The sequence below is a fragment of the Miscanthus floridulus genome, chromosome 8 (genome assembly GCF_019320115.1).
Source record: "Miscanthus floridulus cultivar M001 chromosome 8, ASM1932011v1, whole genome shotgun sequence".
Lineage (NCBI taxonomy): Eukaryota > Viridiplantae > Streptophyta > Magnoliopsida > Poales > Poaceae > Miscanthus > Miscanthus floridulus.
This window is the reverse complement of record NC_089587.1, coordinates 153,926,064-153,998,152: the sequence shown is the minus strand read 5'-3', so window position 1 is coordinate 153,998,152 and position 72,089 is coordinate 153,926,064. Positions and strand designations below refer to the sequence as shown.

General features: G+C 47.4%; 2 protein-coding genes and 1 pseudogene across 2 annotated transcripts; all 3 read left to right on the top strand.

Moving 5' to 3' along the window:
* The first annotated feature begins 72 nt into the window (after positions 1 to 72).
* On the top strand, positions 73 to 4,325 carry LOC136473777 (mitochondrial aspartate-glutamate transporter AGC1-like). The gene is made up of 9 exons (XM_066471417.1): positions 73 to 336; positions 784 to 2,043; positions 2,161 to 2,279; positions 2,383 to 2,507; positions 2,725 to 2,824; positions 2,923 to 3,000; positions 3,228 to 3,311; positions 3,481 to 3,566; positions 3,683 to 4,325. Exons 2-9 carry the CDS (start codon positions 852 to 854, stop codon positions 3,804 to 3,806), a joined length of 1,908 nt encoding a protein of 635 aa, XP_066327514.1. The 5' UTR covers positions 73 to 336; positions 784 to 851; the 3' UTR covers positions 3,807 to 4,325.
* Positions 4,326 to 27,234: 22,909 nt separating this feature from the next.
* Positions 27,235 to 29,801, top strand: LOC136473776 (subtilisin-like protease; annotated as a pseudogene).
* A 10,295-nt stretch (positions 29,802 to 40,096) lies between these two features.
* Positions 40,097 to 45,265, top strand: LOC136473775 (U-box domain-containing protein 33-like). Its single transcript, XM_066471416.1, has 8 exons — positions 40,097 to 40,533; positions 41,700 to 41,821; positions 41,957 to 42,078; positions 42,297 to 42,401; positions 42,659 to 43,079; positions 43,172 to 43,318; positions 43,395 to 43,919; positions 44,029 to 45,265. The coding sequence occupies exons 1-8, from the start codon at positions 40,239 to 40,241 to the stop codon at positions 45,007 to 45,009; spliced, it is 2,718 nt and encodes a 905-aa protein (XP_066327513.1). The 5' UTR covers positions 40,097 to 40,238; the 3' UTR covers positions 45,010 to 45,265.
* Positions 45,266 to 72,089: the final 26,824 nt, after the last annotated feature.

Genomic DNA, 72,089 nt, shown 5'->3' with positions numbered 1-72,089 from the left:
TCACGTTGAGAGAGCCTTGTATTTAGGTGTTCGTTGTTCCGTCCGATGTTACAGCAAGCACGTGCAGTGAAGAACCCAACACAAATGAAGGGACCCTGACCCACCGACTGCGCCGCCGGCCTCGATTCCTCGAAAGAGCTGGAGAACAGCAAAGCAAGAAGAGACACGGAGATGGAGATGCTGCGGACGCGAGACCAGGCTCCCACGACGTCATAAACCTCTCTGCCATTAGAGTAGGAGGGGGGAGGAGGAGAAGCAGAGCGCGGACCTTCTCCTCCTCGCCCCCCGTGAAGCGCGGCCCGCGACCGACAGGAGCTCGCTCGCTGTCATCTCGAGGTAAAGCACCCTCCGATCCCAACTCGAATGGTCGCACGCGTCCGAGTGCCCACTCGTATCGAATCGGATGATATTGGTAGCTCGCGTATGCTGGGGGATGAGGCGCTCAGGGACTGGGAGCTTGCTCTTCGTCTCGCGCACACGCGGTGTTCGGAGAAATGCCCCGTATAGCAGAGTAGCTGGCATTCGGACTTTCCGTGAATTTTTCTCTATTTATCTGAGCCTTCAGATCCTGGTCATCCTATTCCAGCAACTGGATTGCTTCTGCTTGCTCGGCTGTTTTTGTAGATTGCTGATGCTCATGAGATTCGGTCTTACTAGGGTAGGGTGCTACTGTCGGATACTACGTGCTAGCTATATTCTCTGTTTGGTAGCCACTGAAATAACTCAGCTTCTAGAGAATTACTTCAGTGAGCTAAATACTCTGTTCATTATTGCTTCCTGCAGATCTCAAGCAGCCGATTAGTTGGACTTTTTTTTTATATACTTATTACTACCTTGCAATCTAGTAAAAGATGAACTCAACACGCCGAGCTTCAAAAGCGGCAAAGTCAACAATCAATTACCACAGGTTTTCATTAGATGAGCACCACTTATTTGAGCCAGATGCTTTGATTACTAAGGAGCGAGATGCCAATCATCAATCAAGCCAAAGTTCTCAATCTTGCAGAACATATGCTTGCAGAAGATTGACCACTCCCCAGTTTGTATCTGCATTGGCTGGAATCTGGAATCTTGTTGGCCAGCCTGAATCATCTGGCACAACTCAAAGATCTGAGATTCATGGGACTTCGAGTAGGGAAGACCATGTGTGCTTTAGCAGGGATCAACAAGGAAATATACTGACACCTTGCTATGTGGAAAGCTCAAGTGGTTTGAGATCTCAAAACTGTTTGTCTACACCTAAAAAAATTTATGAGGATCTTATTTCGGTAAAGAAGATGTTGATGCTGACACCATTCAATAGCGTTATTGGTGCATCATCCACATGGAGGCATATGTCCACAAATAAGGTTGGAGGTGCACATTATTTGCACTGTGGAAATATATACTCTATGCTAACTGAAAAGATTGGGACTTCTCAGAGTAGCAAAAGAAGCATGTGTGAGGAAACTTATGCTTGTTCCACCAATATGGACATTAGGGACGATAGCTATTTGAATCAAACAAGAAGCACGCCTGACGAGCTATTTACTATCTCAAATGAAGAAGCTAGCAGTACACATGATCGTGAAAGTTCTCAACACAATACTGAATGTAATCTAGAAATTTTCCAAGAAGAAAATATTTTTTTAGCTTGCCCAGTGCACGAAATGGAAATTGGCAAAGACACGAGGAAAATGCCAGGAAATCAGATTTTCAGTAAGGCATGCACAGATGTTCAGCTTGACGAATCGAAACACATGTCTTGTCTGGTGGGTGATACTGTTGTCCTCAATTCAGAAAATGCAGATGAACGTGCTTGTAGAGATGATGTGTGTCTGCAGCTTTCTGTAGACAAGTGTTCACAAGAGCTCCAACCATCTTTTCAGCATCGATTTGATGGTGCTGTTACCGTAAACAGGCATGCTGTGGCAGGAGCATTAGCTGGGACAGCAGTCAGTGTTTCTTTGCATCCAATTGATACTGTGAAAACGATAATTCAGGCTAACAGTTGTGGACAAAGTTCAGTCTACCATACACTAAGGCGCACCCTTGTTGAGAGAGGTAATGCTCTATAAGAGCAATTTCCACAACTTAAATTTTCTTTCCAATTTCCATGTATCATTACCCTTTGAGAACTATAATTTCCTATATTAATTTAGTGCTTGATGATTTGCAAAGGCGTTCTGGGGCTATATGGAGGACTTGCTAGCAAACTTGCTTGTTCTGCGCCAATTTCTGCAATTTATACTTTAACTTACGAAACAGTCAAGGGGGCTCTTCTGCCTGTTTTTCCAAAGGTAATTTCAGTTTGGTTTTTATGCTGAAATTTTTGTCGTCGTTACATGGTATATCCTTCAGTCTTCTATGTGCTGTTACATTGAGTGATTGAGATCTGTACAGGAATATCATTCAATTGCGCATTGTGCTGCCGGTGGCTGTTCTAGTATTGCAACATCCTTTGTTTTTACACCCAGTGAATGCATAAAACAACAAATGCAAGTGGGTTCCCATTATCAGAACTGCTGGTATTCAATTTCGGATTTTCCTTGCCTCTTTTTGGGTTGTTCATTCGTTTATTTCCTGTATTTAAAAGCTTCATTTTCTAGCATAACAAATAGTAAGATAGACACAAATCTACTAGTTTCATGGCATGACTAATGCTTGAGTAGGATATCTTCAAACGAATGCTTCAGTAGGATGTCGTCTTTTCATCGTCCTCTAATAAAAGTTTCATGCCATCAGGAATGCTTTAGTAGGATGCCTCAAAAAGGGTGGCATTGCTTCATTATATGCTGGATGGGGTGCTGTTCTTTGCAGAAATATCCCACATTCCATAGTAAAGGTACCAAAATTGAAGTACTTGCATTCAAGTCCAACAATTCAAAATTTTCTTTAATTTTTGGTGTTTAAAGAACATGATCCCTTTTTTGAATTTTGTAGTTTTATGCCTATGAGAGTCTGAAGCAGTCTCTGTTGAAATCAGCACCTGATAGTGCCAAACTCAATTCTGGCCAAACGGTTAGTTTTTTAACCTTAGTACCTTACCTTGTTAAAGCATCATTCATTCATTCTTATACCCATGACCTGAAGTAGAAGTGTAGAACCCATGGGCACTTCTAATACTATCCTGCATTGTTTGCCAATGCTTCGAACAGAAAAAAAAAATGATGATTAACCTCTCCTTAGCATCTGCATCTCAAATACAACAGATAAAACCAACCTTGCACCCCTTTGGTTCATTGCAGCTTTTATGCGGAGGTTTTGCTGGGTCAACTGCTGCTCTCTGTACAACTCCATTTGATGTTGTCAAGACACGAGTGCAATTACAGGTACTGTGATACGTGCATATGCCTTATTGACTTTTAATGGTGACATTTATCGTATATTGTTGACTATTTTATAATAGAATTATAATCATGGACAACTAGCGTAAGTTCAACAATAGACTAATGTTCCCAACAGAGCTAATACTTCAGCTTTCTTTCTGTTAATAACCAGGCACTCAGCCCTGTTAGCAAGTATGATGGGGTGGTTCATGCACTAAAAGAAATTTTTCGGCATGAAGGCTTGTGTGGTCTTTACAGGTACAAAGATTTGCCAGAGGCATACCAAGCTAGTTAATTTCAATTATTATTCATTCCTGTCTGAAAAAGACCCTATTGTAAGTACGCAAATTATCAAGTGACATGTTTTCTCACAGGGGTTTGACTCCAAGGCTGGCTATGTATATGTCTCAAGGTGCTATATTCTTTACGTCCTATGAGTTTCTCAATACATTGATGTTTCCTGAACCCAAAAAGGAGGTTCCTGCGAGGAGCTTTTGATCGTGAAATGAGAAGATAGCGCAGCAACACTGCAAGTACAGAACTGGTATCAGTATGCGGATCTGGGATAGTCTGACTTGTGAGGGGTTTAGTTGAAGTTACCGCACAATCCAATTTTTGGGTGCTGTTAACAAAGTTGTGCATTAGGATTGCATAATACATCTTTTCGGTAATCTCAGATCGAGCTAGGCGATAGAAAATTTTGTACTATCAGCAAAGATATAGGTGATTGGTACTTCCCTTCGGGCTTCGGGGAGCTTGGTTTTGAGGGGTTTAGTTGAAGTTACCGCAGAATCCAATTTTTGGGTGCTGTTAACAAAGTTGTGTATTGCAGAATGCAGTACATCTTTTGGGTAATCTCAGATCGAGCTAGGCGATAGAAAATTTTGTACTATCAGTAAAAAGGTAAAGGTGATTGGTTTCCCTTCGGGCTTCGGTGAACCTAGTTTTGTATTTAAGTTTCGTTTATATTTATATATAGAAACAATGGCCAGTTTTGTATCCTGTTTGCTCAGTATCCACATGTATATGCATGCGTGGCCCGGGGAATCTGGAACTAAGCAACTTGGGAGGCAGTTTTGTATTTATATGTAGGCGATAGTTTAGTCTTATGATGGTACTTCGTGTAGTAGGTTAGTAGGTACATACTTCGTGTAGCCGTGTAGGTGTAGGTACATGTGTACATACTTTGAGTTAAAATTATACATGTAACCCATATCCTCGCCGCCGCCGGAAGTCCGCGCGAATGCAAGGAAGGCGGCTGCGAGGCTCTTCGGCTGCCCCTTGCCCCCATGGCTCTTCATGCCGGAGACTTGCGCCGGCCGGGGCGAAGGATTCGATGGTGCCTCCGCCTGCCCCGGCAAGCCGGCGAGCTGCGCGAGGGCGTACCTGGCCAGGAAGTCGGGCTCGCACTCGCAGATTTTGCCGTCGTCGAAGTTCTGGGAGTAGCTGAGCGGGTCGTAGTTGAGGCCACCGGCGCCGAGGACGTACGTTCGGTAGCGCCGGCGTGGCCAGGTCATGCGCCTGAGCCTGCGCCACAGCACCGCCACGCCGAACCGGCCCCAGCAGGGCGTGACGGCCGCACGCGTCCTCCATCGCTGCCTCCTTCCGGTGGTCCTGCTACTTCCCCACAGCGTCGCCGGCTACCAGTCCTCGCGCCCGCCAGGGAGGATGCCAGCGTTGAGCCGTCCGTCGCGTGGCGTGGCTCCTGTGTGTGGGAGAGATCTGTGCGACTGTGCCGTGCCGGGCATGTGGCCCGTGCTCGTTTCGCGCAGAGGGATCGTTGCAATGAGAGCCCAACTACTGCTACAAGGGTGCTCAGCCGTCATGGACTCCACGCAGAATCACATCAAATTCTTCGGCGCACTACAACATAGACGCAGAATTGCATTTTTTTTTATCTCGATTCATGATGTAACATTTGTGGCGCCGCGCGCATTGGTGTTTCAGAACAGCACAAGCGTGAAATGGATGGTTTTTCTCCCCTTATTTCTGGAGACACGAAAAACATTTTCACGAGAGAGGCATTCCTGCCTGCTTAATCGGTTACGGCGGCTCGAGTTCGTCTGATTACGCCGTTTCAAAAAATGGCCCAGTCCAGTTGCAACTGCCAACCGCACAGAACGTTGAAGCAGAGTTTCAACTGGGCTTCAGCGGGCTACAGATGAACTGGACCTACCTGCGCAAACAGTCAAACTTCTTCAACTGAACAACCTACGAGCTCAACTGCTTGACAGCACAGTCTTTCTTTTTGAGGCATGTGCCATGATTAACTGCATATTATGATTTTATTAGGGACTATTTGATTGGACCTTTGTCAAAATTGGTTTGCTTGGACCAGGTTTGACTGGCTCACAACCAAACAAGCCCTTAAGGCGTGCGCAGTGGTGCCGTCGATTTCGACGGCTGAGATGGACATGACCAGCTGTGGGACCAAACATCAGAATTAATTAATCAAAGCAATTTTCTACACCAGCGGCTTCTGGTTAGCCACTATTAGAGTAAAAAAGCTGTATGCGTCCATCACGTATTGGCTTCCGCCGGCATCGTGCTCGAACAAACTGATAGTGATTCACTTTTTGCTTATTCTCTCTCCTCCACGTCATTCCCAGCCTGCATCCGAACCTATTCAACCAGCGACCTCGATGACCATTGGGGACGCCCTTAATAATAACTCAACGTGCGTGGATAGGCTTCAATTCTGTTTCCATGTCGTACAATATAAGGCTTTGTTTGGTTTCAAGCTCCTAAAATTTTTAGGAGCTAAAAGTTTTAGAAGTTTTTATGAGGCTGTTAAAACCTCCTAAAAGAGTGTTTGGTTCCATCTCCTTAAACCGACTAAAAACAATAAATACATTAGTAAATAAACCATGCAGTCCTCCTCTAGGAGAGAGAGGGGGGGCAGGGCAATAAAGGAGAGGTAGTGGGGCTTCAGGATGGACTTTAGGAGCTTTTAGGAGGGGGTGGAGCTCCTAAAGTTTTTGGTCCCTCCTAAAATTTTTAGAAGCTTTTAGCATGAGGTGTTTGGTTCTTTAGACAAATTCTATTTAGATTTTAGCTCTTGAAACTTTTAGGAGGGGTAACTAAACAGGGCCTAACAAGGCTTCCATACATGTTACTTCTAAGCATTAGCTATCGAGTATGATGGATTCATCATAATTATTTCATCATACGTCTTGCATTCAAAAGTAAACGCTCTATAGGGTGACCACTGCATTTGCATGCCGGAATGCTAGACTTTCGAATCCAGAGTTCAAGCTCGGGCATCCGATTAAGCCACGTAATCGTTAGCCTAATAACCGTAGGATCCGGCAAACGCATGATATAGACCGTCCGATCGGGGACGTAGCGGGTCTCTCGCCCGTTAAGCCGTCAACCCGGACAGTCGCGAACCTGCTCGCGAGCCCTCTCCGCGGCGCATTTCTCTCCTCCAGTCCTCCGGCTGCCCTCCGCCGCCCTGGCACCTCCCTCCTCACAACGCGGGCGGGGTGCGGGCGCGGCGTTCCCGGCGCGGGTAGATCCCCAGCGGCCCTGGCGACCATGGCGTAGGCGGTTTGTGGCGCGGCGGCTGCGGCCACCCTGGATTGGGTGGCGGGTGTTGGCACGACAGCTGCGTCCACCCCGGAGCGGGCGTGGGCCTCGAGCGCTGCAGCCCCTCTCGAGACACCCCTCCCCCTGCAACACGCCGCCTCTCCTCGCAGCATGCGCCAACCAGCCGCGCCGCGTCCGCTCAGCCTCGTCCTCGGTGCGAGCTGCCTCCGCTGCAAGGGTTGGCTACGACGACGAGCATGCGCCAACCAGCCGCGTCGCCCGCTGACTTCTTCACTTGGTACGCCTCGTAGCCCGCGCCTGCCTTCACCACGGCCCTCCTCCGGGACCTGCCACCGCGCATAGTGGATGGGCCAGCGCTCCGGCAGCCAGAGCAGCCGACGCCATCCATGACGCCCAACAACTTTTTGACGAAATGACTCCGAGGCAAGCTGCTCACCAAACCAGCACCAGGCCCAGACGTCCTCGACCCGAGAGGCCTAGAACGAGGTGGCAACTTTATCCTTGGCCATGTCTTTCTTGTGTCCTCAATTTAAAATTTTCTATGTAGATTTTTTTTCCCAATCTAATTTCAACGTAGGCCTGGCAGCCAGCATGAACACAGAAGCAGCTTCTCAAACTCAACCAAATCAAAGATGCAAAGAAGATCGCCTTGAAGCACTGGCGGCGTCGGCAGCAGCACGGTACCAAACCCCATACCCATCTTCCCTGCGCCTTCTGTGTTTTAACTGAAGGAGATGCTGGTGAAGGAGCAAAAACGTTGTCGGGGACCTAATACCGGGGTACCCCAGAAGGTGGAACCGATAACCACCGAACGTAAAAAGCTTCTGGACGATGGGTGCCATGTCATCCTTTGTTCGAATGACAGAAGTTCGATTCCGCCTCGCCCGACACCCTTGGGACGGGCTCGGTCTCGCCCGAGGACCGAGGGATAATCTCCGTCCCGCCCGACGCCTTGAGGACGGGCTCGGTCTCGCTCGAGGGCTGAGGGATGAGTTCCGTCTCGCCCGATCCCGAAGGGGTGGGGTCAGCCTCACCCGACGCCTTTATGCGATAACCCTGCCTCGCCCCAAAGGCTCAAGGCAAATCACCGTCCCGCCCGACGCCTTGAGGACGGGCTCGGTCTCGCCCGAGGGCTGAGGGATGAGTTCCGTCTCGCCCGATCCCGAAGGGGTGGGGTCAGCCTCACCCGACGCCTTTATGCGATAACCCTGCCTCGCCCCAAAGGCTCAAGGCAAATCACCGTCTCGCCCGACGCCTATAGGGCGGGCTCGGTCTCGCCCGAGGGCTAAGGGATAGATTCCGCCTCGCCTGATCCCGGAGGGATAGGGTTAGTCTCGCCCAAGAAATAGGGACTAGCCTCCGTCTCATCCGACGGCCCAGAACGAACCTCGCCCTGATCGATATCTGTCCCTCATAACGATGGGTACAGGACGAGACAAGACGTTTGGGTCAACCATGGCTCCAACGACCATACCCTGCACCCTGACAAGAAAAGAACTGCCAGGGAACGACAGGACTGACGCTTTAGACCCTTCCGGGCGCCGCAGAGCCCAAAAGGCATTACAGGCGCGTGCGCCTCACTCTGTAGAGTTGTAGGCGCCGCCTTCAGCTCTGGGACGCGGAACCCAACGAAGATATACGACAACCGCTACACTCCAAGAACGGATTTGCTATCTCCACGAACGACGGATACTCCATCACCGCGCTGTGGACCCGAGGAAGTGGGGGAGGCCCTCTTCCCGACCCCTCAGGTCCTCCAAGTCAGAGAGCCTTGGCCACGGCGCTACACCGGACCCCGACCCCGAATTCTCCCAACAGGAATCATGGAAACCAGAAGGCGTGTGGAGCAAGGCTGGGGGAGGCCCCCTAAGTCAAAACCACGGTACTACAGCCCATACCCTGGGGGCAGCATGCTGTGACTGATCTGACATCTTACAGAGATATTGACGACATCTTAAAACACTTATCTTCCTTCACACTCATGAGGAGGAAGGACCGGACCAGGTAGACATGAGCCACAAGGTAAGTAGAGTACGCATCCTAGAGCTCTCACCCTTGTAAAGCCAGCCCCTTCATCTATAAAAGGGGAGGCATATCCTCCATCAAACGGACGGCAAAAAATAGGACCGAACAATAGAACGCACTTACACACATTCAAGCAGCTACGAAGCTCTTGACCACCTCTCAGCCCTTCGATCAAGGGACTTGGGACAGGTCCCTCTCTCGGCAGTTTGTATCCCTTACTACAGATCGAACACGGTGCTAATAACACAAGCAACAACAAACTGGATGTAGGGACGTTCCGCCCGAACCAGTATAAATTCTGTGTCCTTTAGCACACCATCCGAGCCTAACGCGCATTACTATAAATTTACTTGCCGGTGCTTGTACGAAACACCGACAGTTGGCGCGCCAGGTAGGGGTCTTGCGCGTTCCAAATCAGGTCTCGGATGGCCACCCACGCAATCACCTGGGCCCCGGGCGCACACGTGCGTTTCGGCAACCTGGATTTCATCGTCACGCTAGGAGGAGAGCTGACGCTGACTCACTCAGCCGCCCCCTCTCCCCCTTCCATCAACCTCAACCGTCTCAGGCTTGAGGGCCCACTAGACAACTCCCGGGGAGTCCCGTCACCCAAGGGGGCTTCCCACGACACCACCATGTATCCGGAAAGGTCCGTATGGAGCACCCCGACAGCGTTTCCATTCGGTCTCCGCAACGCTGCGGCGACCGCCGGCCGCCCTTGGGCGCTACGTGTGGTTCAATCACCCACGGATATCGAGTTCGTGGGGGTGATTGAGCGCGATTCGGAGACCCTCTACGAGCTCCTCAACGAGAAGCCTGTATCGCTCTCCAGCTCAGATTCCAGTAGGGGGAGCCACCACCCTTCCCGGGAATGCTACATGACGCAGACCCCCGAGGGTCACGTCGATAGCGCCTCCAGGGAAGAGGCCACCCCTACAAATAATCCTGACGGCAGATCCGGGGAGGATGGGACAGCCCCATCTCACCTAAGGATGGAGCAGCTAAGGGCTCGTCAGCAAGAGATCAATGAGGCCGGGCAAGGGCTCGCACGGGAATACGCGGACATCAATCGCGAGATTGAACGCCGCAAAGACGGGGGGCGCGCGCGCGCCACAGCCCGCACCGTACATCAAAGGATCCTCACCGACGATGGGGCCCTTCCTCACTTTGCTCGAGCCAGCCAGAACATCGCTGCAGCAACCGCCTTGCTGCATGGCCTCCCGGAGGCCGCAACGTCCGAGGATCGACGCGCTTATCGGGAGATTCGCACGTTGCTCGAGCGTGCAGCCGCGCAACAGGCGGAAAGTTCGTTGTCTCAACGACGCGAACCGGACACCAGCCAGCACGCACCCTCAGTACGTCCCACCAAGGATGCATCCGTACACCAAACACCGCCAGCCGGCGGGCAGCCCTCCGTCGTCCCTGTACATCAACGCCTCGGCCGTGGCCGCGACGTGCGCAGCATCATCGACGCTCGGAGACGTGCCCACGGCGACGAGGGAGAAGCAGCGCGCCGCGGCTATCATCCCCGACGTGGCGGGCGCTACGACAGCAACGAGGACCGAAGCCCGAGCCCCGTCCTGCCAGGCCCTCAGGCCTTTGGCCGGCACATCCTCAACGCCGCGTTCCCTCTAAGGTATCGACCACCCACGAACATTCCTAAATATTCTGGCGAAACAAATCCCGGGCTTTGGCTCGAAGACTATCGGCTTGCATGTCAGGCCGGTGGTGCGAATGAGGATAACTTCATTATTCGCAATCTCCCGCTGTTCTTGGCCGACTCGGCACGAGCATGGCTGGAGCACCTGCCGTCCGATGCTATTCAGAGTTGGGCGGATCTTACTGAGATCTTCGTGGGTAATTTCCAGGGCACGTACAAACGCCCTGGAAACCCATGGGACCTCAAGAACTGCCGTCAGAAGGCCGATGAAACCCTCCGCGGGTACATCCGGCGCTTCTCCCGACAGTGCAACGAGCTCCCGAACGTCGCCGACGCCGACGTGATAGGAGCCTTTCTGTCCGGAACGACCTGCGAATCCCTGGTCCACAAGCTGGGACGCAGGGGCCCGCGAACTACCAAGGAACTTCTGGACATCGCCACCAGTCACGCCTCTGGCGAGGAGGCGGTCGGAGCCATCTTTGATCGCTCCGACGGAAAGACAAGGCGGGACGAGGACGCTAGCGAAGGCGCCTCCAACCGTCCCGCCAAAGGAAAAAATAAGAAGCAACGGCGCGACAGCTCACTCGCGGCCGCTGCCGACCGCAAAGGTGGCCGGAAGCCCGCGGAGGGCACCCCTAACCACTTCGAGAAAATGCTCGAGGGGCCATGCCCAAATCACGCCTTCCCGGCCAAGCACCTATACAAGGAATGCGGCCTTATGCGCAAATACTTGGCCGGGGGTCTGAACAAGGAGGAGCAGGGGAAGGAGCCTGTTCCCACCACTAACGACACGGAGGGGAAGGACGACACCTTCCCAACACCGACCGGTGCCCTCATGATCTTTGGAGGATCAACGGCCTACGACTCCAGGCGCCGCCAAAAGGTCGCGCGTCGAGAGGTCTATACCGCAGGACCGGCTATGCCTGCATATCTCCGGTGGTCGGAATCCGCCATAACCTTCGACCGGACCGACCATCCGGATGCCATCCCACACCCGGGAAGGTATCCGCTTGTCGTCGACCCGATCGTCGGTCCAAAGCGGCTCACCAAGGTACTGATGGATGGGGGCAGCGGCCTCAACATCATGTACGCCAAGACGCTCGACGAGATGGGCGTCGACCGAACGCGCCTCCGCCCCGTCCGAGCACCTTTCCATGGCGTCGTGCCAGGAAGGCAAGCTGTGCCACTAGGGCAGATTGACCTGCCCGTCACTTTTGGGGATCGATCCAATTACCGGACTGAGACCCTCACCTTCGATGTAGTGGGATTCCCGGGGACTTTCCACGCCATTCTGGGGCGACCATGTTACGCGAAGTTCATGGCCATACCCAATTACACATACCTGAAGCTGAAGATGCCGGGCCCCCGTGGGGTCATCACCATCGGCACCTCCTTCCAGCGCGCTTACGAGTGCGAGGTCGAATGCTGCGGACACGCATCCGCGGTCATCGCGTCCGAAGAGCTCGCCACCCTCAGGGAGGAGGTCACTGAAGGGACACCCGACGCAAAGAAGTCGTCCGGATCGTTCGAATCAGCAGAGGGTTCCAGGGACGTCCTCTTGGATCCCAGTAGCTCCGAGGGCAAAAAAGTCCGAATCGGGACCGCGCTCTCCTCCGCATAGGAAAGCGCGCTCGTCGACTTCCTCCGCGCCAACAAGGACATCTTTGCGTGGAAACCCTCGGATATGCCGGGCATCCCGAGGGAGGTCGCCGAGCATACCCTCCAGATCCTCCCGGGCTCCAAGCCGGTGAAACAACGCCTGCGCCGCTTCGACGAGGAGAAACGCAGAGCCATCGGCGAGGAGATAGCCAAACTACTGACCGCAGGATTCATTAAGGAAGTATACCACCCAGAGTGGTTAGCAAATCCTGTTCTTGTCCGAAAAAAGAGTGGGAAATGGAGAATGTGTGTTGATTATACTGGTCTCAACAAAGCGTGTCCAAAGGATCCATTTCCTTTGCCCCGAATAGACCAAATAGTCGATTCCACCTCGGGGTGCGAAACCCTCTGTTTCCTCGACGCATACTCAGGCTACCATCAGATCGCGATGAAAGAGTCCGACCAACTCGCGACATCTTTTATCACGCCCTTCGGATCATTCTGCTACGTTTCAATGCCGTTTGGTTTGAAAAACGCTGGGGCAACATACCAGCGCTGTATGCTTAGTTGCTTCGGAGATCTCATCGGGTGAACCGTTGAGGCCTATGTCGACGACATCGTAGTCAAATCCAAGCGGGCTGACCACCTTGTCGCCGACCTTGAGCGTACCTTTGCGAAACTCCGGGCGAACGGCATCAAGCTCAATCCCGAAAAATGTGTTTTCGGGGTCCCGAGGGGCATGTTGCTTGGCTTTATCGTCTCCGAGCGTGGCATCGAAGCCAACCCAGAGAAGATATCAGCCATCACAAGGATGGGCCCGATCCAAAACATAAAGGGGGTTCAGAGGATCACCGGGTGCCTTGCCGCTCTCAGTCGATTCATTTCACGCCTCGGCGAACGAGGACTCCCCCTTTATCGACTCCTGAAGAAAACTGACCGCTTCGAGTGGACAGCCGAGGCTCAGGAAGCACTTGACATGGTTAAACGATTTTTAACCAAGCCGCCGGTCCTAATTCCTCCATGCGATGGAGAATCTCTCCTACTATATATATCGGCCACCACCCAAGTGGTTAGCTCCGCCTTGATAGTAGAGCGAGAAGAAGAGGGGCACGCCTTCAAGGTGCAGCACCCTGTATATTTCATCAGCGAGGTGTTATCCGACTCCAAAACCCGCTACTCCCAGATCCAGAAACTCCTCTACACCGTCCTCATCACCAAGAGGAAGCTACGCCACTACTTCGAATCACACCCCGTGACAGTAGTGACGTCGTTCCCCCTCGGCGAGGTCGTTCGTAGCCACGACGCTACGGGAAGAACCGCAAAGTGGGCACTCGAGCTGATGGATCAGGGCATTTCTTATGTGCCCCGAACGGCGATCAAATCTCAGGCACTGGCTGATTTCATCGCGGAGTGGACCGAGGTCCAGATGCCACCAGCAGCCGTCGATCAAGAGTACTGGATAATGTACTTCGACGGATCGCTGATGAAGAAGGGCGCCGGAGCAGGACTAGTCTTTGTATCCCCCCTCGGGGTCCACATGAGGTACATGGTTCGGCTTCATTTTCCCTCATCAAACAATACTGCAGAATACGAAGCACTCATCAACGGCCTACGAATCGCCATCGAGTTGGGCATCCGACGCCTTGACGTCAGGGGCGACTCTCAGCTGGTCGTCAACCAGGTCATGAAAGAGTCGGGCTGCCACGACACCAAGATGGAGGCATATTGTCAAGAGGTCCGACGTCTGGAGGACAAATTCGACGGCCTCGAACTCAATCATATCCCCAGGCGCCTCAACGAAGCGGCCGATACACTCGCAAAAGCAGCGTCCAGCCGAGAGCCAGTTCCAACAGGCGTCTTCGCCAGTGACCAACACAAACCCTCGGTACGCTACACGGGGTCGGAACAAGCCGACGATGGCCCTTCTGCTCCGACCCCCAAGGCCGATCCGCCAACTGATCCTCCCGGCCCCGAGGTCATGGAACTTGAAGAAGACCCAGCAATGGAGTCCAATCCTCCCGATGACTGGAGAACGCTTTACATCGACTATCTCCTTCACGACGCACTACCAACCGACAAGACAGAAGCCCGACGGCTCGCGCGACGCGCCAAATCCTTCGTTTTTGTAGAGGGCGAACTCTACAAACGAAGTCACATCGGAATTCTGCAACTTTGCATCCCTGGCGAACAGGGAAAACTCCTTCTGAGCGACATCCACGGTGGGGCATGCGGTCACCATGCCGCACCAAGAACCTTGGTGGGGAAGGCGTTCCGACAGGGTTTCTATTGGCCCACCGCAGTGGCCGATGCCGAGCAAATTGTACGCACCTGCGAAGGGTGCCAATACTACGCTCGGCAAACACACCTCCCGGCCCAAGCTCTCCAGATGATCCCCATCACATGGCCCTTCGCGGTCTGGGGGCTTGACCTGGTTGGGCCACTTAAAAAGGCGCCCGGGGGCTTTACCCACTTGCTTGTCACCATAGACAAGTTCACAAAATGGATTGAAGCTCGACCGATATCCACAATCAAATCCGAACAAGCTGTGCTGTTCTTTCTCGACATCATCCATCGCTTTGGAGTACCGAACTCCATCATCACAGACAACGGCACGCAGTTCACCGGTAGGAAATTCGTTCGTTTCTGTGATGAACAACACATCCGAATCGATTGGGCAGCCGTCGCGCACCCCCGAACGAACGGCCAGGTCGAGCGCGCGAACGGCATGCTTCTTCAAGGCCTCAAACCCAGAATTTTCAACCGGTTGAACAAGTTCGGCGCACGTTGGCTCGCTGAGCTCCCGGCTGTGCTCTGGAGCCTAAGGACGACTCCCAGCCGGGCCACCGGCTACACACCCTTCTTCATGATCTACGGTTCCGAAGCCGTTCTCCCGACGGACCTTGACTATGGAGCACCAAGAATAAGAGCATATGACGAACAGGGAGCCGAGGCATCTCACCAAGACGCCATGGACCAGCTGGACGAAGCCCGCGACATCGCCCTCCTCCGTTCAGCTAACTACCAGCAAGCGTTACGGCGGTACCACAGCCGACAGGTGCGGGGTCGAGCCTTCAACGTCGGAGACCTCGTCCTCCGTCTTGTGCAGAGCAACAAGGATCGCCACAAACTCTCCCCGCCCTGGGAAGGGCCCTACATCGTCGCGGAAATACTTCGCCCAGGCGCCTACCGGTTGAAAACCATTAAAGGCGAGGTCTTCACCAACGCCTGGAACATTGAGCAGCTACGTCGTTTCTATCCTTAAAATAAGCTTACACTTTTCCTTATCAGTTTTTGTCTTAACAGAGCCCCATTCCTTAGTGACTACCGACCCCTGCAAATCGCGAGGGGTCAGGCCTCACTCGGGGGCTGGCATGTGATCGTAACATATGTCATGTGTAATACAAGTATTACGCTTGTAAAAAATCCCGTGTTATACTTGCAAACATTGTCTAAAGTTTTCCATTCGCCTCGTGAATAAGTCTCGAGGGCTAAGATCTTGGGAACCAATTCTGAATACAACTGGTAGGACTGCGAGACACCCACGCCCCAGCGGCTGCAACCTCTTTGCTCACCAGTTCAATCAGAATTAGTTTGCCCACGTTCCTAGCTTCCTATGACTTAGACCATGAAAAGAGCTGGAAAGCGCTAAAATGACTTGCCACATGCGAAGGGTGTAATCTTATTCATTTTTTGCACGAATTCACTACTTACAAAGCGATGTCAGTACCAAAAAGGAACAATAATACTCTGAAGACTGTTTACTCGGGGGCTTCCCCACAACGTTATTTCATTACAGTCTTGGCTCAGCTCTACCACAAGTGCCGCTGCGATCGCCGCGCCACGCTCTCCATCGGCGACGTCGAGGGCATGTACACGGGCCAGTTTGTCCACTGCGGCCGCCGTGCCACGCTCTCCATCGGCGACGTCGAGGGCATGTACACGGGCCAGCTCGTCTACCACGGGCGCCGCACCATGCTCTCCATCGGCGACATCTTCGCTGGATTCTCGAAGGCGCCACCATCTATGACGCCCCCGCCGGAGCGTCCGGGGTCTACGCCATCGTCGTCAGGCGCAACCCCGGCAGCAACACCTCCGCCGGAGCGTCCGGGGATTACGCCATCGTCGTCAGGCGCGACCCCCGGCAGCAACGCCACCGTCATGGCGTCTGGGGACTACGCCATCGTCCCCAGCCATAACCCTGACAACGGCGCATGGGCAGGAAACGCCTCCCGCCAAGGAAGGAGCGCAGCGAACGACGGCGCAGTCAACGACGTGCGACGCCCACCGACGCCTTTTCTCCTTCAGCAGCAGCGACTCCTCACCAAGGGCCGCGCGCACCATCTCATCTACGTTGGATAACCTCCGGCTCGACATCACGCACCAGAATCACGAGCAAGTTTGTAAGTCCTCTATTTCTCTCTCTGGCATTACTCTTCCACACTCAGGAACCACCGCGACGCACGGACGCGTTTGGCGAAAAGGAAGAAGAAGGAGAGATAGCGGCTCGGAGGCAGAAGGGGAGGTGGGATGAGAACTCCTCTCCCCCTCCCTATTTAAGGAGGAGGCGCAGTAACTCAGGAAAGGCGAAAGGTCGGACGAAAAACCCTCTCCCTTCCCCTTTTTTAATACGCAATCAATGCTGATTGATATCTGAGGGGACGCGCCGGAAGTAACGGGACGAGCCCCGGTCTACGAAGCGTCCCTCTTTGATCAGACTGAACACTGCCTGGGCATGGCCCGCCACTGACCCGCTTTGGACGCGGCGATTAAGGCGCCCACATAGGCAGACAATTTTTTTTTTTCGCCTCCCCATGCAGGACCACGGACGACTCAATGACGGGACCATTCAGATCTTCTGGGTCGACCGTTCGGCCCGGAAGACACGACGAACGAACGACCAAAGAAAGATAAGCCTCTCAGCTTTCATATTTTATGCGTTAAAATTTGTTCGCAAGATTCCGACCCCGTCAAATAGCAGGGGCGCGAACATCACTCGGGGGCTGTCGAGGATGACTACCAATCCAGACATCCTCTTCATCCGACCCCTCCGTACGCTTGAAACTAAGGGCGCGACATTCAGGCACAAAGCTTTGAGTAAAACTGGACGAACTAGCAAACCCTACGCCCCGATAGCTACGATGTTTCTGTTCACCAGAAAAATCATGCTCAAACGCCTCTCGCGTCTCTAGTTCCGACGTCCGCCTTTCTCAAAGAAGGAATCGGAGGGGTCCGCCTACAGCTGTCAGATTGCCCAAGTTAATCGAACGGCTCGGATCGTCACCGAGACACAAAAAAATGGGCAATTCTTACGCAGGTTTTTCCAACCTCGTCACAAACGTCAGGACCCGAACCCATCTGGTAGGAGCTTTTCCGCCACTCATACCACCAAGGTAACGTCACCGCCTTTATTTTCAATTAAATCTTGCATTCAAAACATTTCATATGCAAAAAATTGCATCCCAATGATTCGTGTCGCACCACGAACCGGCTGTCGCCTTATCCGATATAGGCAACAACAGGCTGAGGTTCGAAGGTCAGCCCGCGAAGGGCTCGAGGCCGCCTCACGCCGAACAGAGCCAGGGAGAAATAACCGAGACGAGCCTCAGCGGCCCTGCCCGACCCCGCTCAGAAGCAAACCGGGACGTCTCGACCTTTTCTCGTTCGATTCTAACCTCGAGCCAAACCCACAGAATCTCCATCGAGGAGAGGCCATCGGGCCCCCTGAGCTTATCGAACGACTCAGGCATCTGCCGGGAGGCGGGTTAAGAAGTTGTGGAGTGCCACCAGAGGGCTCTGCCGACCCCATCAGCAAATGATGGACCCGGATTCCGCACGAACGTACCCGTTAGCGAGCTCGTTGAGCACGGTACTCAAGCCGTCGAGGCAAGTGTCGTTCACTCAGCCCCTCCGATTGCGAAAACCGAGGACGGGGTAACACGCAAATAACGGCCGACCCCTATCAGACCCTGACAAGGCTCGGGGGCTCGGGCCAAACAATGCAGGGACAAAGGCCCTACCTTGCCGAGCCCATAGAGTCCCCAGTTGGGATTTCTGTTGGAAGACAGGGCGGGGATTATTGCGATGACGTCCATTGTCACCAAAACCACGATTCCGGTCTCCAGTAACACCCGACCCCAGGCAGGTGCGGGGGTCGGACCTTACTCGGGGGCTGTTAAGGTACGGCTACCTCCTCAATCTCCTCGCATTATAATCAGCGGCATAGTTCAGGGGAACATATTGGTAAGACCGTAAAAAATCAAATCGCAAAAAATCAAACAAAACGAAATTAAGACGCAAAAGCGCGAAAGGCGTCCAGACTCGAAAATACCGACACTTGTCCACATATTACATATAAGCTGTTCTCAAAATTGTTCGACTAATTACTCCCGCGAAGGGAGAACCATTTCTTTCAGACTGTCTGCCAGGTTCTTCGCAAGAGGAGCGACCATCTTCTCCATTTCCTCCAGCTCTTCATCCTCGTAGGTGGACGGAAAGCCTTCGCTCATCACCCTCAGGTTTATTTCCTTCTCATAATGGGCGTGGGCGACGGTGAAGGCCTGGGTAATCCCGGCGTGAAAGGCACTCTCCTCAAGTTGGCCCACCCGAGCCGTGATACCTCCGACACGAGCCGCGAGCGGGCTGGTCTCCACCGGCTCCGTCACACTCAGGGCGTTAAGGACCACCCCGACCGCAGTTTGTAGAAGATCATGCTCATCGCTCTCCGCCTGAAGGGCCCTGCGCGTATAGGCAGCCTCTTTCTCCAGCTTGGTGGCGGCGTTCTCGGCACTCAACTTTCCTTTCACCGCGTCATCAAGCTCCGCCCGGAGAGAGCGGATCACCTCGACGTCCTCGTCCACCCTCTGCTGGAGGGCTGTGGCCCTACTCTCGGCCTTCTGCCGGAGGTCCCGCTCCATCTCCAGCTCCTTCAGGATTTCGCCGGCCTTCTCATTGGCCGCGGCATTCCTCTGCAGCAGCTCGTCTCGCTCTTTTGTGAGTTTGGCAATCTCCTCTCCATCCAGTTTAGACCTCGCCGACAGGTCCTCGAACATCCCGTGCGCCTCCTCCGCATCTTGACGTGCCTGAGCCTCCCGCTCCTGGACGATGGCAAGCTGGGCGGCCATGTTTGCTCGCAGCCGGGCCTCCTCGGAGAGGCGATCCCGCTCCGCCTTCTGCTCGCGGAGGAATTGGGATTTTTTCCGGCTACGAGCAACAAGAATCTGAAGAAGAAGACTGATATCAGAAATGCGAGAACCCACAAACACACGAAGAAAGAAAAAAGAAAAGTCCAGAAAATACCTGAGAGGTAGGGATAACGATCTCACGGAGGGCTCCTCTGGCCTGGTCCAGGGCGTTCAGCATGGTCGAAATCCCGATGTCAAGACCTTCTCGCTCCATACTCTCGGAATGATCATCGAGCGAGAAAAGAGCCGACGTCGGGTCCTGAGCAGCCATCCACTGAAGCGGCGGCTCCCCCCGCGCAGGGGAGCGGCTTCCTCCCGACAAAGGGGTCGGTGGTGGCTCCCTCCTGACCCTGTGCGGCACCACCGCCGTACTCAAGGACCCTCCGGCCGGACCCTCCTCCGTCTGGACCACTTCGGGCGCCACGGGCGGATCCACATGGGCACCTGGCGGCGCGGATTGCACCACGCTCTCGGGTGCCACCCCGACCACGCCCAGCTGATCCTGGCTCGGCGCAGTCACGATCACCGGCGGCACACGGTCCTCGGCCGGCTCTTCCACGCCCGCCACGAAAGAAGCCGCTCGTTCAATAGCCTCCGCGGGCGTGGGAGCCGCCGTGGACGCCGTCGGTTCGGCCAACGCGGCCCCTACATCGGCACCATCCCTGCCCGAAACAGGGGTGACTCCAGGCGACGCTGTCTGTCCCGCTTGAAGGGCGAGACTCTTCTTGGGCGCCAGCCCCAGGGGGTGACCCGTCCGCAGGAACCTACACAAAGGTAATAACCGATTAAGTCAAAATAAAAATGGAAAAAAGGTGAACACAGAGGAGTCAGGAGCTTACGTTGATGTCCTCGGCCGGCGGAAGCGTTTTGGGGACGGATCCCCAGATCCCTGTCCTGACTCGTCCGGACGGGACCGTTTCTTGCCTGCCCCCTGCTCTGGGGCAGGAGGGTTCATCTCGTCGGGCGCAGCGCCGGAGTCACTCCCCTCTATCGTCTCGTCGGGCGCGGCGCCGGAGCCGTCCCCCTCCCTCGTCTCGCGGGGTGTAGCACCAGAGCTGCTCCCCTCCATCACCTCGCAGGGCGCGGCATCAGAGCCGGGCGCGGCCCCGGTACTACCCTCTTCCACGATCGCCTCAGGGTCGGCGGCAGCAGGCCCAGCGCCCCCCGTCCACCGATCTTCGGCTGGCACGCCGTGCGAAGCGGCGGACTCGCCGGCCTCCACCGATCTCATTGATTCACTTCCCTCTGCGTGAAAAGCAAAGGGCCCCTGCACGGATGGGTGGCCACTTGTCAGCGTTTCCTCATCCTCCAGGACGCCCCAATCCACGTCGACGGCTACCTCGTCGTCGCCATCATCATCATCATCATCATCGTCATCCTCACTACTCACGTCCTCTCCCCGATCCCGTGCCTCCTGCTTCAGTCGTTTCGCCTTCTTCATCTCCTCCTTTGCCTTCTTGTCCCGCTCGGCCGCGAGTCGATTCGCCGCCGCCACAGCCCTGTCCTTCGGCAGCGGAGCCGGACTATCCTTGAAGACTAGCCCCCTCGGCTAGCCCCAACATCACAAAAGCAAGTATTAAAAAGGGAGATTCAGGAGAAAGAAAAGAGCGCAGGGGAGGAGGGCTTACGAATTCGAAGAACCCAGGCTCCGGCCGCATTGGAGGATGCCCGGGCACCGGATACACGATGTCGAGGACCATGCCGGCAGAATCCTTCGTCGGCTCCGTCGCCTCCTTGACACGCTGCGCCACTTCCGAATAAGGGAGCGCCTCGTCAACGAGCACCGTTCCCTCGAACGACATCCCTGGCATCATCCGATGCAGGGGAAGCACGCGCGCCATCAGTGGCGCCACCCTCCTCGCGTGGTAAGCACCGATAATCCCCGACCCCTTTACACCCCGACCCTTCAGAGCATGGAGGGCGGAGAGAAGGTCGGAGATGTGCTTCTTGTCTTTAGTCTGGACGCCCCAGCCCCATGACGCCGGAGCATCCGCAATAAGACGTCCGGTGTACTTCGGCAGGGGGGCACTCGCATCATCCCTAACATAAAACCATTGCGAATGCCATCCCTTGTTGGATGTGGCCAGACGCATGTACGGGTAGCCCTTCGATCGGGTATGGCGCAGGTGAATGCTGGCACATCCCATCGGTGCGTCCACTTCTTTCCCCCCAATCTTCCTCTTCGACAGACTAACGCTAAAGAAATGCCGCCACAGATCAAAATGGGGATCGATCCCCAGGAAACCCTCGCACAGGGCAACAAACGCTGCCATATGCTGTATCCCATTGGGAGTTAGATGCTGCAGCTCTACCTCATAGTAATCTAATAGCCCCCGAAGGAATCTATGCGCGGGTACCCCGAAACCCCGCTCATGGAAGAGGGCAAAAGAGACGACATACCCTTCAGGCGGCACCGGCTCGCCCTCGTCGCCAGGAAGCAACCACTCCTGGACGGCGGATTGTGGGCGGAGAAGGCCACGGCGAACGAGGCCCTCCAGACGCCGGGAAGAGATGCTTGATCTGCCCCACAACTCCATTGAGGCAGTAGGGGGGAAGGGCAGGCGCGAGCTTAACGGCGGCTGGAACACGAACGCAGGCCGGTCGACGGCGGCGATGCGGGCATGAGGAGCTGGGAAGATTGGCGGCGGATGTCTCAGAACGCAAAGGAAGGGGAGCGAAATACGGAACCCTGGGGGCGAACCCCGCGGTTTTTATAGGGGGCGACGGACACGAGAAAGGCAACCGTCCGCCTCGATCTCCGGGCCTGCCACGCGCGCCCCCGCGTCGCGTCGCGGGACACGCGCCCGCAGTCCCTATCTCCTTATCCCAAAAATCTCGGCGGACGGTTCGCCTTCCCCAAACAAATCCGGACTCTCTACCACCAGGGAAGCGCAGGCCACAAAGGCCTGTTCCTTTCTCTTTGGCCCACCTAGAGCCCAGAAACTCGCCGGCCGGCCCAACTAAGAAGGAATCCGCGAACAAACCGCCATCGAGGGCAGAAGCGCCAGTTGGGATAGCTCCGAATCAGTCCCTAGCGAACGGGACGCCATGACCCACTCGAAGAAACACCCAGTTGATGCAAAACTAAGTCCTTCAGCCTTACCCGCGAAGGGGCCGATACAACCCCCCGGGCGACTCTACTCAAGTCACCCGGGGGCTCGGGGGCTACACCCATCGGGTGCGCTCGCGCGCACCCTCCGGCAATTTAGCTTCGGCAAAATCAAAAAACACCCTCCAGGCGGTTCTGCCCGAATCACCTAGAGTCTCGGGGGCTACTGTCGGGGACCTAATACCGGGGTACCCCAGAAGGTGGAACCGATAACCACCGAACGTAAAAAGCTTCTGGACGATGGGTGCCATGTCATCCTTTGTTCGAATGACAGAAGTTCGATTCCGCCTCGCCCGACACCCTTGGGACGGGCTCGGTCTCGCCCGAGGACCGAGGGATAATCTCCGTCCCGCCCGACGCCTTGAGGACGGGCTCGGTCTCGCTCGAGGGCTGAGGGATGAGTTCCGTCTCGCCCGATCCCGAAGGGGTGGGGTCAGCCTCACCCGACGCCTTTATGCGATAACCCTGCCTCGCCCCAAAGGCTCAAGGCAAATCACCGTCCCGCCCGACGCCTTGAGGACGGGCTCGGTCTCGCCCGAGGGCTGAGGGATGAGTTCCGTCTCGCCCGATCCCGAAGGGGTGGGGTCAGCCTCACCCGACGCCTTTATGCGATAACCCTGCCTCGCCCCAAAGGCTCAAGGCAAATCACCGTCTCGCCCGACGCCTATAGGGCGGGCTCGGTCTCGCCCGAGGGCTAAGGGATAGATTCCGCCTCGCCCGATCCCGGAGGGATAGGGTTAGTCTCGCCCAAGAAATAGGGACTAGCCTCCGTCTCATCCGATGGCCCAGAACGAACCTCGCCCTGATCGATATCTGTCCCTCATAACGATGGGTACAGGACGAGACAAGACGTTTGGGTCAACCATGGCTCCAACGACCATACCCTGCACCCTGACAAGAAAAGAACTGCCAGGGAACGACAGGACTGACGCTTTAGACCCTTCCGGGCGCCGCAGAGCCCAAAAGGCATTACAGGCGCGTGCGCCTCACTCTGTAGAGTTGTAGGCGCCGCCTTCAGCTCTGGGACGCGGAACCCAACGAAGATATACGACAACCGCTACACTCCAAGAACGGATTTGCTATCTCCACGAACGACGGATACTCCATCACCGCGCTGTGGACCCGAGGAAGCGGGGGAGGCCCTCTTCCCGACCCCTCAGGTCCTCCAAGTCAGAGAGCCTTGGCCACGGCGCTACACCGGACCCCGACCCCGAATTCTCCCAACAGGAATCATGGAAACCAGAAGGCGTGTGGAGCAAGGCTGGGGGAGGCCCCCTAAGTCAAAACCACGGTACTACAGCCCATACCCTGGGGGCAGCATGCTGTGACTGATCTGACATCTTACAGAGATATTGACGACATCTTAAAACACTTATCTTCCTTCACACTCATGAGGAGGAAGGACCGGACCAGGTAGACATGAGCCACAAGGTAAGTAGAGTACGCATCCTAGAGCTCTCACCCTTGTAAAGCCAGCCCCTTCATCTATAAAAGGGGAGGCATATCCTCCATCAAACGGACGGCAAAAAATAGGACCGAACAATAGAACGCACTTACACACATTCAAGCAGCTACGAAGCTCTTGACCACCTCTCAGCCCTTCGATCAAGGGACTTGGGACAGGTCCCTCTCTCGGCAGTTTGTATCCCTTACTACAGATCGAACACGGTGCTAATAACACAAGCAGCAACAAACTGGACGTAGGGACGTTCCGCCCGAACCAGTATAAATTCTGTGTCCTTTAGCACACCATCCGAGCCTAACGCGCATTACTATAAATTTACTTGCCGGTGCTTGTACGAAACACCGACAAACGTTATTCAGGTTGAGTCCCAAATATTTTCCCCACCAAAAGGATCAGTAACATTGTTCAAATGTTTAATCTGCTGATAGCTTGCTAATTCCACTTAACAGACTATCTTGAACTATCATTATTAATATAACAACCCTTTGAAACTTTACAAGTTTCTTCGTTTAACTGAGTGTTAGATCAAAGAAAATCGCACTAGAAAACCTATTGAAGTACAAATAGTATTAGGGATGTCATACTATTAATTTTCTCATGTGCTGCTGAAATTCGAGTTTGCAGATCTTATCCAACCAAACGAGATTCATAACCTCACACATCAGGTGAAATTACCGGTCTCTTGTTAGTATGTGCTGAAATGAAATGATGCAACTGTGATATGTGGTTTAGATGACACTAGACTCAGTTAGTAGTTTATGAGGATGACCGATTTATGTTTGGAAGACCGGAACAATGGTTTTTTCTTTCTTAAAATCATCATATTTCAAGTCTCTGTGCGAAAGCTCTAAACTGACTACAAGTTCTGCATACTTCCTGGAGAAACTACTACGTCATTAGTTTTTACAAAACTATATCTTATCTCATTTGTAGTAATTAGCGGTTTGTAACCATGTCCAGTGGTACCCATAGAGGTTCTATGCGCATCTTTCTTTCTGGAACTTTTTTTTACAGCAAGCTTGTTAGAAGGGCTATGCTTGTATTACATATCATTGCAGAAATCTCTGTCAACCTACGATGCTCCATATCTTCTGCCGGCACAAAATTTAATATTACCTTCATAAAATATTTTACACATTAAGTAATTTCAGTTACAGATTATATACTAGTTTGCAGTGAATGGAAAATCTGCAGTAGAGAAATGGTGACACATCTTCAGATAATTCCTAGGTAGGATAAGGGGATTATTCAAAAAGTGGACAGGTCTTATCTTGAAGTATTTGAAGATAGTAAAGGAAATGTCAGGTGTAAAAGCGTTTTTTTTCACTAATAGTTCCTTCATGTGCTCCTTAGGTCTTTTAACAGTCTCCCCTCACTGTTGAATAGTAAAATCTAACCACATTTGTTTACTGAAAATACATTGAGCAAGGAAATTGAACAGGGCCCATTTACATAACTGCACTTATCCCCTACATATGTTCTTGCTAGCTATCAATTACTATACTTTGATGGCTTCAGTTCTAGAGGTCAAGCAACTTTACAAAATTCATATGCTAGACAGGGGAAAACATTATCTGAACCACCCCCTCTTCTCTGTTAATGAACAAAACATTATATTGCCTTAAAGAACAAATTCGAGAGACCTGAAATTCAGTTGCCTCTAGTAGGCGTGAACTATGCTATTGAATTAGTCTCGCACAACGTCAATGGTCAGACTTCCTGATATATTGATTGTCTTGCTATCCACTGCACAAACACCAAATTCTACACAACGAGCTGGCCAAGCCTCTCTTTGCCCCACACGATCATGTCTTGCCCGTCCATTGGAAGTCGGGCGCTTGCAAAATGTGGAGCTGCGAGGGAGGAGGACTCAATCATGTAGCATGGGAACTGAAGCACGTATTGTACATATTGTATGCATACCAGGTGTTCAATGAAATGGCTAAAGGCATCAACTCTCATTTCTTTTACTCACTGGCAATTTTGTAGGGCTGAAAATTTTCTGATATGGTATCTGCTTTATGATGTAGATGGTAATTAATTCAATCCAGCTTCATATACTGCTTTTGTGATTTTAGAAATGTAAGGCTATCAATTTTTTTTTGAAAATTACATCCATGTGATATAGCCGGTCGAAATTTTTTACAAGATCCAACCTTCTGTACTAGGCTACCAGCTCACCTGCAAGCATTATTATTATTTAGCATAATTATATTATGTAAGCACTGATCTTACAACAAAATCTGATTATTTGTGTTCTATGTGCACCGCAGATGATTAATTCACATGCACATCTCAAGAAGATCTGAATAGATTAAGAAAGCATATTATCGATCACATTTATCTATGACGCTAAGAACAAGGTCAGCTACATACCTGTTCTGGACTCTAAAATATAAATCATCTTTAGTAATCCACCCATTCATGAATATGAGTGTTCTATCAAGTTCTATTCTATTAGAAGAAATTTATTTCCTTTTGTAGGGCTCACCTATTCCAAAAGTTAGATATGCTAAATTAAATGTTTCTTCATTGTATCTCTACAACACTCCCATTCTCATACATCATCGTGTATTCTTTGTTTCCATGCAGGCTCTTGAAATGAAACTCTGCCCGCAGATATTTGGGAGTGCAAGGATGTTACATTTCATAGAGAAATGCCATGTAATTTTTTCCTTGGACATAGTGTTCTTTTAGCATAACTATTGTAGAGTTGGCATACAGCTGTGGAGTTGCACGATTTAGTGAGAGCAATGCATATGAATCCATACTAAGAAATCTGAATTGAATCACTAATTTGATGATCAGGTCTTCTCAGTAATGTTCTAATGCAAGATGTTGTTGTATTCTTCTCCAGTAACAACAACTTAGTTCAACTTCAAAATCATCATCATCATATATCTAATCTCGTAGCTCAAGTGCTAAACCTTTTTTTTTTTGCAAAAAAAAAAAAAATGCTACGCTGGTTAACTCCAAGGAGGGCGTGGCAAAGCCGCGCTGAGTTTTCTAGCAATCTATATGATTCCTGCCGACGCATTGAAACCTTCGTTGTAGGTAGGAATCGAGATGTCGGTTGGGTACGTATCAAGAATGAAGAGAAGACTGAATTTAGACTGGCATCTGCACACAACCGTGCAGAAATGTGAGGTACAGAAGCCTCTTCCATTTCCTCCACGTTTGGAGCTCAAATGAAGCACAACTGAGCTTGTGGCCGCAAGCAAGCAACCTCAATCCTGCTTGCCATTGCTATATTAAGCTTGTTCATCCATCATTCCCATTAGGCACAATGCCATTTTTAGGATACAAATCAGGAATCTCCTCGCATGTAGCTGGCCATCATCAGTTCTCCTTGGTTTAGTTTGTTCTTCAATGGATCCTCCAAATCCAATGCGCTTAGCGGCACTTGTCTCCCTCCGTGCTGCCGTCTTCTTCCTCGCCTTGCTTCTGGTGAACCCCGCCGTCGCCCACAATGACCACGGCGTGCACAAGAACTACCTCATCATCGTGCGCACGCCGTACGAGTACGATCGGAGCATGTTCAAGGACGTGTCGGACTGGCACGCGTCCCTGCTCGCGTCCGTGTGCGACATGGCCGAGGAGGAGCTCGACAAGGATCCGGCCGCCATGGCGCGCCTCATCTACTCCTACCGCCACGTCGTGAATGGCTTCTCGGCCCGCCTCACCGTCGAGGAGATCCGCGAGATGGCCGGCAAGGACTGGTTCGTCAAGGCCATTCCGGAGAAGACGTATAGGTTGATGACCACCCACACGCCGCAGATGCTCGGGCTCAACGGCAAAGGCTCCCACGGCGGCCTGTGGAACAAGAGCAACATGGGCGAAGGGATCATCGTCGGCGTCCTCGACGACGGCATCAGCCCCGGACACCCGTCGTTCGACGGGACGGGCGTCCCGCCGCCGCCGGCCAAGTGGAAGGGCCGGTGCGACTTCAACAGCTCCGTGTGCAACAACAAGCTTATCGGCGCGCGGTCGTTCTACGAGTCGGCCAAGTGGAAGTTTCAAGGGGTCGACGACCCGGTGCTGCCCGTTAGCAAGGGCTCGCACGGGACGCACACGTCGAGCACGGCGGCCGGCGCGTTCGTGCCCGGCGCGAACGTCATGGGCAATGGGATCGGAACGGCCGCCGGCATGGCCCCCCCGCGCGCACATCGCGCTCTACCAGGTGTGCTTCGAGGACAAGGGATGCGACCGCGACGACATACTGGCAGCGCTCGACGACGCCGTCGACGAGGGCGTCGACGTGCTCTCGCTCTCGCTCGGCGACGACGAGGCCGGTGACTTCGCCTACGACCCCATCGCGCTCGGGGGCTACACCGCCATCATGAAAGGCATCTTCGTCAGCGCCGCGGGTGGGAACATGGGCCCGGACCCGGCGACGGTCGCCAACGAGGCGCCGTGGCTGCTCACCGTGGCGGCAGCGACAACTGACCGGAGGTTCGTCGCCTCCGTAAGGCTTGGCAATGGAGTCGAGCTCGACGGCGAGTCGCTGTTCCAGCCAGCGGGTTTCCTAAGCGTGCCGCGCCCGCTGGTAAGAGACCTCAGCGACGGCACATGTTCCGACGAGAAGGTCCTTACGCCGGAGCACGTCGGAGGAAAGATAGTCGTCTGCGACGCCGGTGGCAACTTCACCTCCCTCGAGATGGGCGCCGCCCTACGCGAAGGCGGCGCAGCCGGTATGGTTGTCATCACCATCGAGGAATTCGGCTCAGTGATCCAACCCAAGGCGCATGCCCTCCCGGCGTCGCAGGTGACTTACTCGATAGGGCAGAAGATCAGGGCATACATGAATTCCACAGACATCCCGACGGGCGAGCTGATCTTCAAAGGAACCGTGCTCGGCAACCGCGACTCGCCGGTGGTGGCGGCGTTCTCGTCGCGGGGGCCAAGCAAGCAAAACCAGGGGATCCTCAAGCCCGACATCACCGGCCCTGGAGTGAACATCATCGCCGGCGTCCCCAAGCCGGCGGGGCTCATGACGCCACCCAATCCACTGGCGGCCAAGTTCGACGTCCTGTCCGGCACGTCCATGGCCACGCCGCACCTCAGCGGGATCGCCGCGGTGCTCAAGAAAGCACACCCGACATGGACGCCGGCGGCGATCAAATCGGCCATTATAACGACGGCCGACCCGAAGGACCGCCGCGGGAAGCCGATAGCGGCCCATGACGGGTACCCTGCCAACCTGCTCACGCTGGGCGCCGGGTTCGTCGACCCCATGAAGGCCCTGAATCCGGGGCTCGTGTACAACCTGACGGTGTTCGACTACATCCCCTACCTGTGCGGGCTCAGGTACACGGACCAAGAGATCAACTCGATCATCCACCCGCTGCCGCCGGTGTCGTGCGCGCAGATGGCCGTCGTGGAGCAGAAGGACCTCAACTACCCGTCCATCACGGCGTTCCTGGACCAGGAGCCCTACGTCGTCAATGTCACCCGCGTCGTGACCAACGTTGGGCGCGCCATCTCCGTGTACGTCGCCAAGGTGGAGGTGCCGAGCACGGTGTCGGTGACGGTGACTCCGGAGATGCTCCTGTTCAAGAAGGTGAACGAGGCGCAGAGGTTCACGGTCACCATCAGGTCTATGGACACAAGTATCCAGGAGGGGATCGCCGAGGGGCAGCTCGCGTGGGTCTCGCCCAAAAACGTGGTGCGCACCCCGATCCTCGTGTCGTTCAAGAAGTTCGTCAAGGATAACTCCACCACAGCTCATCTTAGACATTGATTATTATAGCTCCTGAAGACCAGCAGACTAGAAACCAGAGGTTGATTACATTGATGTAATATCATCTTCAGCTATACCGTCTCTTGGCTCTGCGTTGAACTGTTGACCCTCGGTCACACAGCAAAGGGCCAGTACGACCGGATGGTACAAGGATTGCACGGACCACTCCAGGCCTTGTTTAAACGTAGTTACATGAGGTGAATTGAACAACATCCAAACAAGATCTGAAGATAGGATCGACTTCGCAGTAGAGCTAGAAACCCAACCTAGCACACTTTTACAGGTCAGTCACGGCGAAAACCAAAAAATGTCTCTCAAGAAAAAACTCGTCGAGACGGCGCATCTACGGGTTGTTCTATAGTCGGCAAAATTATCTAGAACGTCCAGCTAATATAACAACTAGTTATTAACCAGGCTTTAACTATTCTACCAATTCTGTTCCTCCTATGATCATTCTGTAATTTGCATCATGGGGTCCTTCGCCTTGTCCCTTCACTCTAAATTTACTTGTGGGCGGTGGGTGGGGCCAACTTCTATGGACGAGACAAGAAGACACATTTTGTGGTGGATAATTTAGAAATGTTGATGTATTTTAATAACTTGATAAAATTTAAAGAACTTTGACTTATGATTTAAAATGACCTACATTTTGGAATATAGTAAGCAAAAGACGAAAAGGGACCTAAACAGAAGAAGAAGAAAAAGAAATCGAGAATGGAGAACAACACATCGGTGTAATATTTAAATGTAAGAATGTCAAAGAATGTTATAATACTTAACATGAAGATTATGTGGAATCTCCTAGACCTAGAAGCGAAATGGAGGCAGCATGGAGAGCACAACGCAAAATAAAGTCACCAGGAAACTACCTTATGCTGAATTTGACTTACGATGATGCTTATGCTAATTTATTATAAAAAAAACTATTTATTTACTTAAAATAGTTCAAGGGAACAGGTATGCCCGCGCACGTTGACCAGGCATGACCTGTGCTTCTTTTACAATCGTACTACCAGACTACCAGGGCAAAAACGCGCTTGGTCCCTGACACAAAAGACTGGTCAAAGTCTCCGCGCTCTGATTTTAGTTGCCTCGGCATATAGTAGTAGTACAATTTTAAATTGAGCTACAGTTTCTCTTTAATTTCATTGCAGTTGCAGGCAGGAGGCCCCGAGGACGATACTGGCGCAGAAGACGTGGGGTACACCATAGATGGCCCAGCTGAATTCATTAACACCAAATGGGCCAAAATCGCAGTTGACTTTAATTGTTGGAATGGTCAAAGTCTCCCGGTTTCGGACAAGTAACGCGCAACGCAGCATAGTCTGAAATTAGTCTCATATATATATTCTTCCCATCCTACTGCCCTGTGTTACATTTATATCATATATGTTTTCTTACTGCTCCCTCCGTTCAAATTCTAAGTCGTTTTGACTTTTTTGTATATCTATTTTGCTAATTTGGATGGAGGGAGTATTAAGGATGATTCCTCTGTAACTTAATAATTGTGTTTTTTTTTCTATAAAGTTGATCATGCGTATGCATGCCTTCCACCACTTGGCAGCTTCTTCAACAAGCGATCTTCAACATCAGATACACTGTTCGCTTGGCTGATAAGCCATGACTAAAAGTATTATTGCCTAATTTGTTATGAGAGAAAAATACTGTTTATTGACTGAAAAGTACGAAGCGAACAGGACGAAAATGTCTTGCCGCGATTGGAGGACAACGATGGCCCGCTTTCTTAGACGTAACGTCGCTTCTTCAGTTTTGCCGCGATTGGAGGACAACGATGGCCCTTCAGTTCTTCTGTAAACTCTTCTATACTACCGAGTTTTGTGCTTGGCAAAGCTTGATACACGCCCTGAGCTGCTACAGCCTACAGCTTGCGAATTGCTATGCGCCAATGGCCCGTTGTTTCGTTGGCCCCTGAAGTTCCTGAACGGCTTTTGGTACCAGATGCATGCGCAGATGTGCTCATGCAGTCATGCGTCACTACTCACGCGTTTGCGATAAAATTATTTGCAACTTGTGTATAACCCAACTCTGCTCGAGCTCAGCCTCCGGAGACCCCAAATGATTATTTTTACCTGGATGACCTAGGTGAAAATCCTGGGTAGATTATAAATAATAGTGTCATTTTTTAGTTGGAGAACCTAAGTAAGATTCATAAAAAGTTCAAAAGATCTACGGTGCATTTTACTTTTTTTATAAGATAGTCCCTGTACTTGTCAAACCATAGACTCGTCTTGTTTTTCAGCACTACTTCAGTAGTACTTTTCAGTGAAGCAACACTATTTTCCTCTCACAACAAATAAGCATCAGCAATAGCCAAATTTTAGCGAAACGAACAGGTCCACTACATATAAAAACCATATTTCTAATGAGTAGTTTTTATAAAATATTTTTTTATCATATCTTCTCTCTACATCATCTACCGATAATGCTCCAATTAAGACGTCGCGGACGGACGGACGCCTCACTCCCTCACCCAAAAAATCTTATCTCTCGCTTCCTCCTTCCTTCGGCGTTCATGACCTACCCTACCCCGACGCGCGGCCATGGCTGCCTCCCTGGCCGGTGGCGGCGGCCCTCACCCACCCCGGCGTATGCCCTCCTCCACCCCGGCGTCCTCCTACCCCCCACCCCGGCGGCTCCTCCCCCCACCCCGGTGAGATCTATGGAGCACGAGCGAGATCCATGGAGGTAGCGCGGTGGTGTTGCAGGGAGTGGGCGACTCTCCTCCACCCCAGTGCGGCGCCCTCCCTACCCCGGCGGCGCCCACTCTCACGCCAGCGACCGACCTCCCTCCACCCCGGCGGCCATGACGCTCCTCGCCCCCTATCCCACACCATCACCGCTGAGCCAAGCCCGGCACTGGTGGCGCCAATGGCGTTGGTGTTTGCGCGCAGCCGCTCGCCGCCATCTCCGACCCCGACGACCAGAATCGACCGGCCCAGCCTTCCCCTTCCCTATGTTACATATGTATGTTTTAAGTGTTTCAGACGTTTTAGATGTATGTTGCAATTGTTTAATAGAGATGTTGCAAAAGTAGATCGGGGGATGTTGCATATGTTGCAATTGTTTCAGAGGCATATTGCAAGCGTGTGCTCCGAGTGTTTCAGATGTTTCAGAGGTATGTTTCATCTGTGTTTTCCGATCGCATGTTGCAAGTGTGTTTATTTGGATGTTGCATATGTTTTACACATACGTTGCATGTGTTTTATTTGGATGTTGCGTATGGTTGCAATGGTTTTTCAAGTGTTTTCTGGTGTTTTTCACATGTTTCAGAAGCATGTTTTAAGTGTTTCAACTGCCTTCAAACATGTTGCAACTATTGTATTTGGATGTTTCAAAAGTCAGTGTTGCATCTCTCCTCCCCACCTTCTGTTGCATCGTCTCGGTGTGTCCTCCTCCCGGCGCCAATAGGGCATTCATACGACGCCGCGGCCGGGTCCTTCCGAATCGGAGGCGCCACGCCCCTTCCCCTCTTGTCGCTCGAGCGACGTGGGCCCCACGTGGAATGCACGAAACGGAGTGCAGCGCGTGGGGTTCCAGACGCGGGCGTCCGTCCAGACATCCGGACGCTAGCACTACCGATCATCTACTCATCACATCTCTTCATATCTTGATTCTTGTGTAGATATAGTTTCTTCTTTAAGAAATTATTTCCTCACCTTTCTTTTTTAATTTTAATGTTATATTATCATTTCACTTATCTAATAAATATAGAAACTATCTTAGTATGTGGATTAAGAGTGCCATGACATGCTCCCACTATAGGCTAGCCCATTTTAAGCAGCTTTGGAACCGCTAGATAGTGTTGCATGGCACAAAGAGTTGGAGCCCTGCAAAATAAGACCTAAATAAGACGTTGTCTAAATCTACTAGCTGCTAATAGCCAATACTTCATAGTTAATATTAGATGTTATTAGCTAGTTCGGTTCAACTGGTGAAATAGTTATTGGTCGTGTATTCAGCTAGCAATTTGCTAACATGTTTGGACCTAAGGAACTAATTATTAGCAACTAACTATAGTTCCAAACATGGCCTAAACAAATAAAAACCAACTGTTATATGGCTTGTCTTCTGTTGATGTGACTTTATTTACAAGATAAGCTTATATTAAACTTACTCTAGATGATAGATAGTTATTATTATTATCCCTCAACGAGGAATAAATTGGAAGTCATCCAGGGCCTCAGTCGCTATTTGACCATTTTTCATTACTTTATCCACTTTATTGTGCACCACTATTAGTATATTTATCCCTCGATGAGGAATAAATTGGAAGTCATCCATGTAGAAATCGAAAACTCTTCTAGGTGTAGATCAGTGAGTAGAACTTAGCTTAATGCATGAATCGGGAGAGGGAGACTTGGTGGTGTACTTCATCATACGTAGCCACGGCCACGGCGCCACAGCGACGTGGCCACTGGAGTTGTAGTAGCAGTGTAGTGACAGTGCGTGACGACGAGGCGAAGTGCAGCGGCCCGGTGGTGGCACTGTAGAGGCGATGGTAAAGTCGGTGGCGGCTTCCCATCGCTGGCAGCACCCTCTCTTTAGATTGGGTTAGAGTTGGGATAGAGGTAGGGCGTCTGGTGGCTCAGGGGAACCCCGTACCGTGTGCCCCGACCCCCACATCTCTTTTATGGTGCTATGCGACGGGGTCACCAACCATGGAGTGGTTAGGCGCCCCCGATCAGGGCGCAGATCCAAGGGGGCCAATTGGTGGAGATCAAACTAATATTCTCCCCCTTGATCTCACCTTATTCCTTAAACTTAACTTACTTACTTTATCATATTTCCATTCTATCATAGATCAGTGCATAGAGCGTGCCTCATCATCACGGTCTGTTGCCATTAGATTAAACAGCTACAACACACCTCTCTATTTTGAAACAAATACTCAACTAGGCCCTTAGTATCTAGAAATCATAGGCTTTTCCATAAACCCATGTCGACTGTGCGTTCTCTGAACGCACTAGGTGGTTAGCCTTTGTTAAGCGGATCCGTAAGTACTTACTCGGTACTTATGTGCTCAATGCTTTCAAAATAATTCTGGATTTTCTCCTTTACAACATATACCTTAGTGTCAATGTGTTTGGCAGCACACTTAACTTGTTGTCTTAAGAGTTAACTTACTTTAAATGGTTATTGCTGTTGTCTACCATTGTTAAATCCGGGTACATATTCCCTTAACCTCTTTTGCTTGTTCCTTAAGCCTCATGACAAGCTATAGTATGGTATGCATCACTGATGACACCATAACTATTTCTTTGGAGCTTTTTCACAATAACGCTCCAACTGAGAGTGTTAGCAACTGCTGTGGATTTCACTACACATCTCGCCAAGACTTAACTTTTGTATCCTCAACTATTTGAGAGTTCTTATTCTTTTTTACTCAGCATGAGGCCTATAATACTTCACAAAAATGCAAGACATTCTCAACTCAATTCCCGTGATCTATATCTGAACTGAACTTCTGTCAAAATATCCCGGATACATAAACTACTTCAGGGTAAGTTCTTACTTGTACTTGTACACATATCAAGCTTCCAATAGCTGAAGCATATGGAACCATATTCTTTTGATCGATCTCATATCGGTTCCTGGAACACTTAAAGTTATCAAAACTATTACCCTTGACTATAGGAGCAGGCATAGGTTTACTTGTATGCATACTTTACTTCTTTAGAATCTTTTCTAAGTATGTATTTGCGATAGTTCTAATACCCTATTTTTTCTATCTCGGTGAATTTTGATTCATAGAACCAATGACACTTCATCAAGATCATTCACATTGAAACTTGAGGATAAAACTTCTTCTCCAATGATAGATTAACATCACTACTAAGGAGTAGAATGTCAGCTATTCACAGGATGTGAAAAATGAATTTTCCATTCTTGATCCTCGCATAAACGCTATCATCCTTCTTATTTTCTTTAAAACTCAAACTTTCTTATTGTTTTCATCAACTTCAATACTAATGTCTAGAGACATACATTTAACCCATAAATGGATTTCTATAGGCGGCATCCCATATGTTCTTTTCTTCCACGATAAAACCTTTTGGGTTGTGCCACGTAATTGTTTTCATATAAATCCCTGTTGAGGAATGTCGTCTTTACATCTATCTGATGTAACTCTAAATCGTAATATGCCATTAACACCATTATGATTCTAAAAGAATCCTTACATAAGACTAGAGAGAAAACTCTCATTGTAATCTATTCATTCTCTTTGCGTAAAGCATATTGCCACAAGTCGTGCTTTATATCTTTCTACATTCTCTTTGGAGTCACGTTTTGTCTTGTAGACCCTTTTATAGCCTACTGTTTTGGCTTCATTAGGAATTTCTTCTAAATCCCAAACATCGTTGGTATTCTTCGAATTCATTTCAACTTCCATAGCTTCTTGCCATTTAAACGAGTAAACGCTTCTCATGGCTTCTTCAAATGAGGTGGGATCACTCTTGATTTGAATTTCTTTACTAACATAGACTTCATAGTCATTAAAAAAACTAGTTTACTAATTCTTTGAGACTTTCTGAGGCCTCAGCTACTAGCACTTTCATATGGGGCTATTGTTGCTCTTCATTGCCAAGAGGTAATTGATTCTACATGCTCCTGTATCACAAGATCCTTGTTTATATTATTCATCTTCTTCGAAGAGCCAACAACAGGTATTGTATTAGCCATACAACATCAACAGGTATTAAGAAACTTATTGCTCTTGAGTCACTGGAGTGGGTACGCAGTTCCTCTTCTCTTCAAGTCTTAGGTCTCTACATACCTCTACATACCATGCTCCCCAGATCTTTCCATCTTTTTCTAAAGATAGTATATCTTCAAATTTTTTTATTTTGGATTTAATCCGTTAAAACTGCATATGCCGCTTTAAGCACCACCTTAACATCTTGGAGGCTGACTACGCTATCTTCCTGTCAAAACTTTAAAAGGTCTAGGAATTTAGCTATTTCTCTGCTTAGGGGTATCATCGTTGTGACAGTTGTACTCCTCCAATGGTCGCATTCATCTCAATTGATCTTTATCTCACTCTTAATGAAGAGTATTTTTCTTAATTGATCTTTATATTCTCCTCCTCGAAATATGGCATGAACTTTACTGCCATAATTTCGATAACTATTCAGAAAGCCTGTAAACGAGGAGATATTTTTAACTTACTTTATTCACATGATTATATCATGTAAACAAAGTTATTTCTTGATCCGTTTAGGAGTACACTTTCCTTAATTCACTTTAAGAACTCAACGAGGTCTTTCATTAGCAGTACTTTTGCAACTCACGCTTGCATCTTTTTCTTCTCCTTTGATTAGTATTGACCATGACGATGTATTTTTATTATGCCACGGTCAATACCGGGACATCATAAGAGCTACCCAAACTTCTCTCGCTATGCGAGATACAAACATGGGAATCATAACAAAACTTCTCCTGCTATGCAGGATTGACTAGCATAAGTACTATGTCAAAACTTCTCCCCTTGCGGGATACATATATACGAAAATTTAGTCATAACGACTAAAACATTCAGTTAGACTTTATTTTTCAATTAAATCTTCATGTTGGTTCCAATTTAATCAGAAAATAGTAAACTAAAAAAAACTGTCCTGAACTGGTTTGAATCAAGCCTTTTCATTCACATATCCCAGCATTGTAGCCTGTTGGCATGCAGCCGAGTGATCTTGTTGATTAAAAAATAAAACATACAATAATGAAATACATTATTTTAGTTCAGGAGCATCAATTCTACATCACCATTGGACAGAAAATAGAATTGATGCATTAAAACTCATAAATTAATTTGAAATCCATATAACTACTCTTCAAAATTAAATTCTCCCATTGGTTTGAATTTAATTAGAAGATATTCTACTTCATTACAGCGAAAACTTAATAGTGAAATACATTATTTTAGTTCGGGAGCATTTCTTAGTCTACTCTCTGAGAAATTCACCACGTTGGTGTAAAATTTATCGGAGATTTAATCTTCAAACTTAAATTCGTTATAATATTGTCATCATCAACGTTGGTTAGAAAATAATAATATCATAATCTTACTTAAATAAAACGGACTACTCCTCTAATTTAAATTTTTCCGTTGGTTCCAATTTAATTAGAGGATAAATTTAATCATAATTTACTAAATACAACTGCTCTTCAAATTAAATTCTCCAGTTGGTTCGAATTTAATTAGAAGATAATAAACATTAAACTTTGCAGCGGAAACTTAAACATGATAGGTGAATTTTACCTATAGAAAACTCATTTTTTCTATTTTCTTTGAGCCATTAATCTATTTCCAGGAAATAAACAAAATTCTCTAGAAAAAGGAAAAAAGAAAAAGCTCAAACTGATCCTATTCATATGGCTCGGCTGGAAATCGGCCCATGGCCGATTGTGCGCGCCGCCCTCCCCCGCGCCCAGGCCGCAACCTGGACCAGGGCTAGGAATTTGGCCCACAGTGTGCGCCCCGCACCGCTCCGCCTGGGCCAGCTTTCGGCCCAACGAGTGCTGGCCGTTGATCTCGAATCCGACGGCGGGGCGTGGATCTCGGGCGAACAAAACTGCTCAGCGTCGGCTCCTCCCGTAACCCTAGTTCATTTGCTCTCTTCCCTTTCTCTCTCTCGCGCGCCGCGTCCTCTCTCTCTCGCGCCGCACAGGCGTCAGCGGCGGCGGCCATGGTGGCCGTCGGCATCAGTGAGGAAGGCAGCCACCGGAGCAAGTCCAACTCCCCTTCCTCCTCTTCCTTTCTCTTCTCTTTCCCCTTCTCATCCTCAATGCCACAGTAAAAAACGATCACGACGCGACGGCAGCCCGTGGTGGCTGGAGAAAAGGAACGTGGCGGCACGGCTACGGGGCCCCTCATCGGCGCGCACACTCACCCTAGGCTGAGTGTGCCGCCGTCGAGCGGCCTTGTGGTTGCGCCTTGACCCCAAAGCCCAAGGCATAGGCCGTGCGGTGGCGTGACCTCCCGGTCGGTGGCTCGGATCTTCTTTGCGCGCGCTGGCGAATACGACGGCGCGGTCTGCTTCCCGCACTACGGCGGTGGTGTCTACGGCGAAAGAGCCCTGGTAGGTACCCTCACCGCTCTGTCCTTCTTCTGCTAGGGTTAGGTCTTAGGGTTCGGGTTTGGTCGAACCCACTGTTCATCTTCCCCGCCTACTCTACGTGGGTTAGGGTTAGGGTTTGAGTTCATCTTGAAACCGAGATCCCTTTCCTCTTTTTTTTTCTTCACCCGATTAGGGTTAGGGTTCGTGTCTGGGTTGATCCGAATCAGACCGAATCGAGCCCTCTTTCTTTTGCTGTTCTATCCGAATTGGATCTTTCTCATCTACTTCTAAATTGCTGCTACCTCTAACTAGATCTACAAACTAGCAACATTGGCTCTGGTACCATTGTAGAAATAAAAAACTCTTTTAGGTGTAGATAAGTGGGTAGAACTTAGCTTAATACATGAATCGAGAGAGGGAGACTTGGTGGTGTACTTCATCATACGTAGCCACGGCCACGGCACCACAGCGACGTGGCCATTGGAGTCGTAGTAGCAGTGTAGTGACGGTGCGCGATGACGAGGCGAAGTGCTGTGGCCCGGTGGTGGCACTGTAGAGGCGACGGTGAAGTCGGTGGCGGCTTCCTGCCGCTGTCAGCACCCTCTCTTTAGATCGGGTTAGAATTGGGATAGAGGTGGGGCGTCTGGCGGCTCAGGGGAACCCCGTACCGTGTGCCCCGGCCCCCACCTCCCTTTTATGGTGCTGTGCGACGGAGCCCACCAACCATGAAGCGGTTGGGCGCCCCCGATCAGGACACGGATCCAAGGGCCCAATCAACCGTTGATGGAGATCAAACTAACAGTTCAGGGTCCGTCGCTATTTGACCATTTTTCTTTACTTTGTCCACTTTATTGTGCACCACTATTTGTACTATTTTTCCTTATTGATTTTTTTCCTGTTTATCAATGTCAATAGCTGTTTATTACCATTGGCTTTGTTGTTCCTGTTCATATATACTTTTGTTCGTTTTTTTTTCATTGTTTATTAGCCCGTGCAACGGACCGCACGTTATGTGCTAATACTACAAATCCAGAAACGAGACAACACTCAGCTATCAGCCTTTTTTTTAGTGGACAGAGCCAAAGGAGGCTGTGGGCGCATATATATATATATATATATATATATAGTCCCTCCGTCCTCGAATAAATCAATTCCTAGAATCCGTGCTAAGTTTGACTAACTTTATAGAAAATAGTAATTACAGCTATAAAATAAAATAAACATCTTATGATAATATATTTTATAATAAATCTAATGATACTAATTTGATACCATAAATCTTAACGTTTTTCTCTAAAAATTCGGTCAAAGTTTAAAATTTTTGATTTAAGACAACTTTAGGAATCTATTTATTCACTAACATAGGGAGTATTTTGGAAAAGAGGCCGGAGGAACTATACCAACTAATAATCTGCGTAGAGTTGACCAACAAATACAAAGTCACGCCATGGCAACGATAAAGGGATCTAATGCTGCTCATCCGCTCCAAACCATCGCGTGAGAAGCGCAAACAGCGGGCGGAAGGATGGAGGGCGCCGGCAGTGCGGCGCACAGACGGTGGGGCACGTCGTCGTCGTCGCAGTACAGCTTCAGGACGTCCGTGAGCAGCGCCGCGGAGATCACCGGCGGCGATGAGAATGAGATGGAGGCGAGCCCAGCGGCACCGCCCGTGGAGAACAGAGTTTTCGTGGCCGTCCCGGAGGACGTCAAGCACGGGAAGAGCACCCTGCTGTGGGCGCTGGAGAACCTGGCCAAGGACGGCTCCGGCTCCGGGGTCGTCATCGCTCACGTCCACTGCCCCGCGCAGATGATCCCCATGAGTAAGACTTCCTTAATACCCGCACCGTTTGGACGATTTTCAGATGAGTTTGTATCCATGAATCTGAATGCTGCTACCATCTGCATCTCCTTCGGTTTGCTGTTCCTGGAAACAAGGGATATTTTTTCAGCCAACGACAACAAATTAGCCAACAATACTTTCAGCTAAGCCAAACGAACAGGGCAATGATTTGCTGACTCTAGATAGCAGTCAGGGTCAGGCAATCATAAGGCTTCATATATACTCTGTACACACAGCACAGCTGAAAGGGATTTTTCACGTTTTATCATGCAAAACGAAGCCTCGTCCTCTTAACATACCTTCACTTGCTTACCTGCTCATTCTTGGTTAGCTGAGCTGCTAAACTTGTTTTCACCGTTCCAAAAAGGCGCTTCCATCTTCTGAATTCGTGTCGCACGGTTCCGTCCTCTGAAAACCATGATTGCTTGCAGAAAAAACTCGCCGAACTAGTATTATGCATTGATGGTGATGCCTTTGGTGGTACACCCCTCGTTGGAGGTAGTATTGTCGTGAGCCCCCTTACCCAGGAGTCTGGTTGAAAAACCTTGTTTTTTCATTCGGCGTTGATGGCATCTGCAGATGTCATTTTTCTTCTTGGAGGAATAGCTGTGAAAACCTACTCATCCTCCTAGTTTACATCGTTTGTTCTCTGTGGTGTGTAGAGTGACGTGTGACAGCCAATGTTTCTGAGAATTATTGCTATTGTATATCCCCCCCCCCCCCCCCCCCCCCCCCCCTATGAATGTGAATTTTCCACAAAAAAAAATAAAATTCAAATAAATTTTGAAAATTCAACACTGTTGGCCCCTCCTAACATTTAAAAAATTAACTTCCTGGCTCCACCCCTGATTTTGCCATGGTAGTTTTGTTGTTGCCTGTTGTTTTTGCTTGCTTTTTTATTTATTATAATTATAAAATATTTCTTCTCTATTAATATATGCCGGACATACTCTTGTTATTGGCTCTTTGAAACAAGTATTATGCTTTGAAAGAAACTGGCATAAACGCTCTCAATCTATGAGTCTGCCAGCAGTTTTAAGACCATAATTTCTTTACTAGATGCAGTAAAAAAAAATCTTCCATGATGATATATATACTGCTCATGAGTTTAGACTTCATAGAATTGTCATTATTCTGTTATTTCAGTGGGAGGAAAAGTTCATTACACTATGGTGAATGCAAAACAGGTCAATGATCATAGGAAGAAGGTGCGAGCAGAGGCAGAAGAGAAACTAAATGAATACGTCAAGATATGCATAAGGCAGAAGGTGCTCCTCCTCACCTCTCTCATGCCATGAATAAAACTAATGAACCACATAATCCATTCAATATTGAATTGGAGAATATAGTGAACACATATATGTATCTTAAATGACAAATTTCTGCCAAATTACCTTCCATAGGTCAGCTGCGAGAAAATCATAATCGACAAAGAGGATGTTGCTAAAGGGCTTGAGGAGCTAATTGCTCTTCACGGCATCACCAGGCTTGTCATGGGTGCAGCTGCAGACAAACATCACTCAAAGTATGGATTACACACCTAACGATTTGTGTCTTTCTCACGTTTTTATTTGTTGTAGTTTAAGGCTACAAAAAAACATCATCAAACAAAGCATATAATTCCATATTAGCACACAAAGTTCCATATTGTGGAGCTAAATCTCACTGAATTAAAAGTAAAAAGGGAAACAGAAGGAAAAAAAAATGGTTATTCTACCTAATATAAGTGTTCCCCTATCGTAGGAAAATGAAATCACTGAAGTCCAAGACGGCACTCAGACTGACAGAGGCAGCAGCTTCATCATGTAAGATATGGTTTACTTGTAAAGGGCATCTTATATGCACCAGGTAAGATTAAGCCAAGAAGGCTATTACGTTCCTAAGATAAATATTATTTTTCTAGGACATTAGTATCAGTGAAGTGGTCAACAATTGTGGCTATGGTTTGAGTTCCACTAGAGTTAGATGCGGTAACATCTCATTTATTCGAGTCTTAACGTCGACTATTACAACCAACTTGATATTTTGCAAAAGAGTTAATGTCAGTAAAGTTCATTGCAAAGATACCAAAGAAAGAGATTAAACCATACCTCTAAACGCTGCAGGGAGGCAAATACAACTGTTCCTGCAATACCACCATCACCTGCGTTCACGGTTGCATCAGAGTCATCAGTAACCAGCGTTGGTAGCCGTCTGAGATCAATGACAATCCGTCATTCAGAGAGTGATGCATCAAGCTCAAACGGAAGTCCAAGGCACGATCTGATACGATCGAGAACAGAAGTGGGGCTGTATCCATCTCTAGAATCTATCAATACACCGTCTCGGCTATATGAATCCTGTGGCAGGCCTACAAGAACATCAAGAAGTTCTATTGATTCTTGGGATGAATTTGGGAGGAGATCGCAGAACTCATGGCACGATCTATCAAGAAATGATGATGCAGTCACTATCTCTGGATTAGCAATGCCGCATGGAATGCAAGAACCTGATGATGAGAACTTTTCATCCCCTTCTCATGAGCTGGTATGTATCATGAAGAGACATAACTTCAAGGTAAACAAAACTATCATAAATGAAGTATAACAGGGGACTGAAGTAAGTTTGGTACCACACAGGAAAATCCAGGCGTTGATGCTAATGCTAACATATACAGAAGACTCACAGAGGCTCTCAGTGAAGCTGAACAGTATAAGAAAGAAGCACATGAAGAATCAGCCAAACGCCTAAGAGCTGAACTAGATATGGCTTCAGCTCTTGGAAATGTAAGTGTTCTCAATTATCCATGATTGAGATTGCAAATACTGAACCAAACAAAGTCACATACTACTGCTTTTACAGGTATACGAGTTATATCAGCAAGAGATAAGGCAGCGCAAAATAATCGAGGAAACACTGGCGAGCCAAGAACAGGAGATTGAAGAAATAAAAAGACAGTATGATGTGACATCCAACGAATTGCATGATGTCAAAGAGCAGAAACTCGTCCTTGAGCAACAAATAACAGAGATGGCATCTGCTATCAAAGATTACGAAGAGAAGATGGCAGCAAACGAATACCTCACCCAAATGCTGCAAACAGATAATGAGAAGCTGCAACAAGAGCGCAACGCAGCTGTAACTGAAGCTGAAGGTTTGCGCCAGAAGAATGACAATAAGATTTCAGCACCATTGCCAGCTGAAACACTGAACACCGAGTTCTCCTACTTCGAGCTAGAACAAGCCACTGAAGGTTTTGATGAGAGGCTTAAGATTGGCGAGGGTGGTTTCGGAAGCGTCTACAAAGGCTTCCTCCGCAACACAACTGTAGCTGTAAAGCTGCTGAATCCACAGAGTATGCAAGGACAGTCAGAATTCAACCAAGAGGTGAAACAATTCATCAGATCGTTCTCTTTTTCTCTTCATTCAATCAAATAAGCAATTATCATACCTGAACGGCTGAACCTGACCCTTAAATATCGTGTCACCATTGTAGGTTGCTGTTCTCGGTAGAGTGCGGCATCCAAACCTTGTCACACTGATTGGCGCGTGCCGGGAGGCATTCGGCCTGGTGTACGAGTTCCTCCCCAACGGAAGCCTCGAGGACCGGCTCGCGTGCACCAACAACACGCTGCCACTGACATGGCAGGTGCGCACCAAGATCATCTGCGAGATGTGCTCGGCCCTTATCTTCCTCCACTCGAACAAGCCGCACCCGGTGGTCCACGGCGACCTGAAGCCGGGCAACATCCTCCTGGACGCCAACTTCGTGAGCAAGCTAGGGGACTTCGGCATCTGCCGCCTCCTGAGCCAGTCCAACACCACCACCACCAGGGCCATCACCACAAAGCTGCACAGGACGACCACCCCGAAGGGGACCTTCGCGTACATGGACCCGGAGTTCCTGTCCACCGGCGAGCTCACCCCGCGGTCCGACGTGTACTCGTTCGGCATCATCATCCTGCGGCTCCTGACGGGGCGGCCGCCCAAGAGCATCGCGGAGGTGGTGGAGGACGCGGTGGAGCGGGGGGAGCTGCACACCGTCCTCGACCCGACCGCGGGGGACTGGCCGTTCGTGCAGGCCAACCAGCTGGCGCACATCGGCCTGCGGTGCGCGGAGATGAGCCGGCGGCGGCGGCCTAACCTCGTGGGGGAGGTGTGGAAGGTGGTGGAGCCCCTCATGAAGGCCGCCTCGCTCGACGCCGGGCGGCTGTCGTTCGCGCCGTCGTCGCTGGATGACGCGCACGCGCCATCCTACTTCGTCTGCCCAATCTTCCAGGAGGTGATGAGCGATCCCCACATCGCCGCCGACGGGTTCACGTACGAGGTCGAGGCGATCACGGGGTGGTTCGACAGCGGGCGCGACACGTCGCCGATGACGAATCTGAAGCTCGAGCACTGTGAGCTGACGCCCAACAGGGCGCTCCGCTCGGCGATTCTCGAGTGGCAGCAGCAGTTGCAGCAGCAGCGGAGATAACCATTTACCGAAGCGCGCTGATGCTAACAACCTAATTTCAACTGCACATAATGTTTGTAACTTTGTATTCCATGGGTCAAAATTTGTTTAAATTTGAAAGAAAAATAAAGGGGAAAATTCTTAGTCTTCTGGAAGATTAGACATAGGAATCCCAATGTTACCTCTCCTACCTTAGTATTGACATGTAGCTCTCCAGCATGCTCGAAATTTTTTTCCATTTACCTCTCTTTGATTGTTGTTAGTTCAATCGGAAACAGGCGTGGCAGGACATGAGCAATGTATACGGACCAAGCAGTCTATATAGATGGATCGAACACCAGTAGTCTTTAGCTATTGTTTTAGCTTCGCAATGTTACAGCATAAAGTAGTCTGTATAGCGGGTCCCACATGAAATAAAAAAAACACCAATCCGTCCATCCTCTTGGATCTGATAGTGGGAGTAGACAGACCAGTGGTGGGACCGGTGGGAGCAGAAATAACATTAATGGCTGGAAAGCGTGAGAGAGAGCACAGAGAAAATATATCTATGGCTATGGATAGCTATTTAGACTACCTCCACAATATTTTAGCTACTTGATAGAGAGTAATTTTATTCTTTTTTTTGAACGTAAGAGTATTTTTATTAAAATTAAATACTTTTCTACGACATTATGGTTGCTCTAAGGGTTCGACAACAACATGATGCCAGATGTCTTGCACTAGACCGACTGACCGACCACATGATTTACCAAGCACACATGTGGGCTGACTTCTTGGTCGCTAACGATCACAATATTGTAGCCTGCCCATCTGTTTGGAATCTACAAAATTTCTCTGGCATGGTGAAAGGTTCTTGTTTGGTTTTGATAATTAAGTGACAACCTTATGTGAATTAATGAGACCGTTCGGATGGTGAAGAATTCAGCCAGATTTCACTGTTTGAGGATGAAAATCACTGTTCACTCTCTCACAAATTCCTTCAGATTCATCCAAATTCCTTCAAATTCCTCCAAGCGAACAAGTCCAATATGTGTTTGAGTGAGATACACAGGTGATTAGTCTACAAGTATATGTGTGTGAGTAACATATGTCGTGACAGTGAAGATGGCTCGGAGATGTTGCAAAGCTTACACATATGATGATGAAAGAGCTCATTGCACATGAGACATGACATTGAGTCATGTGATCAAGGTGGAGAAGATCAAGACATGACTTGGCTCGACGGACCGGTTGCAAGTGTGAAGGGCAAGTTGAGTGATGACTTGGCACTGATGGACCGAAGCAACGGTGAAGAGCAAGTGAAGTCAAGATCGATGAACCAATATGGTCACGTGATGATATGGAGTGGATCATATCATTGTTGATCATGTTGGTGCATGTGCTGCATCGACATTGTAGGAGATGGAATGGAATACGCAAGGTAAAGGTATAACCTAGGGTATTTCGTTTCACCGGTCATAGATGTATAGAGAAGTTGAAGACCGGGTTTAGGATAGATGGCCGTACTATCAAGAGGGGCAAACTTTTTTATATATCGGTCATCTAGTACCACTCGAGTGATCTAACTTTACATCGTTGCTAGGATCGAGTGGCATGGCAAGTTGAGTGGCTAACTCCTTTAGAAAAATGTTTGTGAAATGCTAACACACTTGCATATGATGGTGTACACTTGGTGGTGTTGGCACATTTGCAAAAGAGAAGAAGTTGGTGAAGAAAAGGAGTTGAAAGCATTGGTCACGGGATGACCGAACACGTTCGACATGTGGACCGGACGCGTCCGATATCGATACCGGATACGTACGATATTCTGGCCAGACGCGGGCAGAAGTGCTGACTCGATCGGACGCTGCACGGTAAAAGTGACTGGACACATAGGGCCTGCGTCCGGTCAGTGGTGACATATGCTGATGTAGCACGCGGAGTTGGTCCAAAGGGAATCGAACGTGGAGGCGAGTCCGGTCACCTAGGACTGGATGCGTCCGGTTTCAAAAAAGAGGCTTCGGAAGCTCTCTGGACTCGACCGGACGCTACGTTGTTAGGAGTCAGGTCATGTCGAGGAGGTGCGTCCGGTCATGTTGTCAGGTGCGCGAGCTAGTTAGCCGTTGGCGGCAACGGCTATTTCAAACGGCTAGTGCCACATGGAGGCGGTACAGCGACCGGACATGTGCACGAGCTACGTGTCCGGTGTGCACGAGCTACGCGTTCGGTCAGTACGTAGAATGCCCAGTGAAGGGGTAACGGCTAGTTTAGCCCGTGGGGCTATAAATATAAGTGTTGGTCGGCCTTTGGCTGGTTGTTGAGCACACTAGAGCCTTGGTGGCTTATGTGGTGGTGCTTGGGAGCCCTCTAACTCACTTAAGCTTGATAGTGTTCATCCAATCGAATAAGTGAGCGATTCTAGTGTGATTGCATCGTGAAGTTGCATCGAGTAGCACTAGGTGTTCGAGTTGCAAGCTGGTGGTGTTTGCTACTCTTGGAGGTTGCCACCTCCTAGATGGCTTGGTGGCTTATGACTCCGTTGAAGCACGCGAGAAGATTATGCGGAGCTCCAGAGGAGGATTTGTGTGGGGGATTGTGCTCACCTCATGAGGATCACAAAGAGCAACTCTAGTTGAGCGTGTCATTGAGCTACCCTCACTTTTGGGGTAGGTTCTTGCGGTGCCCGACGTGCGGGCTTAGCGGGTGATGCCAATTAGCCACCGAACCATCAAGTGAGCGGTCGACATAACAGGGACGTAGCTTGGTGGCAACCAAGTGAAACTTAGGAGAAAATCACCGTGTCAACATTGTCTTCGTCATCTTCTCGGTGGTTTGCATTCCACGAAACACAAGCTTGTATTACTTTTATTTACATTGTGCTTGTGTAGTTGCTCTTGTAACTAGTTTAGCTTTAGTAGCTTGCTAGTTACCTTCTTGCTTATGTAGCATAGAAGGAGCTCCCTTATGTGGCTAATTTGGTTTTAGTAACCTTGTTAGTCACATTGTTTAGTTTGTATAGCTAAGTAATTTGCGCTCTATAATTTGGCTTGTGTAGCCTTGTTATTGAGCATTGCTAGTAAGCTTAGGTGGTTTTGTGCTTTTGCATCACTAGTTGTGTAGGAGCTCCCCGGGTTGCTTGAGTACTAGTGCATAGGTTTATGTGACCTTGATCTAGAATTAATTAGGTGAGCTCTAGCTAGCCGGGCACCTTTGTTGCTTCTTTAGGATATTTTTAAGGTGCTTGTGAACTTAGATAGAGGGGTGTAGTCTTGGCTAGACCGATAGTTTTAATTCCATATTTGTTTCGGTTAGCTGGCACGATTAAGTTTTAGAAAGGACTATTCACCCCCCTCTAGTCCGCCATCTCAACCCTACACATGGCCATGCTACTATATCATGCAGGGCCACCGTCCAGGGTATGGGAGCCGCCTAGCCGAGACACCATGAATGCAGTAGCACCCCCTACCGATACACGACAGTCGTTGTACGGGTGCATCAGGAGGTCGAAGGCGAGAGCATGACTAAGGGAGTGCTGCCACCGCCTTTGGGGTTAAAAATTAGATCTTACTGTATTTTTTCTCAAGGTTTATAGAAGACAAAAACTTCCTTCAAAACTATGCCAAGGAAATCATAAATTACACATGAGATATAAAGTATGCGGCATGTAACTTTTGAATTCTATTGTATAGATCCAGTTAATATAAGCCTACCAAATTTAGTTTGGTATTTTTGAAATTTTCTGTCATTTATTTTGCATTCTAGAATTGACGCTTTGGTCACATAAGGTAGAACTAGTAGACATTTTTGCATTGGGAATCCTAGACTATTCACAAATTACTTTATCTTCTCCACTCTTTTTTCTCTTGTACTTTAACACGGCAGTACATGGACCTAGAGCCTTGCACAGCCACTAAGGTCAATGAACGTACCTTTTCGTGGCATTCCAACTACAGGGACATTAGCATGATCGATAAGGCTATTTATGATAGAGCTGCAGATGTGTAGGAAATCATCATACGTCCCTTAGAATGGGATCATTAGCTAGAGGATGGTATTCAATACAATGCCACCAACTTACCAGTAATTTCATAACAAATATGAAGAAAGACACAATGAACTATTTAGAAACAATTACTTACATGTTGATCACCACATGTGTAGAAGGCATGGGCAACTGTATCTGGATGCCTAGGTTGATACATGTGAAGCCGGCTTAACACAATCACAGTTAGGCATGAGTAGTTCGGTATGGACAGGTGCATCCTTACAAGACACATTGGAATATAAAGCTTTGGGACGACCCGGTTTTCGCCACTTTGCCATACGCCACATGTCTTTCATCTATCAAAATGGAGGGTACTAAGAAAACATATCCAATTGCCTTCATCACTAATCTAAACATTTAATATTAATATAGACAGATAATCCATACTAACTAACTAACTAAACTTAAACATAGCCTAAACATAATAACTAACAAACTAAAACCTATAGGTACTAACCAAACTTAACCTACACTTAAACATGCTAACTAAAATTTCTAACTAACCTACTAACCTAAACATAGAGCAAATGCAACTACATGTACATGTAAAAATCGAGGGCACACACTAAACCCAACTATCTTAACGTATTTGATCTACCTAAAATACTTTGCATCTCTTTCCAAATAAAGTTTTTCCTTCCAACCTTAGCAACCAAGGCTACTCTACGAATCCACCATGAAAATAAGAAATGAGAGGGGCATTACGTTGCCCTAAGCTAGGTGAAAAGCTCTAGTTTGGTTTTGATTAATTGATGGAACCCTAAGTGCTAACCTAGTTTATCAAAGTGATTATGAGATAGGTAGCACTATTCCAAGTGGTGAAGCAAATGAAGATCATGACATGATAATGGTGATTCCATGGGGATGATCAAGTGCTTGGATTTGAAAAGAAGAAAGAGAAAAACAAAAGGCTCAAGGCAAAGGTATAAGTTGTAGGAGTCATTTTGTTTCGGTGATCAAGACACTTAGCAAGTGTGATCACATTTAGGATCGATAGTCGTACTATTAAGAGGGATGAAACTCGTATCGAAATGCGGTTATCAAAAGTGCCACTAGATGCTCTAACTCATTACATATATATTTAGGATCTAGTGAAGTGCTAACACCCTTGAAAACATTTGTGAAAATATGCTAACACATGTGCACAAGGTGATACACTTGGTGGTTGGCATATTTGAGCAAGGGTTAGAAACTTCATCGGCAGAGTGTCCGCTCATAGAGTGCGGACAGTCCGACGGTGCCACCGACGCCCCATACAGAAAATACAGGGGTTCACAGTGAAAGGACCTAAGATGCCGCCTAGAGGGGGGTGAATAGGCGTTTCTGAAAATTAACACCTTTAAAAGCAGAAACAATTAGTAAAGGAAGTTTCCAAAATGGAAACTCCAAATAAAGAGTAGTACCACCCCTCACAAGTTAGCCTTAGAGTAAATAAAAGATACTAAATGAATCTAGGAGCCAAACGCCCTTCAACCAAAGAGTTAGAATATAATACAATTCAGTTTGGCACATGGGCTAATACCGGACGTGTCCAGTATGTATACCGGACGTGTCCGATATTCACGACTTCAGTGGAATAGCCCCGAACTTGCTCCTTTTGATTTCTATCTTCAATTCAAACTGCAAAAAACTATTAGAGATAGTAATATACATAGAGAACCTACAGAATAGCTAGAGCAACACAAATATCAAATGGAATGCGAATTGAGACACGATATTTGTTTTACCGAAGTTCGGACTCGTTCGAGTCCTACTCTCCGTTGAGGGGGCTACGGGTGACCTAGCGAAGGTCAGCCCTAGAGGGTACCATGAAGGTCACTCTAGCCGGAGTCTTTTCCAACTCCTTTTCCTCCTTCCACTAAATGATTCCGAGGCGGCAGAATCGATCGTTACAAACTTTCCGAAGCAACCACAATCTCTCAGTTGCTCTCCAACGACGCCTAGCCGTCTAGGACCGAAGAGTCCAAGAGTAACAAATGCGAATCATGAGATTGACAATATGCATAAGTGCTCAAGTGGTGGCTTGCTCTCTTTTTCAAATTCTCTCTTAACCCACAAATTGATTTTGCAATATGGATCACACACTCACTAAGAGAGGGGGTTTAGGAGAGTTGGCAAGGCTCAAAAACGTGTGTCTAACTCAGCAGAATCAGCAGCCTCCAAAGGTGGAGGCTTGGGGGTATTTATAGCCCCCTTGGAAAACTAGCCATTTTATAGTCGTTGCAATACCGGACACATCCGGTATGACTTAAACTATGCCAACGGTAACTAAGTTATAGTGAAGTTGTGAGGTGTCGGAACTCCCGATGAATGTTGGAACTCCCGACCCTCAGCAATTTTGAAAACCATGTAACTGAGTTGAAGTTAGTGAGGTGTCGAAACTCCCGATGCAGGCCAGAACTCCTGACCCTCAAGACTTTTGAAAACTAGCCGTTGGCCTCTGGTCATCCATACCGGACACGTCTAGTATGAATACCGGACACGTCCGATATGACTAGGACAGTGAACCCTCCAAGTTAGTTGAAGTGCGAGACGTCGAAACTCTCGACCCATGCCGGGACTCCCGACCGTCAGAACTCCCGACGAACCAACCCGAGAACAACAATTTTACAGCTATTGAACAAATATCAGATACGTCCGGTATGAATACCGGATACGTCCGGTATTGCCAGACCAGCAAGAAATTAGTTAGCTCTTTTGTCGCTCAAATACTCAAAACTCACATAGGTTGGCTTGAGCACTTATGAAACATTATCTATCAGCATGATGCATCCCTCTTAATAGTACGGCATACCTATTAAACTCAAGATCAAAGTGAAAATGAATTTATACCCCTTGAGTTGATTTCTTTTGAATTGATGCCATCCCATCCAATCTTCACCAAGTAAGGGTGCTAACATGTTGATGTTGATCTTTTCACTTGAGCATAGCCATCTTGAGCATGTGACTTGATTCCATTCATCAAATTTGAATAATCCCAAATGTATCAAGTCACTTCCATCAAATACTTCATTATAGATTTGATCCTTCACATCAATATGACCATCTTAGCTTGATTAGTACCTCAACTAAGTGCAAGTACTTTCTTCTTCACCCTAGCTAGGTTCTTCGGCTGCCAAGCCATCGCTTGCCCTTCACCCTTGCTTAGTACCTCGAAGCCTTTCCTTGCTATCTTCACCATCTCAAGCCATCAAGTCACATCTTGTGTTGAATCATCCATTCATATGTATTGTTATCTTTTTCATTTTAATTTAGTAAGCTTTAAATATGAGACCATTCCATATGCAATCCCTCATGTCTCATTAACTAATAATCACGAGCTTGCTTTCACATAGTACATGGAAATTCTACAATAAATAAGCCTTCACATGAATTCCATTTGCATTGTTGTCTTGTGATTGAACTAGATTATTTATACAACAACACATCATTTTGGCTTTCATTAAGTACCTATGAGATAGCCTATTACCTGTCCACACTTAGCAAACGGGTTAGTCCTTTAATCACATTGTCATTCAATCATCTAAAACCCACTAAAGGGCTAGATGCACTTTCAATCTCCCCCTTTTTGGTGGTTGATGACAACTTGATTAAAGCTTATAAAATGATATAAACATTTAAACTTTTGGGTTCAATGATTTATGAGAGGCTCCCCCCTTAATATGTGCTTATGATTAGAATTCACAAAATGACCTCAAATGTCAATTGCACATACTAAAACATATAGGACTCCCCCTAAATCATTGCATCCATGGGGTGCATGTGTGTGTGACAAAGAGAAACCGTGATGCATATGACAAGATATATCACACAAGAATAAATATAAAGGCATCACAATAAATATTTTCATTCTAGCATGCATAGTCCTTATGAAAATAAATATGACACATGTAGTTCGCACACAGCACTCATTACAAATTTTCTCAAGTCCAGAAACCACTGATATATAGATAAAGATCATGTCTCAAGAGATACATAGATAAAGCATAAGTAAGTCTCATCTCTCACATGATACAATCTATCTCAAATCCAAGATACATCAATAAAGCTCAAAAATGAACTACAACCTACAGTACATATCTTCAGGTACAAAGATAAGCAAATGAAACTATCCTGAAGCTTTAATCAGTCTCTCTCCCCCTTTGTCATCTATCACCACAAAGATCCAACAAAGACATACTAAGGACAAAGGAGCTACAAGCTATCATGGAAAGCTGAGATCACTCATCATCATCATCATCTCGACCAGCATCCTCGTCATCTGAGCATGCAATGCCGGTTGGACGAGAACCACCCACACCAGATGGGTCATAGCCACCAGACCCATAGTAGCCACCACCACCTGTCAGGTCACTCCACCAATCTATAGCATAGTCGTCTATAGTGCTGGGACATGGCTAAGAGTGAGTAGGCACACGAGCCTGAAGTGGTAGAGTGTTAGGGTGCTCAGGTGCCTGCTGCTGCTGTCTCTGAAGGAACTCAGCATACTCTCTGTCATATCTAGCCTGCTGCTACTCCTCAGTCTCCTGCTCACTAGCTGCCTCATCTGATAGTGGAGACCTAGGAGGATCAAGCTCAAGCCTAGAAGCAATTTGCTTTAAGGTTTGAGTATCCTTCCTCCTAGCCTCCCTCTCCTTCTGCTATCGGGCCTGGATGTCCCAGCACATCCCAAATATGGAGCTAAAAAGCCTACGGATAGGCGAGGGAGGACTGCCATGGTGTGAAGTAGAATGTGAAGGAGCATGTGGTGAAGGTGAAACTCCTGCTGGTGCACCACTCTTAGGTGCATCTGCCTCTGGTGCTGCTGCTGCTCCTCCTGGTCCTACTAGAGGTAACCCTATCTCAAACAGATCTACAACAATCTTCAGGGCCTTGTGAATCTTATCATACTCGAATGTGTGCCCTATCACCTGCTCAATCATATGCATGATATAAAGAGCAAAACCACAGCCCTTGAGGGGCCTCTCTCCAACACTCCTGATCTTGGACCAAATAAAGTCAAACACGCTGAAGGGCCGAGCATCAGGTGCCATCCTATGGAGTAGGTTCCTAGAGTAATCAGCAATGTTGCCCTTGTATCCACCCTTGCAGTCAATAGTCTTCCTGAACATCCTATCTAGGTATCTGTAGGTAGGGTGAAGACCTAGAACCTTCCCTATAGCTCCTCTCTCACCACCAGGAGGATACATATATGCGAGCTGCTCAGGAGGTAACACCTGCTCGGTGTGGATCCTGTCCCTCTAGAGATCATCCTTTGAGAAGCTAAGGTGGGCGGTAAAAACATCATAGTCAACACTGTACCACTGGCCCTCAAGCATCCAGTGCATCCGCCTCTCATCCTCCTCAACGAACAGAGTAGCATAAAACTGAGCTACTACCTCTGTGTTCCAGTCATGCTGGAACTCCATGATCTCATAAACTCCTATGCTCTGGCAGATGGCAATGGCATGATCAACTGAGGTCTTCTGCAACTCTCTAATATATTGCCAGTCAATCCACTGAGACCTGAAAATCATTGGGTTCCTGGTGAGAATCACACTAGAGTAGAAGTCTAGGTGAAAGGCTGTCTGGAAGCGGTGATCGTACTGAACCTTAGGTAAGCCTCTCGGATCAACCCTTCACTCATCTCTAGCTCTCCTGGTCATACCCTTTCCCCTATAGTCAACTCTGGGAACATAGGAGGGCACATTGGGCAGATGTGTCTCAAGAAGACCATAATGCATCCCCTGACTAGGCTAGTGCTGAGCTGGAGGAACTGACTCCTCCTCCTCAATCTCCTGCTCCTCATCTGAGCTATCACCATCTGATCCTCTGTCAGTGCTCTTCCTCTTTCTTTCTTCTCTAGACTCCACTTTGAACTCATCAGTGTCTATGTCAGAAGAAGAGCTCCCTGACCCCTCTGCATACTGAGCTGCTGCACTAGAGGCAACCCTGGTAGACCTCCTGCTGGTTGGCTAGAATCCAGGATGCATTTCCTGTCTTGCCTTCTTGTACTTTTCAAGTGTGGGATCATGCCTGTGCTTGGACCTAGGCTCCTGTCGTCCACTCATGGCTGCTGCCCTATATCCAAATAACATCCCAAATAGAATCAGTTTTAGAAGCATGTCTAACAGATGTCTTATTTTAGTTGAAATATAGGAATAAGACCAATCATTTAGTGCTTTGTAATCACCTTAACCCAACCAAGGTCACAAGGTTTACGAAGCATTAACAACAACTAATCTTAGCCCTAGAAACAACTAATGAAAGGATCAGAACAAATGGAGCATAGGTCCTGCTCTGCTGAGAAATACCGGACGTGTCCGGTATCAATACCGGACACGTCCGGTATATGCGAACAGCACCCTCACCGAGGGCATTTGATCCAATCCTCACCAATTCAATTCAAACTTTAATCATAGCTTCTATACCACCAATGCAATAACTTGACATAAGGATTTCAAAAATAAAACACTATCCAATAGATCGGAAGGGTTCTAGGATTTGATATACCTAAAATGGGAAACTTGAAATCGATTCCAAATCCGCGGTGAAGATCCTTGATCCTTGCTACAGGGGGTACTCCAATCCTTCTTCCTTCTCCTCTTCTCCTTGCTTGGTGCGGTCAAAGACAACAATGGGGTGGCAATGGGTTCAGCAGAGAGCCAACACCCCGTTGCTATGGCAGAGGATGAGGGAGAGCCAATAGACAGAGGGCTCGCGACAAGGAGGCAGGGAAGAGTGAGGGCGAGGAGGCACTACCGATGGTGAGGGTGAGTGCGGGGAGAGCGGCGGTGCTGTTGGGCAAAAGGATGAAAAGAATGACTTGGCCTCGAAACAGGACTGAAGGGGTACGTTAGGTTTTATAGCCCCGCTCATACCGGACACGTCCGGTATACGCGGGCTTGCCTAAATAATTCCAAAAAAATTTTCTCTCTTCTAATCCCCTTTTCTGTTATTTCTCAGTCCAAAAAGGTATAGAATCTTGATCCATGCTGAGTATCATCACTTTCCTTATCCAATGCCATAAATTGATTTTCTCTTATCCAAATATGTGGCATAAACAAGATTTCGCTTACTTGAGAGAGATAGAGTGAGACATAGTAGATTGTGGACTTAAGAAAGCCATGTCATATGTGATTAGCCAATCAAACAATCAAGGGGAGCTATAATCATCACATGACAAGGGTAGGTCACAAAGACCAAGATTCAAATATTTTTTCAAATTCACACTTCCTACTCATGCTAGTTAGAGGTTTTGAAAAACATCTCTCCTATGTCACACAAATGCACATTCTAACATACAAAGGGCCTTAGATGCACTTACAATGCATGGATGTAAACACATACCTTTGCCTTGAGCCCACAAGAATACCACTAAGAGGATAAATAGCATGATGATCTTTATGTTGACCTCAATTGCCAAATAATCATGCTAGATACATTTTCATCCAAAGAACTACAGAGAATGCTAGATAAATTTGTTAGTCCACAATGGTGCAAAATAGAAATTTAGCTCCCCCTAAATAAGTGCTTCAAGTAATTTGAAAGACTTTCTACAAGCACTTTTATTCTATTAAGAAATTTGGAGCCAATTTTCCATTTTGACCGTAATAAAATAATTTGCCAAATTTAGATTTTGATGAGACATACTCACAAACCACTTAGGAATTGATGAATCACAAGCTTTTGAGTAAGTTAAGGATATATGAAAATATACGGATCAAAGACTTAGATGTAATTCAAATTATGTTCTGGTTGCTACAATACCAGACACGTCCGGTATGCCTACTGGACATGTCCAGTAGGTGCAGGACAGACACAATTAATTTGCTGCTTGTGACTCTTTGTTTAGCTTTATTATTTATTGTATACTAACATCTCAATAAATAAATTTCTCTTCTAGAGAGCAATCAAAAGCATCATATGGCAAAGTAAAATTCTTTTTAATTGAAACTAATTAGTCACTTTCATTATTTCACAAATGTACCTATTTGTGAACTAAAGAACATGAAATGAACAAAGTGACTATCCTAAAAGGTTTAGGTACTTGTTACCAATGGTGAGGATGAAATATATGATATGTTTATTGAATTATCTTCGGGTCAACCAAATAAGGGGTTATGATAAGAATTGGTTGATAGATTGAGTGAATATTGTTAAATTGCTTGCTCAACCACCCCGAAGCCTTCATCTCATCACCAAGTACCTACATCATTAACCTAAGCACACTTTGGTACCCAACTTTTGTTGGGTCCTTTTGAGTTAGTTAACAAGTGCTTAGGCACCCAAATGGCTTTAGCACTAGTTTGTGGTGAACACATCACCTTGCTAGCGCTAACTCCATTTGTGGTCTTCCTAAGCATATCATTATAAACAAATGTGTTCGGCTTAGGAGTTTTACCATTTGGGCATTCATAGCTTAGATGCCCCTTTCTTCTACAAGCATAGCATATGCGGCCTTTGTGTGCTCTATGCTTGCTTTGCTTGTATGGACATCTATCAACCTTGTGGCCCAATCTCATTGCACCCATAGCATCTTCTAATTGCAACTTGGGCTTTCTTTCTTGCCTCTTTGTATATTGGGCATTTCTTGGTAGGATGCCCCAATTTCTTGCTCATGAGACAAGCACTTTGTCCATCACTCTTCATTTGCTTGGCCTCCTTGGTAGAAGCCTTTTGATTGGCGGCTTCAACCTTGTCGGCCCAACTCTTGTGTGGACACATAGCCCATTCATGTCCATACAATCCACAACCATAGCACATCCTTTTTCCATGTTTCTTGCTCTTGGTTGTGTTGGCCTTGCTTGTGATGTGATTCTTTTGTTGGGCTTTGGAGGAAGCAAGGTTTGAACCCTTCTCAAGCTTCTTCACCATGTTATCATGGTTATCTTGAGAAGGTTGTGCTTTCTCCTTACCCTTCAACCGAATCACATCTTTCTTAAATCTTTGCACTTCTTCTTTGAGCTCTATGTTTTCTCTAAGATTTAGCTCAATCGAAGATTGGCTTGCTTGAGGAGCACACTCATTAGTACAAGAAATATTTAATTGAGATGGTGTACTAGTGAGTAAATGTAAGAGGTTGAGAAAATTTTACCGAGGTGATCATAACCTCATGAGCTACCTCAAGCATGAAGCTTGATTCTACTACTTCATCATGAGAGCACTTTAGATGAACATAGTTCGCTTGTAGCACATTATACTTGCTTGATAGTTCATCTAGCCTTGCCTTGAGCTCAAAGTTTTCCTTCTCTAGTTGTGAAACACTAGAAAAGGAGTTAGTAACTAAAGCATGCTCAATTGACAATTTTTCATACCTTTCACTTAGAGCCTTTAGTTCTTCCATCTTGGAGATGAGAAACAATTCTTGCTTTTGAAGTGATTGCTCTTGCTTCTCAATCTCTTCTTCAAGCTCATCATTCTTTTCAACTATCTTCATGATGATGAACTTGTCTTTGCGGTTGAGATGATCAAGGTTGTAGTTGTCTCCAACTTTAGCATCACTCTCATCTTGATCATCTATTTGTGCTTTCTCCTTTTCTTGATCTTTCTTGTTACTCTTTTTCTTGCTTTTCTTGGCCATGAGACACAAGTTATGAGTATCATGAGATACTGAGGTTGACTCATCACTTGGTTGCCACCGGGCTTGAGCATCGTTGCAAACAATGGCTCGTTGGTCTGCTGCCTCGGCCATATCGGACATGTCCGGTAGGAATACCGGACACGTCCGGTATGTGCAGGCAGACAGCAAGTCATGCGCTGCTTGCACTTCTTGCTCCGGCTCAGCACTCTTGAGGTCTTGTGAGGCTTTTTTGCTACATGAAGACACAATAGACATACTTTCCATTGACTCGATCTCAAATGCATCATCATATTTGGATTTTCCATATAAATCAAAAAGTCTAGTCCAAATGAGATGAGCACTCTCTAGAGGTGGTTGTCCATTGAAGATTACCTTATCTTGAACCTCTACACTCAATGTACTCAAAATAATATTAATAGCTTGAGCATTGAGTTGCACGCATATCTCTTCCTCTTTTGATAAATTTTTGTAGTTGCTCCAATCAACTATTAAAAGAGGTATGCTTGCATCCACAATATGCTCAACAAGAGGACTAATATCTCTAAAAGCATTGAGTACATGTATTGACCAAGTTAGAAAGTTTGAACCATCATTTTGGAGAAGCACTGGCTCCAACTCGATAGGCGTCAACATCCTTTTCTCACGGAGGTGAAGCTTTAGGTGAGAACCTCGCTCTGATACCAATTGAAAGGACCTATGATGCTACCTAGAGGGGGGTGAATAGACATTTCTGAAAATTAACACCTTTAAAAGTAGAAACGATTAGTAAAGGGAGTTTCCAAAATGGAAACTCCAAATAAAGAGTAGTACCACCCGGCACAAGTTAGCCTCAGAGTAAATAAAAGATACTAAATGAATCTAGGAGCCAAACACCTACAACCAAAGAGTTAGAACACAATACAATTTAGTTTGGCGTAGGGGCTAATACCGGACATGTCCGGTATGTATACCAGACATGTCCGGTATTCACGACTTTAGTGGAATAGCCCTGAACTTGCTCCTTTTGATTTCTATCTTCAATCCAAACTGCAAGAAACTATTAGAGATAGTAATATATACAGAGAACCTACAGAATAGCTAGAGCAACACAAATATCAAATGAAATGCGAATTGAGACACGATATTTGTTTTACCGAAGTTCGGACTCGTTCGAGTCCTACTCTCTGTTGAGGGGGCTGTGGGCGACCCAGCGAAGGTCAGCCCTAGAGGGTACCACGAAGGTCACTCTAGCTGGAGTCTTTTCCAACTCCTTTTTCTCCTTCCACTAAATGATTCTGAGGCGGCAGAATCGACCGTTACAAACTTTCCAAAGCAACCACAATCTCTCGGTTGCTCTCCGGCGACGCCTAGCGTCTAGGACCAAAGAGTCCAAGAGTAACAAATGCGAATCATGAGATTAACAATATGCACAAGTGCTCAAGTGGTGGCTTGCTCTCTTTTTCAAATTCTCTCTTAACCCACAAATTGATTTTGCAATTTGGATAACACACTCACTAAGAGAGGGTTTAGGAGAGTTGGCAAAGCTCAAAAACGTGTGTCTAACTCAGCAGAATCAGCAGCCTCTAAAGGTAGAGGCTTGGGGGTATTTATAGCCCCCTTGGAAAACTAGCCATTTTATAGCTGTTGCAATACCGGACACGTTCGGTATGACTTAAACCGCGCCAATGGTAATGATGAGTACAGGCCCAATCTTCCGAGAGGTAGCCGGTAAGTTCGATTTGTGGAGATCTCGACGTTGGCGATCCGGCTTCAAATCAGACATGATTTGAACCCTGCAACCATTACACCACTGCTCCGTTGGTTATCAACCAAGCACAACTTGATTGACCTCGCCAAGAAGGCTTTTCCTGCAAGCGAATCGAAGAGCACAAGAAAGAAGGTAAAACACGCAATCTGAAATTGCAAATATGAATGACGCGAATATCAATAAAGGATTCAAGAACTCGGTTCCAAAGGACTAATCGACATAGTGGAGGAGATCAAGAACGGGGGCCCTGGATCACTGTAAAAGGATTTGTCACCACAGTTACAATGAACGATTCAGTTCCTCGATGGAAAACTAAACTCTAAACAAAACCCCATTGTGTAGCAGCGGCGGCGGCTGTGTTTATAGTCTAAGACTCGACCTAGGGTTGGGGACGGCCAGGGGTTGGGCGCCCACAACTTGGGCTTAAGGCCCGACACGATACATGGCCAAGTTGGCCCAAATAGGTGACACAGCACCTTGCTGTGGTCACACAGAATGATCCACGGACCTTCTAGAGCTGGGACCAGATCCAAAACGACGGCATTGTTGTCCCCTTTCCAACGCATCCAAGAACGGCCCATTTTGATGTCGTATGAGGAAGTTATGACTGAAACAGCGACGACGTGTCTGCTGAATCCGAGGACGACGTGGCAGCTGAGTTGGAAACGAATTGCAACTTGAGGAAGACCATGGCGTCGGTGTGTCCAGCGTGGTGATGTCCTCATCAGGTAACTAAGTTACAGTGAAGTTGTGAGGTGTTGGAACTTCCGATGAATGCCGGAACTCCTGACCCTCAGCAATTTTGAAAACCATGTAACTAAGTTAAAGTTAGTGAGGTGTCAAAACTCCCGACGTAGGCCAGAACTCCTGACCGTCAGAACTCCCGACCCTCAAGACTTTTGAAAACTAGCTGTTGGCCTCTGGTCATCCATACCAGACATGTCCAGTATGAATACCGAACACGTCCGGTATGACCAAGACAGTGAACCCTCCAAGTTAGTTAAAGTGCGAGACGTCAGAACTCCCGACCTATGCCGGGACTCTCGACCATTAGAACTCCTGACCTACGTCAGAACTCTCGATGAACCAACCTGAGAACAACAATTTTACAGCTGCTGGACAAATACCGGACACGTCCGGTATTGTCAGACCAGCAAGAAATCAGTTAGCTCTTTTGTCACTCAAATACTCAAAACTCACATGGGTTGGCTTGAGCACTTATGAAACATTATCTATCACCATGATGCATCTCTCTTAATAGTACGACATACCTATTAAACTCAAGATCAAAGGGAAAATGAATTTATACCCCTTGAGTTGATTTCTTTTGAATTGATGCCGTCCCTTCCAATCTTCACCAAGTAAGGGTGCTAACATGTTGATGTTGATCTTTTCACTTGAGCATAGCCATCTTGAGCATGTGACTTGATTCCATTCATCAAATTTGAATAATCCCAAATGTATCAAGTCACTTCCATCAAATACTTCATTATAGATTTGATCCTTCACATCAATATGACCATCTTAGCTTGATTAGTACCTCAACTAAATGCAAGTACTTTCTTCTTCACCCTAGCTAGGTTCTTTGTCTGCCAAGCCGTCGCTTGCCCTTCACCCTTGCTTAGTACCTTGAAGCCTTTCCTTACTATCTTCACCATCTCAAGCCATCAAGTCACATCTTGTGTTGAATCATCCATTCATATGTATTGTTATCTTTTTTATTTTAATTTAGCAAGCTTTAAATATGAGACCATTCCATATGCAATCCCTCATGTCTCATTAACTAATAATCACGAGCTTGCTTTCACATAGTATATGGAAATTCCACAATAAATAAGCCTTCACATGAATTCCATTTGCATTGTTGTCTTGTGCTTGAACTAGATTGTTTATACAACAACACATCATTTTGGCTTTCATTAAGTACCTATGAGATAGCCTATTACCTGTCCACACTTAGCAAACGGGTTAGTCCTTTAATCATGTTGTCATTCAATCATCCAAAACCCACTAAAGGGCTAGATGCACTTTCACATAGAGTGACCAAATGCTGGTGGCGCAAGGACCGGACAATGGGGTCCTACATCCGATCAGTGCGCAGTGAAGTCCACCCTCGGTCTCTTGACCGGACATAGGTGCGAGAATTGACTGGATGCTCAAGGCCTGAGTCCAGTTAGTATGATGTAAGATGACATATGTGGCGCACAGGGGAGACATTGAGTGACCGGACGCTGGGTGAGTCCGGTCGGGCATGATTTTTCGCTTTTGGATGCTTACTGGAAATGACCGGACGCTGAGATCCTACGTCCAGTCACTTTGAAGCAGCGCGTCCGATCACAACTTAAATGTACTGATGATCATTGAGATCGGGTGATCAGCGTTTGAAGTAGGGAACACGTGGCACACATCGCGCGACCGGATGCTGGGGTCCAGCGTCTAGTCGATCTGACCGGTATGTCTAGTCACCCTACTTTTTAGTGGACTGAGGAGCCAACAGCTCTATTTCATAGGGGCTTCTATTTAAGCCCCATGGCCAGCTCAAGCTCACCCTCTTGGCCATTTGCATTGACATAGCAACCTTGTGAGCTTAGTCAAAGCCCTCCCACTCATCTCCATCATTGATTCATCATCTTTGTGAGATTGGGAGAGAATCAAGTGCATTGCTTGAGTGATTGCATTTAGAGGCACTTGATGTTTGTGTTTTGTTGCGGGATTCACCTATTGCTCTTGGTGGTTGCCACCACCTAGATGGCTTGGAGCAGCGGAGGAGGATTGGCATGAGTTGGTGATTGTTCGTGGCCATCTCCAGTTATTGTGAGGGGATTTGTACCTTCCCTGGGGGAGCGCCAAAAGGTAACTCTAGTTGATTGCTCATGTCATTGAGTTACCTCACTTGTGGGTAGGTTCTTGCGGTGTCCAATTGTGTGGACAAGGTTCATGCAACACCTCTTAACCACCGAACCACCAAGTGTTGGTCGACACAACGGGGACGTAGCGTATTGGCAAGCACGTAAACCTCAAGAGAAAATTGGTTGTCTCTTGCCCTTTGGTATTGTAACACCCTAGGTGTTAGCCTTGCATAAATTGACTTGCATAGCATGAGCATGAGCATCAAGCATTCATATATAAGCATTTACACTTGAAACATTTGATTGAAACATATGCAACATTGCTTATTATTTCATGTTTCCATGTGTATATGCATATGATCATGAGTGTAAACATGTAATTGGTTAATATGAGTCACAAAAACATATTAGCAACACTTAGGTTAGCAAATGGAACATTGTTCATGAAGGTCACCTTTCATGACCAAGCACTTAAGTAATGTTATGTGTTGACCTAGATAGCCCTCTGTGTGACCAATGCATGAAATGATTGTGTGACCTTGCAAATAGCTTAAACATGTTTAGAGTATCATTATGAACAACTTTGATATTCATGGTTAGGGGTAAATAGGTCACTAGGTCAGAGTTCAAGTACAAGTCATCCTTTGAATGTAGCATGTTTGACCACATTTGAACTATGTGCTAGAGACCTTGCATGTAGGTGGTCACTAAAGCAAAGTTGTAGTATTTGATATGGGGAACAACTTTTATTTTTGGGTCATGTGATGATAAGGTGCATAGCTTAGTCTTTTAGAGCTCACAAAAATCACTAATGCACGGATTTCTACAATTAGAAAAAATTTCTAAGTCTGGATTTTAGACAGTCTGACGAGCTGACCTTGGGGATGATTTAACTCGGTCTCAGTTGAGAGTTGGAGCATGATCCTTTAAGAACAAATGGAGCTAGTACATAGAGCTACAAGTTTGTTATTGACTGTTTTTGATTTGGCTACATGGTTTGAGAGACCGGGCTTCACGAAAACACTCTGTCAGGCATTACCATCGTGCGACTGAACAATCTGAATCGTCAATTCAGTGGTTGACATCAGCAGAGCTCATGCGCCATGTGGACCCAAGGCATGCCACACATCGCCGGCGCCCTACCCCGTGTAGCCAAGCCAAGCCAGAGCGTGCCTTATCACTCCCTGCACTCGCCCGCTCAAGCCCCACGCACCATTTCACTTTTTTGACCCCCTCCTTCACCGGCCAAAGCACCGCAGCAGCAGCCGAGCACTTCCCCACCTCCGCCATCACCATAGCCAGCGCAAGCTCATGCCTCGTCGCCAATTGCCACCGTAATAGCTCCTCTATGATCCCACCGTCACGCCGCGCTCGCAATCGTTTCCCCTAGCCACGCTCGGTAAGCCGTTTCACCGTGCGGACCTCACCGGAGCATCACCGCCATGTCCGTCACTGTGGCTGGAGAGCCTCAGTCCACCTTTCTCTGCGTAATCTTGTGCGCTAGGTTTGCCAGGGTTAGTGGATGCTCGTTCGAGCTTTAGGTTGAGTCGCCATGGCCACCGTCAGCGTAGCGCCGCTGTCTGGCTCCATCGTGCCACCATGAATGCCGCCACCATGCTTAGCTCCGACGATAGGCTCGGTCAAGTAGGTCAATAGGTCCGGGAGGTCGTGGGGGTCATGATGTGTAGATGCCATCGCCAGTGAAGCTTGCCGTCGACGAGCCATGGCCGCGCGGTATCAAGCAACGCCGCTGCCCTGTTCTGTGTCACTAACGTGTGGGGTCCTCTATCAGGTGGGTCCCGCCTATCAGCGACTAGAGAGTATAGGATAGCCCATTTAATTCTAGATTTCATACTATTTTGTAAATTTTATATCTGGAGCTTGGGAAATCCAAAATTTGTGGTTCAAATTTTGTTAAGATCTTGATGAAGTGTAGTATTTAGGAAAAATATAATCTTGACATTTGTAGTAGAATTTTTGGAGAATTTAAATTGAAACTTGAAATGTGTTTTTGAATGTATGTAAACTTGTTTATTTTATATCTTCAGTTCCTGTGCTCCAAACATTATGAAATTTTTGTGGTAAGCTATTCTTGACATGTATGAGCTCTGATAAAAATTTGAGGGTCAGTGCATATATATATATTTGTAGTTATAGATTTTTCTTTTATAATTAGGTAATCCTTGTATGAATTTTTATAAATTATTTATGAATCCAATATTCATGAAATTTGTTGGAGGTTATCCTAGTACCATATGGATGATAAGAAAAATATAAAAGCTGTTGCTTGACACATTTCACTAGGGTTTTCTATTTTTGCTATTGTAAGCCTTTCTGCCTTGTCATTTTTGTATAGAATGTTCTACTTGGTAAAATGGCATGACACGTTTACAGTAGTCTTTTGGTAGCATTAGTAAGGCACTGTAAATTTTTGAGAATTTATGATATAAATTTAGTATAGGTTTATTATTTAACCTAAGTATCTAAATAAAATAATAAAAACATTTAAATAAATAGTTTGGGCTTTGCCATTATGTTTTCTTGAGTGTATTTGGTATGCTTGAACTGTTGGTAGACTTTGTGTTTTCAAATTTTGAATGCTTATATGAAGTAAAAGTATTATTGCTTTATAATTCGAGTTGAGAGGGTTTCTGGATAGATTCTGTAGTTTGGTGTGTTGCATAGTGAAAATGATGTTTGCTGTAAACATGGTTAATAACAAAGTTGTAGATAACTCCTTCATGTATCTTGTGTTAAGATTTCAGGACCATAGGCCAAAGGGTTTAGGAGTTATGGCTATTCAAAGTTAGTATTTCCAAATTGCTGCTCTCTAGAAATTTCTAGACAGCACTGGATGGATTGTCTGTTTTGGTTAAGATAAATTGGGAATTAACTTTTGGTGATTAAATAAGGGTTGTAGAAAATTTTATAATCAAAGTCCAAGATCACCACATTTGTATAAGTAGAACTTCAGTTATGAGTAAACCAAGTAGCTGTTGTTTTGTAGTGTGGTACATGAACTGCTGAAGTGTTTGATTGAGTAAGTAAGAGGAGATATGCATATACTCAGTAAAACATGATACACTTGTTATTACTTCAGCACCATGATGTTAAGAATACATACAAGAATGCATTCATCATGTATCATCATATTGTACTTGTCGGCATGCATACATTCGTAATACCTTATGCCATATTCATGCATCTAGGATCGGAGGAAGAAATAACATTGCTGGAGTTCGACGAAGTAGAGGGAGGGGACCAGTAGGAGAATCCTCAAGCCGTAGCTCCCAAAGGCGAGGAGCAGAACCCAGAAGAGCTTCTGGAGTGCCCTGATCACCGCCCCACGTCCTTTCTAAAAGGCAAGCCCCGGAGCATTTTAAGTCTTCCAGTATTTTACAAATGATTACTTAAGTCCTTATGATTGATGCATTAGGTTATAAGAGTTGAATGGAACCACTTGATGCATATAAATTCCTTATCTAGATATATACACCGTTAACCCTGTGTAGGTCTAGGATTGAATATATGCTTAGCCATGCTTAGACTGGTAGAAGTCGGATGATTTCCTATCACCTACGAGATATAGGTGGATACCAAAGCACAGTTGGCTATATTTGCTATCGTGGAACAGAACCATGGGGTAAAAGAAAATCAAGGCCGGGTGGAGTCTATGCATAGGTTGACTCATGTGATTCCGTCTATGCCGGTTAAGGACCATACCATTGTTGGAACTTCTGACAAGATTGAACACATGCCTATCACTTAGCTGGCTGGATAACTTGTTCCAACCATGAAGCCAAGTAGCCCAACTCTGGCTAGGCCCCATTCTATTGTGCGCTCCTTGTAGGGAGCCAGACTGAGTCCAAGGGCAGGCTAGGCCTGAACGTCCTAGCATTTGGTGTCCCCGACTGTGTGGTGCAGTACGAACCCATGAAATGTGGACCTGAGTTATACCAAATGTGACCTAAGGCGACCAATGATCTGGTCTGCCTGGGTTTATGTTAGGAATAAATTCCCAGCTGGTTGAAATCGATTCGAATCGCCATCTCTCCCGGATAGTGAGAAACTTGGCTAGCTCCAGCATTGTAGTGACTATGTTATGGAACATGATGGTTCAAATGAATATGGAATTACACTACCTGCTATGGTTACTATTGTATGCTTTTAAAATGATATACCACATGTTTGGCACAGGTTAGTTGCTAATTTAGAGAGGGATAGTTATAATCAACTTGATAATGGAATCATAATTGTATAACTGAGTTAATCGCTTTTATGCAAAATGTTGTCAAGCTATCTCCACTTATACAGCCTTGCATGATCCTTGGAGTCATTTTATTTCTGGTTTATGATGGGTAAGTCTAGCTGAGTACCTTCTCGTACTCAGGGTTTTATTTCCCATTGTTGCAGATGGCACTGTATATCATGGTTATTGCAAGAGTTGCTTCTATCCCGCTGTGGATGAGGAGTAAGCCTTGGGTAGGCTTCTTTATTAATCCCTCTACATGCTTTTGTGTGGATTGTGATCGTATTTCGGCACTGTATTAAACTATGTTGGAAACTTTACTTTCAAACTTAATTGCTTCCGCTTTTGATTATCAAACTTGGTTTGTAATAACTTTATTTTATACTCTAATGATGAAAATGTATCTGTGAACTTTATGTAATATGTGACATGTATATTGAATCATGTACGATCTTGGTTGTTGTGAAGCATTTGTCGAGACCCATCGTGGTACTCAATGGACTACCGGGTTTATATGGGTTCAAGTATGACAGTGCGACCGCTTGTGGGCTGCCATTGTACTTGTACTCTTATAAATTGGTCGATTCTACGACAGCTGGCATTAGAGCAAGATTCAACGTTAATTGTCACATGTGTATTTAAAACAAAAGTTTTTGTTTTCCAAAACCTTTTCTAGCAACTAATAGCTATATAAATAGATATTTGAAATCTAAAGTGTGCCGATGATCACTTTCCTTATGCCCAAATTAAGGACTATTAGGTGGCTATTTAAGTACTAACATGGGGGGTTTTACTTCGTCGTCCATACAATGTGCTATTGTATGGATGCCATTCACTTGAATGGTAATGTATGGATCAAATGCCTCTATGCCAAGGTAAATTGATGAGTGGCATGACCGCAAGATGTGAGCGTGTGGTCAGGGAGAGTTAGCTTTGGTATGGCTATGTATGCATGCTTGCATGTGTATATGGTGCGTATTTAATTGTGGGTTTAAACTGTTATCGGGTAGCTTGATACGGAAGTATATGTGTGGGTACACATATATGGAAGTATTTAGATTTACATTCTACATATTTAATTATGGGATGGGCTGAAATGAAACTTTTATGCAGGTACCCTAACAACGAAATGTGTAGCTCAACTAGTTACGCTATATATGAGAGAACGTATGTATGCCACCGTGTCTACCATTAGAAACATTTTTTCCTAAGTTTGTGAGGACGTACGGAACGAGCATGCATCATGAAATTATCATTCAAATAATTACATTGTTCCTCCCCTTATAAATTTCTTACTCGGTTATGTAACTCTTATCCATTATGGCCTTGTCTCACCAAGTGTACATGTTGATGGTACAGATGGCAGCACTAGTTGGATGTGAGAGTTTCCTGATGGTTTTCGGAACACCTACCCTACTGTGGAGAGTTTTGCACTTTGCGGGGTACCAGGAACCACCCCTTTATCATTGGATTGAAGAGTACTTGAAAGGATAGCCATGGTACGAGGTGTGGCTAACTATACTAGCCCGCACACAACCACCCTTCTGGCAGGAGTGGAAGGCAGAATCGGAAGGGAAAACTCCTTGGGAGGCTGCCCAAGTTGTGGCCTTTGAGGTTTTGAGGCAAATCTACCAGCAGCATGGAGATGCACTTACTGGTAGTGCAGCGAGTATGTTTCCTTGGGTGGATCCGTCCACCACAAATTGGGAACAACGTAACCAAAATGCATTGATCAGAGATCGGGATGAGCGAGCAAATAGCTCTAGTCCCTCCATGAGTGCAATGTTTGCGGTGATGAAGATGTTTTGTGAACGCCAGGACACTAGGGATTTTTGGTAGGAATCATACACCACTTGCATGGACAAACTCATAAGAGTAGAAGTCGTGCAGCATAAGCTCAAGAAGTATGTGCGCAAGCAAAAGAAAGCCACAAGTAAAGCCCGATGGGAATCTGACCAAGCCTATGTAGCTTTGGGCACTCTCCATGCCCAAATGGAATAAGTGGATCAGCAACGAGCAGCAGCCCAAGAAGCCAGAGCTAATGATTAAGCATTGCTTGCAGGGCTACAGGAGCAGTTGGAGGCCGCCCGTGCTGAGGTGTCCATAGCTAGACGTCAGCATGATGCAGCAAAAAACCATGTCGCTACAATAAGGATAGAACAAGATAGGCACCGTGACATGAGTAACGCCCAGAACCATGCCGAAAGGGGCTTACGTCTGCAGCTTGCACAGGCTCAATTTCAAGTAATGAACCTTCAGCATGAAGTGCACTATTTGAACAACCAGCTGAACCAAATCCTAGATGGGGAAGAAGATGGTCCAAATATGGAAGAAGAAGATGATGAGGACGAGGAAGAGGAAGAGGTGGAGCCTGAGGAAGGAGATGATCCTATCTCTAACCTCGATAGTGATCATGATGAGGATTAGATCGCTTAGTACTTAGTAGAAGTGCTTAATGTATCATCGTTGGTTATGTAATGGACCTGTAGTTTGAATTTGGTGTTGGTTAATTGAACTATCATGTAATATTGTTATTTGCATGACTATCGCACGTTTGGTTAAACACTAATGCAAATTTTAGTTGATTTATCTGAGATCACAATTTGAACATTAATGTGCTATGAGTCTGATAAGTGATCAAATTGGTGGTGACATGTTGCGAGAATGAATTATTATGCCTCTATTTTTATTGTATGAATATGAGATTGTCTCTAGTAATTTCAGTTTGGCATGATTATAAATTCATCTACAATCTTGTGGCATCAACCAATAATCGCTTATTGTTGCAACTTCGCAGATGACGCGCACCCGTGTAGGAGCTAGTAGCAGCCAAGATGGCAATGGTGATGACTTACCACCACCACCGCCGTCCACTCAGGAGTTCTTTGTCCAATTCTTGGGGAGCCAAAGGACAATAGAGGAAGCTCTACGCCTCATCGTGCAGAACACCGCTCGTGGCCACCCTCAGCAATAAGGGCCTGAGCCAAATCAGCACAGTACATTCAAGGAATTTCTGGATACAAAGCCTCCTATCTTCAAGGTGGCTGAGGAACCACTACAGGCTGATGAGTGGCTCAACACAATTGAGCAAAAGTTTTGTCTGCTAAGAGTCACCGAGCATCTAAAGGCCGAGTATGCTTCTCACTAGTTGCAAGGACCAGCAGGGATCTGGTGGACACATTTCTTGTCCTCTCTACCTGCTAATGCACGAGTAACATGGGAGCAGTTCAAGTTGGCTTTTCAGGGACATCATATTCCCCCAGGCCTAATGCGCATGAAAGCAGCTAAATTTATAAGGCTCACTCAAGGGACAAAGACCCTCATCGAATATATGCACACATTCAACAACCTGTCCCGATATGCTCCAGGTTTTGTGGATATCGAGGAGAAGAAGATAGAGAGCTTCAAGCAGGGTCTGGGCACCAAACTAATGAAGACCATGGCCAATTCTAAGTGCACCACTTATAACGAGTTTATTAGTGATGCTTTGAAAAAAGGAAAACCATAATAACATGCATGCGGCAGCTAAAGGTTGCAAGAGGGCATTCGAGGCAGGTGCCTCTGAATCTTCACAGTCTAGAGCTCCTATCATAGCTAGGCCACAATTCCATCCACCTCCACCCAAGTTTAGGCCTCCACCACCTAAAACTCAGAACAGTAGGCCTTAGAAAGCGTTCCGTAAGGCATTCACTATTGCCTTACCAAAAGGAAATATCAGTTAGGGAAGCTCCATAGGACTTAGGAGTAACCAACCCTGTTTCAACTGCAATCAAGTGGGGCATTTGGCCAAGGAATGCCCCCACCCAAAGAAGAATGGCAACCAGAATCTAAACAATCAGAGGCAGGCAAACTCAAGGGCACGTCCGGGATACATGCATTATACCGCGGTTGAGGAAGTGCCCGTTGGAGAAGTTGTCATGGCTAGTATGTTTCTTGTCAACAAGCGTCCCATAGTTGTTTTATTTGATTTGGGAGCTTCTCATTCATTTATGAGTCAAGCATTTGCATCTAGACATGATTAGGAAATAATTGAAGTAAGCAAGGGGGGTTATAATATAAGTTCAGCGGGGGCTACTATTTCTACAAATAAGATAGTCAAAAATGTGCTCATCTCTATACAAGGAAGGGAGTATACAACGGATTTGATAATATTGCCTGGGTTATCAATAAGTGTAATCTTAGGCATGAATTGGATGAAGGATCATGTCGTTCTCATTAACACTAGCACTCATACTATTATGTTGAGAGAACCCAAGGGAGGGAATGCTTTTCTAGTACCACTCTCCCAAAATTTTGAACTCCAACATTTAGCTTGTGCTATCCAAACCTCTACCCTTTGTGATATCCTCGTGGTTTGTGAGTTTTCGGATGTATTTCTAGAGAAATTACCAGGCTTACCACCTGATAGGGATGTGGAATTTAAGATTGAGTTAGTGCCAGGTACGTCACCTATCTCAAGAAGGTCGTATAGGATGCCACCAAATGAGTTAGTAGAACTTAAGATTCAGTTATAGGATCTGTTGTACAAGGGTCTTATCTAACCTAGTTCATCTCCCTAGGGCTATCCAGCATTGTTTGTGAAAAAGAAGGACAAGTCACTGAGAATGTGTGTAGATTACAGACCACTCAATGCTATAACCATCAAGAACAAATACCCATTGCCTCACATC

What these genes read in the sequence shown, in the direction of transcription:
- LOC136473775 (XM_066471416.1), top strand. Translation starts at nt 40,239, where the DNA reads ATGGAGGGCGCCGGCAGTGCGGCGCACAGACGGTGGGGCACGTCGTCG. An exon ending in GCAGACAAACATCACTCAAA is followed by an intron (nt 42,079 to 42,296) that starts GTATGGATTACA and finishes CCCCTATCGTAG; the next exon opens with GAAAATGAAATCACTGAAGT. An exon ending in TGGCTTCAGCTCTTGGAAAT is followed by an intron (nt 43,319 to 43,394) that starts GTAAGTGTTCTC and finishes CTGCTTTTACAG; the next exon opens with GTATACGAGTTATATCAGCA.
- LOC136473777 (XM_066471417.1), top strand. Translation starts at nt 852, where the DNA reads ATGAACTCAACACGCCGAGCTTCAAAAGCGGCAAAGTCAACAATCAAT. An exon ending in TCCCACATTCCATAGTAAAG is followed by an intron (nt 2,825 to 2,922) that starts GTACCAAAATTG and finishes TGAATTTTGTAG; the next exon opens with TTTTATGCCTATGAGAGTCT. An exon ending in AACTCAATTCTGGCCAAACG is followed by an intron (nt 3,001 to 3,227) that starts GTTAGTTTTTTA and finishes GGTTCATTGCAG; the next exon opens with CTTTTATGCGGAGGTTTTGC.